Consider the following 72,089-nt stretch of genomic DNA (forward strand, 5'->3'; position numbering starts at 1 on the left):
CGTACATTTTTAAGATTAGTCTTAAAGGGATACTTTGGGATTTTGGCAATGAGGCCCTTAATCTACTTCCCCAGAGTCAGATAAACTTGTGAATAAATGTTTTATGTCTCTGTGTCCAGTATGAAGTAGTATCCCACTGTAAATCCAAGATGACGTAGTAGTGCAGTCCTGTTTTTGTCGTGTGTCTGTAAATAGCCTGTAAATACTCTTTTTTTTTCTTTCTTTTTTTCGTATATATTTCCCTATCAGGCTTTTCAACCTTCTACAAAATATAATTTCCTGCAGCCCACCTCACTCAATGTAGAACGGATTCTATTATTGACTTACATTTTATCTAGAATCTCCAGTTGAAACTAGCTAGCCAGCTAACTAGCTACTTGCTATTAGCCACAGTTAGCGGTATTTCACCCAGAACATTGGATTTTTCTGCCGGAATAATTTAATCACTGGACATTCATCACCGGATCGCAACTAGCTAGCCGAATGGATGTTGCTGTTTGGCTAATCACCACTGCCCCCGATGCAAGCACCAGTTAGCCTCGAGCTAGCCTAGAGCCAGGCCCATATCCCGGCTATCTATCTCTCGGTCTACCGGACGGGAGTAGCCAGCTAACTAGCTACTTGCTATTAGCTACCGTTAGCGGTTTTTCACCAATGTCCGTGGCCTGCCCCACCTACCAGCCAGCTCTAGCCTGGACTATTATTCGGCCAGTCTGCACTGTCTGCACAGAGCGTTATCGACCCAGAACATATCAGTTTTTCTGCCGGAATCACTGAATCACTGGACCTTTAACTCTGGATTCATCGCTACCAGCTAGCTGCAACAAAATGGACGTTGTGGTTTGGCTAATCATCCTGAGCTAGGCCCATCTCCCGGCTATCTACCTCTCTGTCAACCGGACGGGACCACCTAGTGTTGACACGGAGCCCCGCCGATCCTACACTACTGGTCTGCCGACGAAATTGTCTGATATGGTTACAACAGGCTTCCCGTTACGACGTCGACCACGAAGATTCCATCTGCTAGCCCCGGCCCGCTAGCACACGCTAGCCGTGGCCTCTTGCTCGCTAGTGCTTTAGCAGCCCCCGAACTACCTCCAAACTATCCTACTGCTGTTCACCGGACCTTATGATAACTCAGCTATACAGCTCATGCCTGCTGGACTGTTCCTTTTTACGGTACCGCATCCTGTTTATGTTTAGCCTCAGCCCAAACTGTGTCGTCATTACCAGCTGTTGTCTTAGCTCTCTCATATTACACCTGTGGTTGCTTTATGCCTCTCTCCCATGTCAATATGGTTTGCTTATTGCTGTTTCGGTTATTTCTAATTGTACTATTTCACTGTAGATCCCCCAGCCCAGCTAAACCTGCCTTAGATAGCTCCTTTGTCCCACCCCCCATACACGTGGAGACCGACTCAATCGGTGCCTCCGGTGATGCTATCTCTTTCATTGTTACCCAACACTTAGGTTTACCTCCACTTTACTCATATCCTTCCATATCCTTGTCTGTACATAATGCCCTGAATCTTTTCTACAACGCCCGGAAATCTGCCCCCTTTATTCTATGTACCCAACGCACTAGAAGACCAGTTCTTAAAGCCTTTAGCCGTATCCTTATTCTAGTCCTCCTCTGTTCCTCTGGTGATGTAGAGGCTAACCCAGGCCCTGCAGCCCTGAGTATCACTCCTCCTCCCCAGGCGCTATCATTTGTTGACTTCTGTAATCGCAAAAGCCTTGGTTTCTTGCATGTTATTATCCGAAGTCTACTTCCTAAGTTTGAGTTATTCACTGCGTTAGCACACTCCGCCAACCCTGATGTTCTAGCAGTGTCTGAATCCTGGCTTAGGAAGGCCACCAAAAATTCTGAAATTTCCATCTCCAACTATAACATTTTCAGTCTAGATAGAACTGCCAAAGTGGGTGGAGTTGCAATCTACTGTAGAGATAGCCTGCAGAGCTCTATCATACTATCCAGGTCTGTGCCCAAACAGTTTGAGCTTCTACTTCTAAAAATCCACCTTTCCAGAAATAAGTCTCTCACTGTTGCTGCTTGCTACAGACCCCCCTCAGCCCACAGCTGTGCCCTGGACACCATATGTGAATTGATTTCCCCCCATTTATCCTCAGAGTTCGTACTGCTTGGTGACCTAAATTGGGATATGTTTAACAGCCCGGCCATTCTACAATCCAAACTAGATGCCCTCAATCTCACACAAATTATCAAGGAACCTACCAGGTACAACCCTAAATCCGTAAACATGGGTACCCTCATAGATATCATCCTGACTAACTTACCCTCTAAATACACCTCCGCTGTCTTCAACCAGGATCTCAGCGATCACTGCCTTATTGCCTGCGTCCGTAACGGGTCCGCAGTCAAACGACCACCCCTCATCACTGTCAAACGCTCCCTAAAACACTTTAGCAAGCAGGCCTTCCTAATTGACCTGGCCCAGGTATCCTGGATGGATATAGATCTGATTCCGTCAGTAGAGGATGCCTGGTTGTTCTGTAAAAGTAATTTCATCTCAATCTTAAATAAACTAAATAAAATGCAGAACTAAGAACAGATATAGCCCCTGGTTCTCCTCAGACTTGACTGCCCTTGACCAACACAAAAACATCCTGTGGCGTACTGCATTGGCATCAAATAGCCCCCGCGATATGCAACTTTTCAGGGAAGTTAGGAACCAATATACACAAGCAGTCAGGAAAGCAAAGGCTAACTTTTTCAAACAGAAATTTGCATTCTGTAGCACTAACTCCAAAAAGTTTTTGGACACGGTAAAGTCCATGGAGAATAAGACCACTTCCTCCCAGCTGCCCACAGCACTGAGGCTAGGAAACACTATCGCCACCGATAAATCTACAATAATCGAGAGTTTCAATAAGCATTTTGCTATGGCTGGCCATGCTTTCCACCTGGCTACCACTACCCCGGCCACCAACTCTGCACCCTCCGCTGCATCTTGCCCATGCCCCCCCCCGCTTCTCCTTCACACAAATTCAGACAGCTGATGTTCTGAAAGAGCTGCAAAATCTGGACCCCTACAAATCCGCTGGGCTAGACAATCTGGACCCTTTCTTTCTAAAACTAGCCACCGAAATTGTCGCAACCCCTATTACTAGCCTGTTCAACCTCTCTTTCATAATGTCTGAGATCCCCAGAGATTGGAAAGCTGCCGCGGTCATCCCCCTCTTCAAAGGGGGTTGACACTCTAGATCCAAACTGTTACAGACCTATATCCATCCTGCCCGTACCTTCTCCGCTGTGCAATCCGGTTTCCGAGCTGGTCATGGTGCACTTCAGCCACGCTCAAGGTCCTAAACGATATTATAACCGCGATCGATAATAGACAGTACTGTGCAGCCGTCTTCATCGACCTGGCCAAGGCTTTCGACTCTGTCAACCACCGCATTCTTATTGGCAGACTAAATAGCCTTGGTTTCTCAAATGACTGCCTCGCCTGGTTCACCAACTACTTCTTAGATAGAGTTCAATGTGTCAAATCGGAGGGCCTGTTGTCTGGACCTATGGCAGTCTCTATGGGGGTGCCACAGGGTTCAATTCTTGGGCCGACTCTTTTCTCCGTGTATATCAATAATGTCGCTCTTGCTGCTGGTGACTCTCAGATCCACCTCTACGCAGACGACACCATTTTGTATACATCTGGCCCTTCATTGGACACTGTGTTAACAAACCTCCAAACGAGCTTCAATGCCATACAACACTCCTTCAGTAGCCTCCAACTGCTCCTAAACACTAGTAAAACTAAATGCATGCTCTTCAATCGAACGCTGCTGGCACCCGCCCACCCGACTAGAATCACTACTCTCGACGGGTCTGACCTAGAGTATGTGGACAACTACAAATACCTAGGTGTCTGGTTAGACTGTAAAGTCTCCTTCCAGACTCACATTAAGAATCTCCAATCCAAAGTTAAATCTAGAATCGGCTTCCTATTTCGCAACAAAGCCTCCTTCACTCATGCTGCCAAACATGCCCTCGTAAAACTGACTATCCTACCGATCCTTGACTTCGGCGATGTCATTTACAAAATAGCCTCCAACACTCTACTCAGCAAATTGGATGTAGTCTATCACAGTGCCATCCGTTTTGTCTCCAAAGCCCCATACACTACCCACCACTGTGACCTGTTCTCTCTTGTTGGCTGGTCCTTACTACATGTTCGTCGTCAAACCCACTGGCTCCAGGCCATCTGTAAATCACTGCTAGGCAAATCCCCGCCTTATCTTAGCTCATTGGTCACCATAGCAGCACCCACCCGTAGTCTGCGCTCCAGCAGGTATATCTCACTGGTCATCCCCAAAGCCAACACCTCCTTTGGCCGCCATTCCTTCCAGTTCTCTGCTGCCAATGACTGGAACAAATTGCAAAAATCTCTGAAGCTGGAGACTCTTATCTCCCTCACTAACTTTAAGCATCAGTTGTCAGAGCACCTTACCGATCACTGCACCTGTACACAGCCCATCTGAAATTAGCCCACCCAATTTTGCTATTTTGCACCCCAGTATCTCTATTTGCACATAATCTCTTGCACATCTAGCATTCCAGTATTAATACTAATTGTAATTATTTTGCACTATAGCCTATTTATTGCCTTACCTCCATAACTTGCTACATTTGCACACACTGTATATATTTTTTCTGTTGTATTTTTTGACTTTATGTTTTTTTACCCCATATGTAACTCTGTGTTGTTGTTTTTATCGCACTGCTTTGCTTTATCTTGGCCAGGTCGCAGTTGTAAATGAGAACTTGTTCTCAACTGGCTTACCTGGTTAAATAAAGGTGAAATAAAATAAATAAAAATGAAGTTAGATGTAGTTTCGCGAGCCAATGCTAACTAGCTTTACCACAATGACTGGAAGTCTATGGGTATCTGCTAGCATGCTAACACCTCTAACTTCCTTCATACTGGACACGAAGACATAAAAATTGTATCCTCGAGTTCATCGGACCCTGGGGAAGTAGATAACGGGCCTCAATGCCAAAATCCCGAAGTATCCCTTTAAATGAAAAACAAGACATTAAACTCAACTCCTAATCAGAGATAGATCTACGCAAACAAAGAGGAATCCTAACTGTGAACGAGATATAATTTATTTTGGCCCCATGTGGTTTTCTCACTCTGCCTATCAGAGGAATAGTGATGTAGGTCTCAGACACTGAAGTAATGTGCTAGCTGTAACCCTCTCATGGGAATGAACTCCTCAACTTTGAAGTCATGCTTTATTAAGAGCATAATCCTATTTTGACGGCTCTCTTGGACAAAAGTGTAAAATGATAGCGAATCAGGAAATTAAAAAGTATGCACACAGGTCCTGGTCTCGGGAAGGGGGCTAGAGTTGGGAGAAGCAACACCTGCTTTTAAGAAGCAAGAAATGGATACTTGAATATAGTCCCTTTTTTATTTTCAATGCTCCTTTAAATTGTCTCAAACTAATCCATAAGAAAACCTGCAACATGTTTATTTTAAAGCCCACATTATATTAAATAAGAAACTATGTAGCAACAATGGATAACTGTTGTTATGTACAGCAAAGAATTCGATACAATTAATAACTAACTAGCTGGTACAAATTCCACCTAGTAACACTTGTATTAATGAACCTCAAAGAACCTGAAGTGTAATTGCCATGTCATCAATAGGTCCTTATATTACAGTTTTTCTCGATTGCTAAGACACATTTCTTGAAAGCTGCTCTCATTTTCTCTTAACTGTGAACACAAAACCCAATTTTCAAGCTACATTCACAAAACCTCAGACTCTTCTTGCAAAACCAAACTTTCACCTCAAAACAGTTCAATCTGTGCTCAAAACTGAACTATGTTTTCAAATCGTGCCCCGAGTCAATCAAAATAAAAAACACTACTGAACAGTCACTAAACACTACGTAGAAAAATAGAAAACACAATGCTCAGGACATGAAGCTGGAGAAATAAATGTTTATTGTTCACTGTAGGCTAAATGCATGTTGCAAAACAAAAAAAAAACTGTGCATTTAGCACTTGTACAAAAAGACAAAACAGAAATCTTGTGCATTTACATGTAGCACTTGTAAAAACAAACAGAAATCTTATGCGTTTGCCACTTGTGTACAGTAAGCCCATGTAAAAATAAAGTACAAAAATATACAAATAAGTGCATTACTCAGCCACAGCATCATGTCTCCGTACTGGGTCAGGCCACAGGACTTCATCCACATCACAGGCCACATTTTGTCTGGCCAGGCAACGGGGGAAAAAAACCCTGGCATGCCGTATCCAGGCTTGGCATGCCTCCACACCTATGTCACCACAGGCAAGTCCCATGGCTTGCAGGAGATTTACCCTGGTGTAAGGTTGGCGTTCATATACCTTCCACCGCCATGAGGAGAAGAATTCCTCAATGGGGTTTAGGAAAGGGGAGTACGGTGGAAGGCAAAGATTGATAAAACCTTGGTTCATATTGTACCACTCTCTAACCTGGAGGGCTCTGTGAAAACTCACATTGTCCCAAACAACAACATAGATGGGATGCTCATCCTGCTGCCCTAACAAAGCATCTCGCATGTGATTGAGGAAAATGAGGAGCTGGTGAGTGTTGTAGGGCCCCAGGTTGGCATGATGGTGGACAACCCCATGATTGCTGATGGCAGCACATAATGTGACATTGCCACCACGCTGCCCAGGAACACCAACAATGGCCCGATGGCCAATCACATTACGGCCTCTCCTTCTCCTTTTGGTGAGATTAAACCCAGCTTCATCCATGTAGATGTATTGATGGGGTCTTTCCATTGCATCCAGTTGAAAAACCCTCTGTAGAAATAGATATAGTTTTGTAAGTGATACGGAAAAAGTGATTTAGGCCACTACAGTAAATCACTACTTAGAGTAATCAACATTGAATGTGTCTGGATATATGCCAAACTGTACATACTGGAATCTTTGCTCTTTGACTCTGTCTGAGTTGCGATCAAAGGGCACTCTGTATAGCTGTTTCATGCACAGTCTGTTGCGCTTGAGGACACGATCAACAGTAGAGAGGCTGACACTGTTGATACCCTCAAAATGTAAATGGTCCTCAATGATCTTCTGCTGAATTTCGCTCAGTTTAATGACATTGTTCTCACGGACCATATCAACAATTAGGGTCTCTTGGTGTGGGGAGAACATACCTGTCCTCCCACCCCCATGTGGCAGTCTTTCAATTCTACAAAAAGAGAACATGGAGTTACAAAAAATATACATGGAATACTAGGCCTACAAACAGATAGACCAACCCTCCATTACAATACTACAGTACATTGGTACAGTGATGTACTGAAACATATATTCACTTACAGTATACTGTGGTACAGTATATAGTATGTCATACAGTAATTGCTGTCAACATTTACATACTGTACTATAATGTCAAAAAAAGGTAATTACCTGTTCTCTTCTCTAAATCTTCGGATTATGGTGGACACAGTGAATCTACTGATGTTTGGTTGTACCCTTTGTCCAGCCTCCCTCATGTTCATACCATGGACAAGAACATGGTCAATCACAGTAGCTCTTATTTCATCAGATATTACTGTTCTTTGTCTTCGCTGACCACCTCGACCTCCTCTCACACGAACTCTTCCTCTCATATTTCTATCCATTGTAGGGCCTCACAAACCAGTGCTCTCTGAACTGGCTTACTGTATATGTTCCCTCACATCATTAGCTACAAGTGTGATCAATTTTGAGTTGTTGTGTTCAAGTGGTGATACCTGTGCTCTAATTGTGTTTGACTTTTGTCACCTGTGCTCACCATTATGCAGCACGGGTGCATCACAATGAAAATGTGTTGGCAAGTTGTGTCTAAACAGGTGAAAAGTGCTTATGGTTTTGCCAAAAGAGTGATTGATTCAATCAGTGGGTTCAGGCAACTGAGCATTTGGTTCAGACAATAGGGTTTAGTGTTTTAGCAATTGAGAAAAACTGTAAGTAATTTCCTTCATTTAAAATGGTTGATCCAGGTTGATAGAACTTTCAGATGAGAGAACTAGAGGTCTTCACGGATCCACCTGTACCCGAGACGGGAACTGAGCGGGTCCGGATCCAGAGTTCTAAATAATGTAATGGGTCTGGGTCGGATCTGACATGATTGTCATGGGTCTCAGGTATGTGTAAATTTTACTGACTTGCAGTCGACTGCTGAGAGAGAGAGAGAGAGAGAGAGAGCTTTTCTGATTTGATTTTTCATGAGAGTGGCGTGTGTAACTTATTGTTGGCCAATCATAAGTCATCAAAGCGGCAACAGGCTACAGTTATAGAGCCTCCGTGTGTGGCAAAAGTTAGGAGATATCTAATCAATGGAGGAAGATGGAATTAAAATGATGTAATTAAAAGTTTAAGGAGAAGGATAGGCTACAATGACCAAGAGCCAACAGGTAGGCTGCTACTTTATATTCTGAATATAGTTGTTGTTGTTTGTAACTGTGTTGGACAAGAAAGCGCATGCAGCCTCAATTAGCCTAGCTAGCTAGTTAGCTTAACTAGCTTCTGCGTGTTTGATGCAGTCAAGACCAGTGGTGTAAAGTACTTAAGTAAAAATACTTTAAAGTAATACTTAATTAGTTTTTTGGGGTATCTGTACTTTACTTTACTATTTATATTTTTTACAACTTTTACTTTTACTTCACTACATTCCTACAGAAAATAATGTGCTTTTTACGCCATACATTTTCCCTGACACCCAAAAGTACTCATTAAATGTTGAATGCTTAGCGGGACAGGAAAATGGTCCAATTCACACACTTATCAAGAGAACATCCCTGGTCATGCCTACTGATAATCTGGTGGTCTCACTAAACAAACATGCTTCGTTTCTAAATTATGTCTGAGTGTTGGAGTGTGCCCCTAGCTATTTAAAAAACAAGAAAATGGTGCCGTCTGGTGTGATTAATGTAAGGAATTTGAAATGATTTATACTTTTACTTTTGATAATTAAGTATATTTGAGCAATTACATTTACTTTTGATACTTACGTATATTTAAAAGCAAATACTTTTAGACTTTTACTCAAGTCGTATTTTACTGGGTGACTTTCAATTTTACTTGAGTACATTTTCCATTAAAGGTATCTATACTTTTACTCAAGTATGACATTTGGGGACTTTTTCCACCACTGGTCAAGACAGGTACTAAGTAATCATATTGGATGATAAATACCCTAGCTATTAGTCAACTATACCTCAAGTCGGCTTGGTTGGTTGCTGTCTCTCGTCTCTCCCTCCCTCCTCCCTGTTCCGTATCACTCTCTCACACTCACAGTAGCCTACACACACAGCACGGCCCCTGCTAGAGCGTCACTCTCTATCTCCTCTCCCTCGTGCTTTTTCAGCTCTGGTTAATAAAGTAGCTTAAAAATGGACTTTTCTGCTGTTTACCTCACTCGGATCGGATCTGACCAGGTCTGTACGGAATGGGTCTAGTTGTCCTCGGGTTCGTTCAGAACGGATCTCTATATTTACAAAATATATTTATGCACATCGGGTCTGGATGAGAAAACCCCAGGTCCATTTCGGAACGGGTCCAAACCTCTATTGTTTCCAAAGAATGCCTTGAATAGTACAGATTTTAAAAGCATTCTTGCTTTGCTGTGCAATAGAACATCAGAGTACAAGACCAACACATAGACAGTGCGTGATGGTGAATTAAATTTTTACTCATACAATGTTGCTCTTCCAGGATTTTCCAAGATAGAGTAGTAATGCGGTCGTGTATTGTGTTGTGTCCTCGTGTAAATAGCCTGTTTTTTAAAGTTTTTTTTTGTCTTTTATTCGTATATATTTCTCTCTCACTTTCCATCCTCTAACTAAATATACTTTCCTGCAACCCGCCTCACCCAATGTGGAACGGATTCAATTATTTATTCATTTTGATCAAGAACCTATGGCTGAAACTAACCAGCTAGCCAGCTAACTAGCTACTTGCTATTAGCCACCGTTAGCGGTCTTCACCACTGTCCGTGGCCTGCACTACCTACCAGCCAGCTCTAGCCTAGACAATTATTGGCCAGTCTGCACAGCGTGCTATCGACCCAGAGCATATCGGATTTTCTGCCAGAATCACTGGACCTTAACACCGGACCATCGCAACTAATAAGCTGCAACCGAATGGCTGTTGTTGGCTAATATCCACTTCCCGACATACCAGTTAGCCTTGAGCTAGCCTCGAGCCAGACCCATCTCCCGGCTATCTACCTCTCTGTCAACCGGACGGGACCTCCTAGTGTCGACACGGAGCCCCGCCGATCCATCACGTCTGGTTTGCCGAAGTAATCATCTGATGTGGTTTCAACAGGCTTCCCGTTGCAACGACCATGAAGATCCATCTGCTAACCCCGGCCCGCTAGCATGTGCAATCAACAGCCGTGCCTCCTGCTCTCCTGTGCTTTAGCAGCCTACGATCTGCTCCCGGACTTACTTAGTGCTGTTCACTGGACCTTATGATCACACAGCTACACAGCTACTGCCTACTGGACTGTTCCTTTACACAGTACCCCATGCTGTTGATCTGTTAAGCCTCAGCCCAAACTTTCATCGCCATTACCAGTTGTTGTCTTAGCCCTCTCGAATAACACCTGTGATTGTGTTATGCCTCGCTCCTATGTCAATATGCCTAGCCTATTGCTGTTTAGGTTAGTTCTTATTATACAATTTCACTGTAGAGCCCCAAGTTCAGCTCAACCAGCCTCAGAGAGCTCCTTTGTCCCACCCCCCATACACGCGGAGACCGGCTCAATCGGTACCTTCAGTGATGCTATCTCTTTCACAGTTATCCAATGCTTAGATGTACCTCCACTGTACTCATATCCTTCCATATCCTTGTCTGTACATAATGCCCAGAATCTATTCTACAACGCCTGGAAATCTGCCCCCTTTCTCTGTACCCAACGCACTAGAAGACCAGTTCTTAAAGCCTTTAGCCGTATCCTTATTCTATTCCTCCTCTGTTCCTCTGGTGATGTTGAGGTTAACCCAGGCCCTGTAGCCCCCAGTATCAGTCCTACCCCACAGGCGCTCTCATTTGTTGACTTCTGTATCCGTAAAAGCCTTGGTTTCTTGCATATTAAAATGAGAAGTCTCCTCCCCAAGTTTGAGTTATTCACTGCGTTTGCACACTCTGCCAACACTGATGTTCTAGCAGTGTCTGAATCTTGGCTTAGGAAGGCCATCAAAAATTCAGAAATGTCCATTCCGGACTACAACATTTTCCGTCTAGATAGAACTGCCAAAGGGGGTGGAGTTGCAATCTACTATCCAGGTCTGTGACCAAACAGTTTGAGCTTCTACTTCTAAAAATCCACTTTTCCAGAAATAAGTCTCTCACTGTTGCTGCTTGCTACAGACCCCCCTCAGCCCCCAGCTGTGCCCTGGACACCATATGTGAATTGCTTGCCCCCCATCTATCCTCAGAGTTCATACTGCTTGGTGACCTAAACTGGGATATGCTTAACACCCCGGCCGCCCTCAATCTCACACAAATTATCAAGGAACCTACCAGGTACAACCCTAAATCCGTAACCATGGGCACCCTCATAGATATCATCCTGACTAATTTACCCTCTAAATACACCTCCGCTGTCTTCAACCAGGATCTCAGCGATCACTGCCTAATAGCCTGCGTCCGTAATGGGCCCGTCAGTAGAGGATACCTGGATGTTCTTCAAAAGTGCTTTCCTCTCCATCTTAAATAAGCATGGCCCATTCAAAAAATGCAGAACTAAGAACAGATATAGCCCCTGGTTCACCCCAGACTTCACAGCCCTTGACCAGCACAAAAACATCCTGTGGCGTACTGCATTAGCATCGAACAGCCCCTGCGATATGCAATTTTTCAGGGAAGTCAGGAACCAATATACACAATCAGTTAGGAAAGCAAAGGCTAGCTTTTTCAAACAGAAATTTGCATCCTGTAGCACTAACTCCAAAAAGTTTTGGGACACTGTAAAGTCCATGGAGAATAAGAGCACCTCCTCCCAGCTACCCACTGCACTGAGGCTAGGAAACACTGTCACCACCGATAAATCTACGATAATCGAGAATTTCAATAAGCATTTTGCTATGGCTGGCCATGCTTTCCACCTGGCTACCCCTACCCTGGCCACCAGCTCTGCACCTTCCGCTGCAACCTGCCCATGCCCCCCCGCTTCTCCTTCACCCAAATTCAGATAGCTGATGTCCTGAAAGAGCTGCTAAATCTGGACCCTTACAAATCAGCTGGGCTAGACAATCTGGACCCTTTCTTTCTAAAATTGTCGCAACCCCTATTACTAGCCTGTTCAACCTCTCTTTTGTATCATCTGAGATCCCCAGAGATTGGAAAGCTGCCGCGGTCATCCCCCTCTTCAAAGGGGGTGACACTCTAGATCCAAACTTGTACAGACCTATATCCATCCTGCCCTTCAAAAGTATTTGAAAGCCTAGTTAACAAACAGATCACGGACCATTTCGAATCCCACCGTACCTTCTCCGCTATGCAATCTGGTTTTCGAGCTGGTCATGTGTGCACCTCAGCCACGCTCAAGGACCTAAACGATATTATAACCGCGATCGATAAAAGACAGTACTGTGCAGCCGTCTTCATCGACCTGGCCAAGGATTTTGACTCTGTCAATCACCGCATTCTTATTGGCAGACTAAATAGCCTTGGTTTCTCAAATGACTGCTTTGCCTGGTTCACCAACTACTTCTCAGATAGAGTTCAATGTGTCAAATCGGAGGGCCTGTTGTCTGGACCTCTGGCAGTCCCTATGGGGGTGCCACAGGATTCAATTCTCGGGCCGACTCTATTCTCTGTTTATATGACTCTCAGATCCACCTCTATGCAGACGACACCATTTTGTATACATCTGGCCCTTCATTGGACACTGTGTTAACAAACATCCAAACGAGCTTCAATGCCATACAACACTCCTTCAATGGCCTACAACTGCTCTTAAACGCTAGTAAAACTAAATGCATGCTCTTCAATCCAATGCTGCTTGCACCCGCCCGCCCGACTAAAAGCACTACTCTCGACGGGTCTGACTTAGAATATGTGGACAACTACAAATACCTAGGTTTCTGGTTAGACCGTAAACTCTTCTTCCAGACTCACATTAAGCATCTCCAATCCAAAGTTAAATCTAGAATCGGCTTACTATTTCTCAACAAAGCCTCCTTCACTCATGCTGCTAAACATGGCCTCGTAAAACTGACTATCCTACCGATCCTTGACTTCGGCGATGTCATTTACAAAATAGCTTCCAACACTCTACTCAGCAAATTGGATGTAGTCTATCACAGGGCCATCCGTTTTGTTTACCAGAGCCCCATATACTACCCACCATTGTGACCTGTACGCTCTCGTTGGCTGGCCCTCACTACATATTCGTCTCCAAACCCACTGGCTCCAGGTCATCTATAAATCACTTCTAGGCAAATCCCTGCCTTATCTTAGATCATTGGTCACCATAGCAACACCAACCGATAGTATGCGTTCCAGCAGGTATATCTCACTGGTCATCCCCAAAGCCAACACCTCCTTTGGCCGCCATTCCTTCCAGTTCTCTGCTGCAAATGACTCTGGAACGAACTGCAAAAATCTCTGAAGCTGGAGACACTTATCTCCCTCACTAACTTTAAGCATCAGTTGTCAGAGCAGCTTACCGATCACTGCACCTGTACACAGCCCATCTGTAATTACCCCACCCAACTACCTCATCCCCATATTGTTATTTACATTGTTATTTATTTTGCTCATTTGCACCGCAGTATCTCTATTTGCACATTATCTTCTGCACATTTATCACTCCAGTGTTAATACTAAATTGTCATTATTTTGCACTATGGCTTATTTATTGCCTTACCTCCATAACTTACTACATTTGCACACACTGTATATAGATTTTCTATTGTGTTATTGACTGTACATTTTGTTTATTCCATATGTAAGTCTGTGTTGTTGTTGTTTTTAATAGCTTTGCTTTATCTTGTCCAGGTCGCAGTTTAAATGACAACTTGTTCTCAACTGGCTTACCTGGTTAAATAAAGGTGAAATAAATGAAAAATGGCTCTGGAGCCATTTGGGGAAAAAATGTGTTGGAGCGGTCGAGCTTTCATCGCGCTGGGACTGCGTGATTGATGGTCCTTGGCTGGTTCACCTGCCGCTCTCATCTCTCACACAGCTTCTTATGTCAGCTATCAGTGCCACAATCGCAAGTAACAAACAGGGCACTCTGAACCTGCAGCCTGAAACTATGTGTGAAAGTGTGTGTACGTGTGTGGAGAGAAAGGAAGAGAGAAAGTATATGTGGGGAGGTTATTGTAAAGATAACGAAGGAGCCGTAAGGTCTGAGTGGTGTCATTCTAATTTTACTCAATAGACAGAGGTAAGTGTTGGATTTCTAAGCCACTCTCACTGCTACATTGTTAGATTTGCACACAGAAAATAATCAGCCCACAGCGACAGTTTTGGCGATATTCCCTTCTCAGCCTTGAAACCAACAGTCCGCCTATGATTATGTTGGATGATGCATTTGCTGCCTCAAAACCATCTTTTTTTCCAAGGAACAAAGATCATAGCAGTATCACTTTTATTTTTTTCCCCCTTCAAATCAGCACTTCTAAATGAGGCTCTCTCGCCCTGGGTGCTTGGCAGGAGATTAAGCTCGCGCCAGCCTTGACATAGCTCTCTCTCCTGCCTCGCCATTCCCTGGAGACACTCCGCACAAAGTTACTGTTGGGCCAGGGTCAGCTGCTGACGTCGCCCCGTTGTTGAGTCTCTCGGCACAGGGTGAGGACAGGGCCACAGGCAACTATATCAGCTTCACCTGATAGCACGGGGACCAACTCAGATGCCAGTCTGTGTATGTGATGGGGTATCTGCTCACATGTCCAGCTCTGCAGAGCAGAATCAGGGTAGCACGCTCTGGGAAGTCATTACCTCTATTTCCCCTTGAAGCTCATTAAGAGCCCACTGAAAATGTTCAGAAACTCTTTGAGTGAACAGGTTTCTTCCCAGCAACTTCAGAGTTGAAGTTGGAAAGATACATGTGATTTGTTACCAGGATGTTGATCATCCAACAAACCCTGATTCATAATACTTATCCTATATGTTAGGCATGATTGTGTATAATTGTCCAATTTGTAATTGGATGAGATACTGGAGCCTGAAACGTATCCAAGTGGGGTCCAGTAAGTCTATATAATACAATGCAACCTCTAAGGCAAATGAAGAGAGTTGTCCTAACTGCAGGAAAGAGGGCTGCAGGAAAGAGTGCAGGCAACAGAGGGCCGTTTGTTTTTTGTTGCAGAAATGCCTTATTGAACATGTGAACTTTTATGTGCCTTAATTACAAACTTGTATGGGATCTGCAAATATGAAGAAAAAAAAAAGTCTTACGAGTCTAGTTTAGCCAAGGAGAAAGCACTGCTATATAGGGAGAAAGATAGGATTCTTTCTGGCTAGCCATGATTGGCTGAGATAATGGTATGGTTGGACATGCCAAAAGATCTTTGATACCACAGATTTTTCGAAGGATATAGCTATGGACGACTGCAAAAGAGTTGCTACAGCTCTCAAAAACATTGCTGCCCTGAATTGCTGCACTCAGTGCTGCACTGGTGCTATTGACAAAGCACACTGGGAGAAAGTTTAAGTAGAAAACGACTTTCTGGAGGACAATGCCATGCTGATTCACGTGTTTACATGTGTGGGTGGGGTGGGGCTAATGCTTAAGAGGTTGTGAACAATGCTGTATGGGAGTAAACAAAGAATAACTATTTGCAAGTGTGAAAAACATTCAAGTTGATTTTCTCCTACTTGTCTCCATAGTGGGATAACCTTTCCATGTTTCCTCCAACTACAGTGTATGATATACCATTTTGAAGCTCTGAGTCTGTACTTTTATAAAGTGTAAACAAAAAAGCTCACATGAAGAAACCCAGTCACATATGATGGGGGTCCCCGGGACTCCGGTTTGTTTGAGCAGGGGTCCCTGGGCAACAATAATTTAAAGACCCATGTACTAGATTGTAACAGGCACCTGTGTTGGCCTAGTGCAGTGGTTCCCAACCAGGGTTACAAGGATCCCTGGGGGTACTTGGCCTATCCACAGGGGGTAATTGAGAAGACCCATAAGACCATAAGCTTACTGGTAAAATGCACATGGGGGGGTACTTCAGGGGTACTCTGGGCAGAGCAAAATTCAGTTGATGGTACAGTAAGCAAAAAAAGTTCGGAACCACTGGCCTAGTGGACTGTTGGAAGTTGCCATGGAAATAAAACGACAAGCCATCCCATATCTTCACCATTCTAATAATACCTGGACAGTGGTAATTCACTAGAGTGTAAATGCAATTGTGAGCTCACAGAAAAAGATGGTGGTGTACAGAGTGAGGAAGGCGTCATGTGACGTGGAAATGTCAGTATACCTGTCCTGTTCATCATGGAATGATGCCTGATTGGTAGAGAAAATCTCTGTTTATTTGTTGAGTGCTCCAACATTGTTTATAACGAATATATATATATAAACGAGTCCATTTGTTGAGGTTGTTAGCATGCCTAAACTTAAACTTGTCCTAATATGTGCAAATACGCACGTACAGTATATATATAAAAATACACACACATATAATTTCTGCAAAAGTATACGTAGTGAGCTGCTGATGGAATCACCAAATAAATCATGTGAGACAGCGTTGGTCTACAAACAGTTTACTAGCAGACCTTCAAATAAATCAAGTGTCCCCTAAAAATCTTGGCAGGGGAAATTCACAAGTAACCAATGAAGTGTAATAAATGTTATGTCGCAAAAGGTTCAGAAAAGAACCACGTGCCTCTGAGACCAACGGGAGCGTCCTACTGGGCAAAAACTGGTTGAATCAACGTTGTTTCCACGTCATTTCAACCGCAAAATTAAATGTGATGACATTGAATCAACGTGGAAAACTGATTGGATTTGAAAAAAGTCATCAACGTAAGAGAATTTCGTATTTTTGTCACCCAACTTTGAACCTAAATCCAATAACATGGTGAAATGTCCTGTTGATTTCACGTTGAATAAACGTTAGTTGACAACTCAACCAAATGTAAATCAAAACTAGACGTTGAACTGACGTCTGTGCCCAGTGGGGTGTGTCCAGTGGAGCGCAGCGTGGTGAAGGACATGGCCTGGCGATTAAATGTTCTAAGAGAACTGTCCTGAGATAAGAGTTGTCTCCATTGGATACTGAGATTACATGGATACAGTGTACATCCAAACTCATACGAACACACACCTCAGGGGCTTCCTGCAGCTCGTATCATTGTAACCAATGAAGAGGAAGTGTTCTGTTGTTGAAGGCTAAATGGAGAATATACACTGATAAGGTCCATATTGCCTCGAGAGAGAGAGGACCGAACACATGTTGCAACTTTTTTGATGATGATGTCAAACTGCGAATTGGCTCACTTCTCAGTGGATGAACAGTGGTAAGTAAGGAGATCATGACATTTAGTCATATTTCGTATTCCTCAATTGCATGACATGCTAAGTTATTCAGTCAAGTGTGATCAAACGCACATCCTTTAGTGGGGCCGAAAAAAGTCTGTATAAAAGAAATAGAGCCTGCACACTCATAAGCTCCACCACGCACATTTATGAATAAACAAACAACGTTTCAACCCCGCAAGGATCTTCGTCAGGTCTTTGGCCAATCCCACGGATGAAGATGTGCAAGTTGAGGTACGTTGGGAACCTTCTGACATAATAATTAGTTTTTCGCTTGCTTCTCAATGCTTCCATCCAATCCAGGCCACCAGAAGTAGTTTCTCCGCACTTGTATGACTCTTGCTTGACCACAGGTAGTGCTAGCCTGGAAAGTCCATCTGCGTTGCAGTGCAGTTCTGACTTGCGGTATTTGATGTTGCAGGTGTGTGCTGACAACAAAAAAGCCCACCTTTTAATTCTGCTTCTGCAAGTGACGGAATCCCAGTATGCGGTCCAAAGGTGCTCGCCTGCGGACGATGAGTTGTGAGAAGGGTGAACTTCCTCCCATACAGATACTGGTGAAACGTATGCACTCCAAAGCGATGCCTAGGGCTTCACGTTATATCTGTGTGTAGTTACTTTCTGCATTTGTCAATGTCCTCGATGTGAAAGCGATCGGCTTCTCTTCACTGGAAGGCATGATATGGGACATGATTGCTCCCACACCATATGGAGGAACATCACAAGTTAGTTGGATGGGCAATGACGGGTTAGTGCCTCAGATTTCAGGAGTGTTTTATTAACTTTCACGAATGCATCCTCGCTTTTGTTCTGTCCATTTACCTGTTTTGTCCTGAAGAAGCAACTGATGCAGTGACTACAGCTTCGTTGCTAAGCTCAGGATAAAGCGTCCATAGTAATTGTATCTCACGTTCTGAGGAGCTGGGGCATCCAAGACGGCCTTGACCTTGGATGGAGCCTCGTGAAGACCCGTCGCGTCGAGGATGTGTCCGAGGTATTCAACCGATGATTGGAAAAATGCACATTTGTCCTTACGAACTCGCAGTCCGTAGTCCTTCAGTCTCTGTAAGGTTGCATCCAAGTTCTGGAGATGGTACTTTTCATCGTTTCCAGTAATGAAGATGTCATCCAGGTACCATTGTACTCCTGGCAATCCACTCAAGATCTGGTCCATCTCCCTCTGGAACAGTGCTGGCGCACTTGTGATTCCAAACAGTCGATGACAGTACCTGAAGAGCCCCTTGTCTGTCACAACGGTCAGCAGCTCCTTTGACTTTCACCACGTGCATCTGCAATTAGGCTTGATTTTGCTTAATTTTTGACCCCCTAGCTAAAACCGCAAAAATGTTGTTGATATGTGGTAGTGGATACTGCTCATCAGACAACACAGGGTTAATTGTGACTTTAAAGTCTCCACATATCCTGGTTCCACTATCCTTCTTAAGGACTGGTACGATTGGTGTCGCCCATTCACTCACCCTGACCGGCTCCAGTACTTTGTTCTTGAATAAAGCATCCAAGTCAGCCTCAACGTTTGGTCTGATAGCATAAGGTACAGGTTGTGCTTTCAGAAACTTTGGTTTGCTGTCTGGCTTAATACTAAGCTTCACTGTAATGTCTTTCATGCTACCCAGCTCTCCATTAAAGACTTCTCCATGTTTCTTTAAGATGGCGGGTTGGCCTGTGTCTCCATGTGTCATTGTACGTACTGATGGCAAGTCCAGTGTGATTTTCTCCAGCCATGAACATCCCAATAGTGATGGATAGTCTCCTTTCATGAGGTAGAGTGGCAGCTTTTCAGTTTGTCCGTTTAACTGAACTGTGACTTCTGTGATGCCTCTCACAGCAACAGATTCACCTGTGTAACACGATGTGCTCTGGCTGAAGTGGAAGGTGTTTCAGTGTCTTTTTGTAGACTGTGTCTGACACAAGAGATACAGCTGCCCCTGTGTCAATCTCCATAAGCGCTGGTTGCCCCTCTAGCAAGGAAGAGACATAGTAGCTGTGTGTCCCCCTAGCAACAGTCAGTATATTGAGTGTGACTTTTCAGTCTTTCACGTTTTCTCTGAGCTTTTTTTGTTTCTGCAGGCTCGTTCAATGTGGCCCTTTTTACCACAGGCTCAGCAATCCATGTCCTTACATCAGCATGATGTCCCACTTTGCCACAGCGGAAGCATGTGCCTTGATTTCCATACCTCTGATTTTCAGTTGCAGTTATTTGCACATTTCCTGAGGAGCCCAACTGCTGAGCCTCTTTAACAGCTAGTTCCATGGACACACTGACTTCACTCCTTAGCCAAATACAAGTCTGTTTCTAATGGTGTCATTTAGAACATAATTAAACTCAGTGCTCTTATAGTTTCTTTAACACAGCAGCAAAGATTGTGACTGATTCTCCCTCTCCCTGATTTCTTCTGTGGAACCTTTCAACAATAATTAATGGTTTTGGTGAAAAGTGTCCTTTCAGATTTTTTTTTCTCAGCAATATCATTTGCAAGACAAAATATTCAAACCGTTCTGTATAAGCTCCACTGCTCAATACTTTCATCAAACTCTCCAATGTTTCCAACAATTCCAGCCATTTTTCATTTCTCAATAGGCTCCTGATTGTCACTCACTTCAATATTGTCCTCAACCATGGTAACATTTTCCTCAGTCACGTGATCTTCATTCACTTCACGCACTGATGTTTCATCCTCAAATTCGATCATCTAGCGGTTTTTAATTTCAAAGTAATCTTCACAGTTGAATAAATGTCCTTTCCTTTACTCACTGAAGCGCGCACTAGATTAAATAAAAAACATAGGTTATTGCAACGTTCTTTGTCTGGCAACTTTCTACTTCCACAGCTTGATAGTTAACTTTTTAATAACATTGTTTTCCTGCTCCGACATCCGTCTTGACTCCTTTTCTGCCGTCCATGACGAGGCTAACTCTCTCTCTTAGGTAGTTCGACGCTGCACTTGCTTCTGCTAGCAATACACTGTGCTAACATTAGCCTAGACTGTACTACGGAAAATAAGTTTTAAACCAAAAAATATATACTTATTCCAGACAGAATAATAACAGTGGGTTCAGACTTGATTGCCGCCATTTTTTTGTTATGTCTCGTTGTTTTCATATCCAGGTCTTTATGAAAAATGTATGCACTCACTAAGTCGCTCTGGATAAGAGCATCTACTAAATGACTAAAATGTAAACATTTCAAATTTATAACAATTCAATAATGATGAGACTGGAGGCAGGAATTAGTTCAATCATTTATTTGGAATGTGATCGTCACAACATAACACAACTCTGATGATGCTCTGCGGCACAACCCCAACATACAACACATGGTTCTGTTATTTTTTTTATTTTTTCAGGGAACCATATGAAAAGTTACCTTTGTGTCTAACCATTCTAATTTCACTCTACTGGTTCCATTTGTCTGTGCAGCATATGCAACATCCTGATGTTAACAGTTGACATTTTAAGGTTCAACCCCTTTTGCCCTCAGAACAGCCTCAATTCATTGTGGCATGGACTCTACAAGGTGTCGAAAGCGTTCCACAGGGATGCTGGCCCATTATTGACTCCAATGCTTCCCACAGTTGTGTCAAGTTGGCTGGATGTCCTTTGGATGGTGGACCATTCTTGACACACGGGAAACTGTTGAGCATGAAAAACCCAGCATTGTTGTAATTCTTGACACACTCAAACCGGTGTGCCTGGCGCCTACTACCATACCCTGTTCAAAGGCACTTCAATATTTTGTCTTTCCCATTCACCCTCTGAATGGCACAAATACACAATCCATTTATCAATTGTCTCAAGGCTTAAAAATTATTATTTAACCTGTCTCCTCCCCTTCATTTACACTGATGGAAGTGGATTTAACAGGTGACATCAATAATGGATCATAGATTTCACCTGGATTCACCTGGTCAGTCTATTTCATGGAAAGAGCAGGTGTTCATAATGTTTTGTACACTCAGTGTATGTTAAAGTAGACCAAAGACGATATTCCATATTCGGTAAAATGAGACTGCAGGCTGATTGTGTAGAATGGTCGCACATTTTTCTCACCCAAAAACTCTCCACAGTCTATGCAATCAAATAACGATGTGCTTTGATTGATACGAAATATAACCTGAGAGCACCCATCTCCTCTACATTTTGTCTCAAAAACAGCACAGGTTACATGTAGACCTATTAACGCAGCGATTAAATGGTTGACAGCCATTTAGCAGCTGCCGTAAAAGAGTGACATTTGTCGATGATTGAAAGTACTAAGTCTTATCTTGAAAGTATCGACGCTCTATGTCTTGTCTTGTCTTCAGCTTCAGAAGAGCTGAGGTTTACAGCTCTAAAGCGCCTTTTTGTGTACTCCTGTGTCAATTAGCAATAAAAAAAAAAAATGTTTACAGAACAAGACAATGTCTAATCTCACTTCAAAGTTCACACCTTATGTCCACCCACTGCCTGACACACATGCACTCATGCACACACACACATTCACTTACACACACACACACACACACACACACACACTTGAAATATTTTATTTGAATCCACAAATTATATTTTTATCAAGCTGTGGAAGTAGAAAGTTGCCAGACAAAGACCGTTGCAATAACCCATGTTTTTGATTTAATCTAGTGCGCGCTTCAGCCGCTCCTCTAAACAAACACTTTCGGCATTGCTCCATTATTGCAGGAAGCCATTTTGCCTGGATTGATCTTTGCACAATTAGCCAAAGTTTTCAATGCCAGTAAGAAAACAAATTGATGCTGTAAAATATTTTTTTAATTTGAAGTATTCAAACAAGAAAGATTCAAACATTTCAAAAGTCACACACAATTTTATTACACACACACGCTTCACAAAATACATTTCCTAAAACTTTGACCCTTTGAATGTTCTTACACCCACTGTTATGTAAGTTACATTGTATTGTCTTGCCAGTGTTTGGGAAGTAGCGAGCGTGAGTGTGTGATCCTGTGTATGTGTGGGTATTAAGGAAAAAGAGAATACAATGCTTTGAACAAGAAGTGGAAGATGGTGGATCTGCACTGTTTGAGGTTGACCTTCACCAATAGCTGTGTCGCAACAGCAAAGGCTTGCACAACACACCGGTTTAAGCTTCTTAAATGAATGACCATCAAAAGGCTGTGGCCCACAACTTCTGCTCACCCAAAGGGAACACCCTTCTGAGGTTTTGCTGGCCCTCTGATCCTCAGCTATTGAAGTATGATCATCTGCAAGCCATTTTGGTGTCCCCCTTGTCATTAAGTGGGGGCGGCTCTATTTTTAAACAGTCTGCCTGACACACAGCTTTATGTCATCTTGACAAAGACCAATTTGGCTGTCTTAGAGTTTCTTTCCACTTTTGAGAAGAGGAATCTGTGAGTCTGTCTAATGTTATGCGTTGGGTGAGTAGATGTTTGTGGCAAGCCCCACCCCCCACATTACATCACATTCCGTGGGCAGTGGATAGGATATACAAGGCTGTCCTTATGGCTAGGCCATTTCCTTCCTAGCCATGCCCCTGCTGTCTCGCTCGTTTCGGCTCTTGTCTTACCTCATCAATGTAAACTGAGCTGGCTGAGGTCTACGCACGAAAGACACCATATGCTGTGTGAGTAAGTAGTCATGCAAGCTTTTGCACGTAAAATATCCTCTCCATAACATCTGCCTGTCCTTGGTTTTCATGTTGCTCTCGTTGGTGTTTTGTGTGAATGGGCTCACCAATGTCTCAACTCAACACCAATAATAATACATCTAATAAAACAATTATGTGGAAAGCAAAGCTGTTCTGTTGAGTTGAATTAGTCTCTGATAGACGGTTTTCTCTGAGACTCATTTCCTAATTGTGTGTGTGTGTGTGTGTGTGTGTGTGTGTGTGTGTGTGTGTGTGTGTGTGTGTGTGTGTGTGTGTGTGTGTGTGTGTGTCTGTGTGTGTGCTCACGCACAAGGCCAAATATACTGAAATATACTGGACTGAACATGCGTAGAACACCTTTTCAGAAACTGCACAAAACCAGAAACAACACATTTCTGTTTTAGTGTACATCCTTTTAACTTTAATGGTGAAGCGAAACAAAAAAGAATACTGCAAAATAAATTAGATAAAAAAACTTTGCCACAAGCACATTTTTGATTTGTACAACAAAGCAATGCAACATATTGGTATCTGCATTTCAATATATACAGAATAAAAAATATATGTTTTATTCTAAGTCCACTTGTTTCAGTGTCAATTCTTTTGTATTGATAAAAGAAAATGAAAACAAATACAACAACTTTTTATATATTTTTCTCTATTGATGTTGCATGCACATTAATGCACACTGTAAGGTACATTAATGTGTTTCTTAAATGAGTCTATACTGCAAGACAAAACTTTGTGTGGAATGTTTCGGTAACACTTATTTTACAGCCCATTTTAAACTGGTACACTTGACATGGTATTAACTAAGAAACTATGCGCAATGGATACTTGCTTGTACTTCCACACTATCAACATTGAAATAGATATCCATAATACTGGTAACTACCTGCTTTAACTAGTACCAAATGTTACATAGTGAAGCTTGTGTAAATGAATCTCAAAGAAGCCAAAATATAATTACTATGTAATTATTAAGTAATTTCTAAATAATTAGCTGGTAAACAGCGGGCAGTAAAATAAAGTGTTACCAAAGTTTCTAATTGCTTCATTTTAGACATTGGACCATGTACAATGTTGTATGAAGGCAAGCGAAAGAAACCAACTCTCCAAACAAAAACGTTTACTTGGTGTAAGATGGGACCTTCCAATATTTGGCGAGATATTTTGAAATATGAAACTCTTTTAACTAGAATTTCAGGAAACATATTTCAGACTTCCAAATTCAATGGAGACATTCATTTTCTGACAAAACGCGACAACATTGGCCTACAGTAAGTGCTTTTACAATAATAATCAAATTATAATTAAATTATAATAATACAATTATAAGCCGCTCTCCAACAAGATAGTATTTTGAAAAATATAGGTTAGAGTGGAGCATTATGGGAAATGAAGTCATTGTGCAGGAGCAGAAGGAATGTTTGGGCACTGATGCTAGGCTATGCTAATGCTGACATGTGATCTGTAACAGCCTCACAATGATGGTTGGCAATACTTACACAAACTCTTTGGTGTGGTCAAAAAATGCTGTAGTAATACATCTATGTGTTCTCTAAATTATATCTCGTCTTTTTTTCTCGTTATCTCTGTTTTAAACTCACGTTCTCTATAGATTTTTCGATTCATAAGTGCTTTTTAACCTCTCTTAGAATACCATTGATATTTGTGACTAGGCTGATCAGAATGTTAGTATAGTGCAAACTGAAAACGTTCGTAACGTTTTTAAACAAAAATGTAACAAAAACATCAAACAATAATATTATCATCAATAACAAATTATAATAATTGTACATAGAGAAATGTTTGGTTCCAGCATCTGGTCCAACGTGTTTCTTTCAAGTATCTCTCAACAACACACACTCACACACACAAACACGCATGTACACATAATGAACACATGCACACACACTCAAAAAAGTCTTCCTCTTTTTTAGTTTAGAAAAAGTAAACAGTTGAGAAAATGAAAGAGGCAAAAAACTGAAATTAATCGTAATACTTGACAAGTTGCATAGTTTGTATATTTTTCAGGCACCTCATTCGCATGGTCTCTCGTCTTGCAGTGCATGAAAGGAGCAACTACACCGCATCTGGGTCACATAAATATCCTCTCACCTCCCTCCCTTTGCTTTGTAACAAAAATATATTAGATATTCTTTTAATTTTATTTTTTGAAAGTGCCGCAGAGTTTTCTCTGAGTTATAGATACCCCCCTGGACTTGACAACAATGAAGAACAAGCAAGTCATTGAGTCCAAATAGAAGTCGGTCTTGACAAGTGTCTTGCACGCAAGAGAGAGAGAGAGATAAAGGGCCTCTTTCGTTTAGTTCTGTCTCTCTGGGCATGAGACCAACCTCCCAGCCCCACCAGTTCCGCCAGGCTTTTACGAGCAGCCGCACTCCTCTACGACCATGTTCTGGATGTCCTTTTTGACGATCTTTTGCTCCTCGTTGTAGTAGAGCATAGACATGGCGCGTAGCCGCGTGGGCACGCAGCACGACTTAATGTTCTGGAAGGGCGCGTAGCCCCGTATGCGGTAGTGGTTGATGACGGTGGAGTGGAAGGAGAGCGAGGAGCCTGTGATGCTGGCCACGTGGCTGGGGCAGTCGCCCTCGCAGTAGTTGGCGTGGTAGCCCCCCGGCGCTATGATCCAGTCACTCCAGCCAATGTCCTTGAAATTGACGTAGAACTGGCGCTTACAGCAAGCACGCACCTTGCCGTCGCACTCCAGGCCCCGTTTGCGGCGTTGCCGTGGCTCGCCGCCCTCGCCCTGCTGCACCACCGCCATGAGGAAGGGCCGGTGGGACTGCTCACGCTCCTGGTTGCCACTGGTCGACACCAAGATGGGCGTGGCGCCAGCATTGGCGCACAGCGGGCAGGAGACCCTCACACTGAGCATGCTGCCGCCGCCCTTCAGCAGGGCCTGGACGCTGGCCGACACGGGGAAAGTGTGCCAGCCACTGCGCCGTGTGTCCACCGCCTTCTCGGCCAGTGGCACCGGCACCGACTCTTCATGGCCGTCTCCGCCAAGGCGCTGCTGCAACAGGCGTATAGTGACCTTGGCACGGCTGCGATTGGTCTTGGCCAGCCGGAGGAAGATCCATACATTAGCCTGGTCCACCAGAGACAGCTCGCCGCCCTCCTTGGAAATGAGGAAGTTGACCATACCCTGGGAGTCGCCTAGAGAGGAGGAGAATAGAGAGAGGATCGAAGGATTAGATTAGTAAAGCATTGTAATCAAGTCTGAGCTCAGCGTAAGTAAATGCTTTGCTGTCTGGTTCTTGGACTCTACCGGCCACATCTGAGTCTGATGGGGTGTGATAGGGCCACATCAATCAGACTGAGTCATTTTAGGCATGGCACACCTATCATTAGAATTTCCTTGCTTGACATGACTTCACGCATAGTAAAGTTCTGGTCTGTTTTTCTCCTAACAGATCATTTTGAATGTCTAAGCTAATCTCTTCCATTTACAAAGGAACATCTTTACAAAGTGATGTCTCAACAACGCATAAAGCTCACTTTCTGGATATTCTATTTGGCTCTGGGTTGAATGGTGGGAACCCGGTTACCGAGATTTATCGGGATTTATTGCCCAAAACCCGGGATAAATAACTGCGAGAAACCGGCAAATCATGATAAATTATTTATATGAACAGCATGGCGTGAAATGGAACTGTAAAATTATATGTGATGTCTAAATTTGGCTTCTCTATGGCATGATGAATCTGCATGATGAATAAACGTTCATGGTGGGGACAGACAGCCCATCTCAGTATAGAGCGCAGTTCACAATGCATGTAGACCTACAGTCTCATTTCATCATGGTAACTATTTTTCTTGTGACAGGTAGGCCTACATTTGCTGCAGCATAGCCTATGCTACTGTAAAATAAGGACTGAATGCATGTCTAATTTACCCATCTCCATCTGGCTTTCGGGGGTCACCTTGTTTTTTAATTGTAAAGATAATTACAAAAATTATTGCAGCTGCAGAGTTTTTAACAGGCTATCACTCGAATATCATTGCTTTAAATAAGTGCATGCACGAACACTCTCGCAGTCTTTTTCTCTCTCCATCAACTCCATTCAAATTGTATCCAAAATAGATCATCCTGTTCTTGATATACTGTATAGCCCTATATATAGATGTCCTAGCCTACCACTTTCAGGTAATACATTCAATGCAGTATTACCCTTATTTTTAGCTAATTGATGATGGGTTACGCATAATCAGCTTTTAACATATACAGTGGGGGAAAAAAGTATTTAATCAGCCACCAATTGTGCAAGTTCTCCCACTTAAAAAGATGAGAGAGGTCTGTAATTTTCATCATAGGTACACGTCAACTATGACAGACAAAATGAGGGAAAAAAATCCAGAAAATCACATTGTAGGATTTTTTATGAATTTATTTGCAAATTATGGTGGAAAATAAGTATTTGGTCAATAACAAAAGTGTCTTAATACTTTGTTATATACCCTTTGATGGCAATGACACAGGTCAAACATTTTCTATAAGTCTTCACAAGGTCTTCACACACTGTTGCTGGTATTTTTGCCCATTCCTCCATGCAGATCTCCTCTAGAGCAGTGACGTTTTGGGGCTATCGCTGGGCAACACGGACTTTCAACTCCCTCCAAAGATTTTCTATGGGGTTGAGATCTGGAGACTGGCTAGGCCACTCCAGGACCTTGAAATGCTTCTTAAGAAGCCACTCCTTCGTTGCCCGGGCGGTGTGTTTGGGATCATTGTCATGCTGAAAGACCCAGCCACGTTTCATCTTCAATGCCCTTGCTGATGGAAGGAGGTTTTCACTAAAAATCTCACGATACATGGCCCCATTCATTATTTCCTTTACACGGATCAGTCGTCCTGGTCCCTTTGCAGAAAAACAGCCCCAAAGCATGATGTTTCCACCCCCATGCTTCACAGTAGGTATGGTGTTCTTTGGATGCAACTCAGCATTCTTTGTCCTCCAATCACGACGAGTTGAGTTTTTACCAAAAAGTTCTATTTTGGTTTCATCTGACCATATGACATTCTCCCAATCCTCTTCCGGATCATCCAAATGCACTCTAGCAAACTTCAGACGGGCCTGGACATGTACTGGCTTAAGCAGGGGGACACGCCTGGCACTGCAGGATTTGAGTCCCTGGCGGCGTAGTGTGTTACTGATGATAGGCTTTGTTACTTTGGTTCCAGCTCTCTACAGGTCATTCACTAGGTCCCCCCGTGTGGTTCTGGGATTTTTGCTCACCGTTCTTGTGATCATTTTGACCCCACGGGGTGAGATCTTGCGTGGAGCCCCAGATCGAGGGAGATTATCAGTGGTCTTGTATGTCTTCCATTTCCTAATAATTGCTCCCACAGTTGATTTCTTCAAACGAAGCTGCTTACCTATTGCAGATTCAGTCTTACCAGCCTGGTCTTGGCCATAGCGGAGTTTGGAGTGTGACTGTTTGAGGTTGTGGACAGGTGTCTTTTATACTGATAACAAGTTTCTAACAGGTGCCATTAATACAGGTAACGAGTGGAGGACAGAGGGGCCTCTTAAAGAAGAAGTTACAGGTCTGTGAGAGCCAAAAATCTTGCTTGTTTGTAGGTGACCAAATACTTATTTTACACCATAATTTGCAAATAAATTCATTAAAAATCCTACAATGTGATTTTCTGGAGAAAAAAAATCTCAATTTGTCTGTCATAGTTGACGTGTACCTATGATGAAAATTACAGGCCTCTCTCATCTTTTTAAGTGGGAGAACTTGCACAATTGGTGGCTGACTAAATACTTTTTTTCCCCCACTGTAGCCTCTGTCTCTTGCACAATACACAAGCACCTGTGCTCCGCTGGCCTCTCCTTAAAAAAACGCTCTTTAGCTCTTGGAGTCCCATGCAGGAAAAGCCAGACTAGAATAGCTTGCTGGACATTATTTTTCTTTAGCATTTCTTACACCAATAGACTATTCGAAGAGGGACGCAAGCTCTTGTTTGCTGAATGTTAAATACAGCAGTGAACGTGTGATGGCGGTAGGCTATAGCAGTTACATATTCAGACCGATAACCATTCAATCTCCGTGAAGAGAAGTGAAAGCCTTCTGCATCTAATTCTAGTCCTATATTATTCAAGGATGTCATTAGAATGATGAAGATAAGGACAATGAAACGTATTTCATTTAACTGTTGAAAGCGAGGAAGGAATGAAGCAACAATAGAAAGAGAAAGAGGGGGTAGGCTAATAACATTAGGGGAAATATTATGAATTAACCATGCAAGTGTTAAATTAACACTAATTGGTGTAAAAGAACCCAAGTGTTGGTGTTTATAACCAGCGCTAAACCAAAACTACTCCCATCATTATCATATTTCCCAGCATGCTTTATTGCAGGCTGATTTTTAGAAGTGTTTGTTTCAATATCTATGTTTTTGCATGTACATCGATTGATTAATTAATCTTATGCTACTCAAATATAAATAACATCATTTATTCTAAACTATTCCAATCTGTTACTTGGATTTATTGTACACGTTACTGAAATAGCTGTTCCAGTTTAGATGGTTTAGGTAGTCTCATATCTTCATCTTCCCAACCAGGCAGTCATTCTGAATGCAGGTTGAAGGGTGAATAAAAATGCAAAATGTTGGATACCCCCACTGTGGCTGGATTCCAGTAGGAATTACACATCAGTTTTCAAGACATCATAAAGTGACTTGCACGACTGATGTGGCCTGTAAACCATGAGTTTCAGGCCGCTGTATTAGGGTAAAACTAGGCCCTCAAAAAAGGCCTCATGAAATATGTCTTGTATTGTGTTAAATAATTGCATTTTAATGATAACATATTCAGTTAAGATCTCACTTGGTGAAGGCTGCAGGACTGAAAATGGATGAATGCAACAACCATGTCTTTGTCACTAACAAATACAGTTATGGGTGGTAACTCTACAATTCACTCGAAAGATAAGACACTCTGGGAAATATGCAAATAAGGCTTTACATTAGGCAGTGTGTTAATTTAACATTGAAAAGTGTGGACCCATATAGACACTGGACCAGTGTTAAATGAAACACTCAGTGTTGATTTAACAATGGAGAATTTGCTGTTGCTCTTTTGTGCCCAAACCCATCTGTCCAAACACAGTCGCTGCATCACAAACTTGGCTTTGCCAGCGGTGGCTCTGCCATTGTTCTTCCTTAATCCTGCACTGGGGCTAAAGAATGGGACTGTACAAACCCAAGGGGGCCCTAACCCAAAGAAAACCTGCCCTGAGAAGAGCGTTTGAGTGCACCGCTGCTCAACACAGTTCCTGAAATAATTTGTGAGAAAAGAAGGGGAAACGACTAAAGAGCGGTACAATAATTCCTGAACAATAAACAACAATGTAGCCAGTTTGCACAGCTGTCCCGCACACAAAATTGAAAAATGACATTTAAAAATGTTTACCTCCACCTTTGCTTGTCTTCAAAAAAAGGAGTGAGCCCGAATTACCTGACAGCTTAGAGGAGCATTAGTGGTGGGTTCCTCTTCTATCCAAATACTGTCCTAATTAATGTGCTCAATATTCCCACTCTTAATCCAGTTGACCTTATTTGATACAGGTTTACTGCCTAATTTAATAGGAGTTAAACAAAAATGCCTAGAGATTCACTTGAACTCAGTCCGATACAAACTTTATCAGACTGTTTTGCAACCTGTGACCTGCCAGTTGTATTGGAGGTAGTTGTAGCAGCTTCAATACCTGCCAACTCTCAGTCCACTAGTTAGAAGACCTACTTTCAGAGCAGACTAAACAGAGTACTCTTTCAAATATTTGCCTCTTTGCCTGCTGCAACTTTGAAAGAGTTCTGGTTTGATAATCAATCACTAAAAGGTAATGGCTTACTGTCTCCTGGACAGCATCATATATAACCACATTTTATTTGTAAATATCAAAGTTCTGAATTATAATCTCGATAAGTAATAGGTTTATTGCATTTCTTGAAAAATATAATTAACAGAATTTTTAGCAGCATTTTTCTCTGAAAGTGCCAATCACCTCATTCTTCCCAAGTGGATTTATCTTGAATGGTGCACTTGCCTGCTCTAACACAACCATATGTGGGTCTCAAGACATTCCAGGAATGTTCCCTGACAATGACAGCGATGTTGGAGAGCCATTGTGCAAAGAACCCAGTGTTCTATGAATGTCATTAGGATGTACGTTAGATGCTATCACCACCAAATTGAAGCAGTTACATTTTAAGAATGCTTGTAAAACATTGCAGGGCTCATGGCAATTGTCTTTTAATAGACCGATAAAAAAAGTTACAAGCTATCTCATGTGTACCTGAAATCATTCCAATAGCATTCCCTAAGCACTATTGCAAGGTTAACAGAGTGCATCTGCATACAAATTGAACCCTTTGGAAAAGGTCCAACTAACATTTACGATACGTTCCATCTTAGCCGAGTCGATCAACTGACCACAGAAATTGCAAAGGTCAGTGGTGCCATCGGTCATGTAGCCCCTTTGACTTGCTTCCTTGGACTCTCAGCCTCACCATCTCACTCTCCACTATCTCACTTGCAAAAACACTGTGCTGGCCTCTTTGGAAGAAGATGAACCAGCGGTGGGCTTGATTTATGACCCTGTACACACAATTAGACACCCAAGCCCAGGAAGATGTGCAGCAGTCGCTCTGAGGCACCGCAGGCCAAGGCATCACAGGCCAAGGCACTCCCAAGAACAATGAGCTATGTCGGGAGAAATACAGCCTCCTCTGACTCCTAACCTTTGGAGACTGGGAGAGTGAGAGACATCCTGTCTATCTAGCTGCTCTTTAATGCCAGGTTGTAATTCATTAAATTTGGGTTGTAATCCCCCCCCAAAATATATTATTTGGTCTATGTCAAGAATATTCCATTCAAATCCTCTATTCAAATTTCTGTTGACAACAGCAATTAGAGAAGGAGAAGCACCCAGTGATGTGCAATCATGCCACACATTTGACCAGGAGACTGTTCAGTCACAACACATTACTTAATGTGAAGATACAATAGGTCTGACTAAGCTCTGACTAACCTGTAAACCTGATCCTATCCCAATCTCCTTCTTACTCTGTAGCTGTTCAATATCTGTTCACAGATGTTAGTGGCTGAATTCAAGCCAAGAAATACTGTGGTGTAGGTAGTGTGCAAGAAGAGACCTTACCACACATGGGCTGTCACAGTGGAGAGGTGAGGTGAGGAGTGATTGGGCCAATTTGAATTCCACGCCAGTCAATAAGACCTGCCCAAGGCTTCTAGTTGTCTCCCTCTCACTGAGGCAGCATGACCTTCATGGGAACGTGGGTGCCCTCCTATCCTGCTTGAAAAGCTACACAACTCAACAGAACACCGGACTCCCAACCGGACTCCCAAGGCATCATCCGCCAGTCGGTTTATTTTATTTGGCCAGCCCAGAGATATGGGAAAGTATTTACAAAGTTCCCCTTTTTATCAAATCTTTCCCCTTGTTTTTTACCATTGCTCGAAACCACTGGCTGCCGTTTGTTTTGTGTTTGTCTGGGCTTCGTTAAAGGAGCTAGAATAGTCTCTATGAACCATAAAGGTTTTGTCTGACTCGATGTCGGGACACTTTCTCGATGCCCTTTTGGAGTAGGCCTTGGCAGCATAATCTTCATTTGGAGATATCAGAAAAGAGACTCTGTTGGTCATGTCATGCCGGGGCTCTTATAAAGAGCTCTGGCATCACATTCCAAAACATATTTAATTGCTCTGGCCATGGCACAAGAATGAATGGTAGTGGCAGCATTGAGGAAAAAACAGCAAATGTCTTTTTTAGTGTTTTGCTTTTAGCAGCACTAATGGTTCATTGCATATATATACCAAAGGGAGCGATCAGACAACATCAAACAGTAGTTAAACCTCTCAACCATGCAGGTTAACAAGCCAAAAAAGAGACATAAAGAAATAGGTTATGAATGCCAATTTAGGCTACAGTACAATAATTTGCCATTGCATGATATTTTCTACCACAATCTAAAAGTAATTAACTATTATTGGAGAGGTATGGTTAGGAGGATACACTCTTTTGTAACTGATGTGGAATGTGACCTCAGCCTCCCAAGTCCTTGTGAGAGGAGTCCTTGAGTTTGATAACTGATTTCAGTGCTGAATACACAAAATACATGGCTGATGAGGGCTTTTTAATGGAACTATTAGTTAACTTACACCTAATAGGCAGATAATAACTGTTTCTCATACAAATGTACATGTTGATCATCTTCAGTCTCATGAGAAAGTGTGCTTCTCTTCTTAAATCACCAACAAATCTTAGCAGCCACTGTAGTTAGTCTATGTAGCCTAATCAATGTGTCCGGAGACGAGACTGCAGTGACCAGAAGATAAATGTGGACATTGGAATTTCACTGATGATGTGATTGCTATACTCCATGGGTAGGGGGGTTGAAGGGGAGAGCGGACACAGACTGCGGAGGAAATTGGCACTACCAGCAGTCAACACTTTCCACCCAGTGAGCAAGGCTCTTTCATTAGATACTGTCCCAACAGCCCAAAATAATTATTGGGGCCCATATTCCATTCAATGAAGCAATTATATGCAGCAGAACGTCCATGCTGCTTGGTTAACCCTAGTTATTTACAGTTTTTTTGTATTTATTATGAAAGACCCCCAAGCAGAAGTGTGAGGCCACTCTTCCCATTTAATATAAAGTTCATTCAAATGCCTGTTTATAGTAAAGGGGACTATTATGGTTTTTTATATAAGCCAACAAGTACAGAGAATGTGAATGTGGAACCCAACAGTGACCCGCACAGGAGTCCCGCAAAGGAGATTTATTTAGTAGCCCTCTGATGCACTCACTAACTGTAAGTTGCTCTGGATAAGAGCGTCTGCTAAATGACTGAAATGTAAATGTAAAACAACTCTGAATAATGATAATGTGACTAAATGTCAGGCCACATCAACTTCTCATCACAAATTGAATTCGGAGAATAATTTACTACACACAAAAAACAAATGGTTCTATATAGTGCCAAATAAGGGTTATTTGGCTTGTAACCCTTTTTGCTGCTATACATAGCCTTTTTTTGAAGGTTCTATAAAGAACCATGCTCATAAGGTTCTAAATGGAACCTTTATGGTGCTATAAAGAACCCTTTCCTAAAGAGCCGTGAGAAAACCATGCCACAAAATATTCAAATGAGCCACCGCCCCTACATTTTAATTATCACTAAAAGAGCAAAGAACCCATTTGTGAACTGCAAAGAACCATTGAAGGGCTCAAAGGGTTCATTGAGTCATTATGGTTAAACATAGAACCGTCACTGTTCCCAAAAAAACCTTGAGGAACCCTCTTGACATACAGGCTATGATCATTATGACTGCATCGAGCTTAATTGAAATGATTGATTCTACTATGTCAATATGTCTTTGTTGTAAATCTTTTGGCGCCAAAATGGTGGCAGTTGTGAAAAATGTCAATAGTTTGGAAGACTTGCAGAGTTAATTGAAAATAATGCTAGTGTTGATTAGATGCTTTTATCATTAATTTATCTTGAACCATGTGGTCGATCCACTAGAAACTCATGAAGAATATGGACACATACAGTGAGAAAAAAAAGTATTTGATCCCCTGCTGATTTTGTACGTTTGCCCACTGAAAAAGACATGATCAGTCTATAATTTTAATGGTAGGTTTATTTGAACATTGAGAGACTGAATAACAACAAAAAAATCCAGAAAAACGCATGTCAAAAATGTTATAATAATAATATGCCATTTAGCAGACGCTTTTATCCAAAGCGACTTACAGTCATGCGTGCATACATTTTTGTGTATGGGTGGTCCCGGGGATCGAACCCACTACCTTGGCGTTACAAGCGCCGTGCTCTACCAGCTGAGCTACAGAGGACCACTTAGAGAAGATCTGCAAAGAGGAGTGGGACAAAATCCCTCCTGAGATGTGTGAAAACCTGGTGGCCAACTACAAGAAATGTCTGACCTCTGTGATTGCCAACAAGGGTTTTGCCACCAAGTACTAAGTTATGAATTGATTTGCATTTTAATGAGGGAAATAAGTATTTGACCCAACTGCAAAACATAACTTAGTACTTGGTGGCAAAACCCTTGTTGGCAATCACAGAGGTCAGACGTTTCTTGTAGTTGGCCACCAGGTTTTCACACATCTCAGGAGGGATTTTGTCCCACTCCTCTTTGCAGATCTTCTCCAAGTCATTAAGGTTTCGAGGCTGACGTTTGGCAACTCGAACCTTCAGTTCCCTCCATAGATTTTCTATGGGATTAAGGTCTGGAGACTGGCTAGGCCACTCCAGGAACTTAATGTGCTTCTTCTTGAGCCACTCCTTTGTTGCCTTGGCCGTGTGTTTTGGGTCATTGTCATGCTGGAATACCCATCCACGACCCATTTTCAATGCCCTGGCTGAGGGAAGGAGGTTCTCACCCAAGATTTGACGGTACATGGCCCCGTCCATCGTCCCTTTGATTCTGTGAAGTTGTCCTGTCCCCTTAGCAGAAACAACCCCCAAAGCATAATGTTTCCACCTCCATGTTTGACGGTGGGGATGGTGTTCTTGGGGTCATAGGCAGCATTCCTCCACCTCCAAACACGGCGAAGTGAGTTGATGCCAAAGAGCTTGATTTTGGTCTCATCTGACCACAAAACTTTCACCTAATTCTCCTCTGAATCATTCAGATGTTCATTGGCAAACTTCAGACGGCCCTGTGTATGTGCTTTCTTGAGCAGGGGGACCTTGCGGGCGCTGCAGGATTTCAGTCCTTCACGGCGTAGTGTGTTACCAATTGTTTTCTTGGTGACTATGGTCCCAGCTGCCTTGAGATCATTGACAAGATCCTCCTGTGTAGTTCTGGGCTGATTCCTCACCGTTCTCATGATCATTGAAACGCCACGAGGTGAGATCTTGCATGGAGCCCCAGGCCGAGGGAGATTGACAGTACTTTTGTGTTTCTTCCAACTGTTGTCACCTTCTCACCAAGCTGCTTGGCGATGGTCTTGTAGCCCATTCCAGCCTTGTGTAGGTCTACAATCTTGTCCCTGACATCCTTGGAGAGCTCTTTGGTCTTGGCCATGGTGGAGAGTTTGGAATCTGATTGATTGATTGCTTCTGTGGACAGGTGTGTTTTATACAGGTAACAAGATGAGATTAGGAACACTCCCTTTAAGAGTGTGCTCCTAATCTCAGTTCGTTACCTGTATAAAAGACACCTGGGAGCCAGAAATCTTTCTGATTGAGAGGGGGTCATATACTTATTTCCCTCATTAAAATGCAAATCAATTTATTACATTTTTCAAAATTTTCACATTTTTTGTTGTTGTTATTCTGTCTCTCACTGTTCAAATAAACCTACCATTAAAATTATAGACTGATCATTTCTTTGTCAGTGGGCAAACGTACAAAATCAGCAGGGGATCAAATACTTTTTTCCCTCACTGTAAATTAAAAAGTAATACTATAAATGAATACATTTTGTAAAATTTATTTAAGTATAAATTACCAAAGTTACCATAGATTCTGGAAACTTTGGTAAGTTACCGGTAGTTTTGCAACCCTAGGGAAAGCGTTGCCAAGAGATGTATCAATGACAAATGTAGGCATAAGCATAACCAAAAAATGTGAGAGATGTTTTCAATTAGAAATGTCACATATCTTTTTGTCGGCTTCCTGATCTATATGGTAAGGCTTTGGTATAATAATATTTGGGCTGTCTTTGTCATATTGATGTAAACTCGAGGCGTGGTGTTTATGGTGACACACTGTTAAAAAAATATGTTGATGCTCACAACAAAAAGTTAGTGTGTGAACATTTTGTTGAGCAAACTCACAATCCTATTGCAGCTGGATGCCTTACAATTGCATGTTTAATCAACATTTTAAAAAATGATAGTGCATACTCTCACTCAGGTTTTCCTAAATGGTTCAACTGTTCATTTATTTCAAGTGTATGCTGTTGAGCACGTCAGGGAGGGAACCTGGCTCCAGTAATGAGCACCATAGTATATTCTAATGAAGTGAGCTAAACTGTTTTATTTTTTAACTTGACTGTATCCTCAACCTCAATACATGCATCCTGTGGTCCTCTGTAGCTCAGCTGGTAGAGCACGGCGCTTGAAACACCAAGGTAGTGGGTTCGATCCCCGGGACCACCCATACACAAAAATGTATGCACGCATGACTGTAAGTCGCTTTGGATAAAAGCGTCTGCTAAATGGCATATTATTATTATTTATTATCAATCAATCAATAGATTCCCCCAATTCTGACATGAAAAGTGTTGTTTTCAATGCCATGTTACAGCTACTTGAATTGTAGCTCGCTCTGGATAAGAGTGTCAGCTACATTTTACATTTTAGTCATTTAGCAATCAAATTGTACTGTAAAATACATATTCTAAAATGAATATTTCTAGAATTCCTAATTGACAGGTTGGAAAGTTGGGTCTAACTACCCCAATACAGGAAGAGCCTACGTTGAAAATATACATTGTTTTTCTAGAATTCTTTGCTTTTACCTTCTTTCTTTTTTTTCTTTTTTTTTTATCACATAACAGGAACAGCAACTTGACATCACACAATGAAGGACATTCTCATTAAAGTCTAACCATTGTTTTTTAACATAAGTTGTGTGAGTGTAAGTAGGCCTAATGCAGTAGTTCGCTAAATGTAATCTGTCAAGCCCTTGTGAAGAGGGGCTTTTGAACTAACTGCAAAATGCCAGTCATGACTTGGAGTGCACTTCCTTTACACTCTCATTCAAGCACATCTCTCTACCCCCTTGCTGCAACAAAGATTCAGGACCACTCAAGATCACCTCACCAATTATACAGTACTGTATTTATGAACCGAATAGCCCTTTCCAAAATACTGTGCTGTAAAACGTTCTACACCTTCAATGGCAGTCATAGTTTGCCATGGGAGGAAAAAGGAACATTGGTCAGTTCAGCTTTTTCTATATCCCATGTTCCCCTCCTGGGCTATCTAAGTCAGAGCAAAGTCAGATCTCCCTACACATCATAGGCTTGACAGCACCTTTGAACACACCACTCTACACTCGACAGCAAGCTTTCAACCCACCTTTGGAAGAAGAAAACGGAGTAGAGTCAGTAACTGGATAAGAGTGTCATTTCTTTACCCTGAGGAGCATTTTTTTTCAATAACTCTCTCTCTCTATATCGCTCTCTCGCTCTCGTTCTCGCTCTCTCACTCTCGCTCTCACTCTCGCTCTCGCTCTCTCACTCTATTTGTTGTCGCTGCAGTTTCTGAGAAAAACACTCATTCTGTCTCCCGGCGACTGCTACTGCACTACTCTGAATAACTTCACACGGGAGCTAAGGGACAAGCCTGGGAGCTTTCTAAGCAGATAATTGTGTATTCTTTAAAGCAGCAGGGGGTCATTAGGGACCTTAAGGGCGGGGTGGCAGGGGAAGGTGTGGGGGTGGGGGGCAGCTCTCTGGGTAGAGTCAACAGGTTAAACTGTTCTATCACACAGGTGGAATTAAGCAGGTCGAAAGCCTGTCGTTTCAAAGAATTAGGTCTGAAAACCTGCCAAACTGGGTTAGAGTCCTATAGCCTTTGTAGTGTTTAGCAAGGCTGCCTGTTTGTTTTCTGCCTCCTTAGATAAGGACCTTTTTGTTGCTCTCTCTATTGCTCTCTCTCTTTTTCTCTTTCTCTCAAATATACATGCTCGATCACCCCCCGCCCCCCCCCCCCCCACACACACACACACACACACCTGTGGCACTCACCGGCCTCTGCGAAGGTAAGGATCTCAGTCGTCTCGGCCATGTCGGCGGCATTGGGGCGCCCGTGGCCCTCATCCTCGATCTGGACGCTGCCGTCCTCGGCCACTCTTCCCACGTGCAGCTTGCGGATGGCATTGAGCAGAGCAGCGCGGGGCACCGGGTGCGTGACGTTGGGCCGCGCCCGCAGGTGCAGCATGTTGAGGATGTGCCTCTTCACCGCCTCCACCACCTCGGGTTTGCTGCCGTCCTCCTCCTCGTTGAGACGCGCCAGGGCGCAGGACGGGCAGTCGGTGACCTCCGGCACCAGCTGGGACTGAGTCTGTGGTGGCGTCTGGCCACCACCCATCGCCACGGACAAAGAGCCGGCCCCGGCACAGCTATGGGCAAAGAGCAGCAGCATCCCACTCAGCAGGGGTAAAGGAGACATCCTGGACTAGACGAGGTCTGCTGCCGGGACAACGGAGAGCAGTGCAGTGCGCACCAACTGGCAGGCAAAATGATGAGAGTGGGGGGAAAACGATCAGTCCTTCTGCCAAAAGAGAGAAAAAAACTCCTCCAGACAAGGTAAGCTCTGGACAAATAAATGTTGTCAGCAGTGCTGTAAGACTTGTACTAAAAGTTTAAAAAGTGACACCTAAACTGGAGGAAAAGTGAGAACAAAAAATAATAATCCTTGTGTTTAAAAAGGAGAGATGGCTGGAGAAGGACAGGTGTGGACAGAAGATGGTCTTGCCAGTGCTGGAGTGGAGATGATGTCTGATCCTTGGGAGGTTTTGTGTGGGAAGGGCAGTCGTCTTCAGAAGGTTGCCCCAGGGAAGCGTAGTTCTCTGTAGAAGTCTGGGAGTGCTCACTGTGCACAAGTTGAATGGTTTTGTGAGAGTGGGCAGGGCTCTCTCTTTGCTGTCTCTCTCTCTCTTTCTCTCTCTCCCTCTGTACCTCTCCCTGTGTCTTACCGTAATTATACCTCCCTCCTCCCTCCTGATCCCACCCTTTACTAACTCACTACTTCTGACTCATGTGTTTCACTAACTTTGTGGAACACAGTGGAAGGCTTGCAAACTTTTTCTATCACATTTGATGAACTACTGAAAAAATTGTTTATCCATTACTGCTGCCAACCTCAAATTGCTCATTCCCCTCTCACTTCTGTTAAATTCACCCACATGGTTGTTGAATTATTTGTCTTATAGAATTGTACACATCAGTTTGCAGTGATGTAAAGTAAGAAGTTCTGATATGGCTTGTATGCATGTATTTAGAGTGTGTGACAAGTTGAAACTCTTTAACCCATTACAGTCTAAGCCCTGTCAAAGCCGGGGGTGGAGGGCTCTACTAAGCTATATGGAATTGTTTTAAGAAGGTCATACCATGGATCATTTAGTTATTTGATTTTGAATTGTAATACCCTTTGAAGTATATATATATTTTTAAATTATGAAAATGTTTATTTGGCCTTGCTTCTATTAGCCCATACAAATGCATTGAATAACAGATTCACTACATGGAACAACAGATAGTCCCCAAAAAACAACAAAAGGAAGTGTGTTCTGAAGTTGTCTGTCCTATATCTGAGAGATATAAGAAAGATCAGGAAATATTAGTTATTTGTTTTACATGTATAAAAAAATATATATATAAAGTCGATTGACCCTTAAAGGGGTCATACAATTCTAAATCAAATAGCTAAATGATCCATAGTATGATCTTTAAAAAGTATGATCTCCCACCCCCTCCCTCCCCCAACGTCTTAGACTAAAGAATTAAGTTGAAACATTCAACTCATTTTGAAGATGGACAATATTGCCTTTTCTGGTTGCAATGGTTAGATAGCATACCATATTAGGGCTTTGTTTAAAGGACTGTACGTTTGTGGTCACTGGTAAGCCCCAGGCAAAACACTCAAACCCCACAATGCATCAACCCACGGTTGTTTAGATGGCTATGTATGTTGTGTTATTGTTTTTTATGTATTTCTCATCAGTTTGACGTGAATGGGATGATTGGGTTCTGTTTTTTTGTGACTACTGTATGACATTCACCTCATCTGCCGATTCACCAGGAAGTGACCGCAGGGTCAACTTCCTGTTTTAATAAGTTGAGGTCAGATGTCTGGGATTCTCCGTGACACAGACAGACTCCGACTCTTCGGCATGATATCATCAAAAACAGAAGGCTAGTGTGAGTCGTCCATGTATCCAAAAATCTACTCCAAGTCATGCAAAGTCATCCCTAGTGTATTATGAAATAAGACATTGATCTTGATCAATGGAAATGTACTTGCTGTTTTAACAGCTCTGGATAGTGACTGGCTTGTGTTATAATCAAATTAGCATCTGAATTGTTCATGTTAACTGAGGCTATGTGAAAACTCTGAATAAACCGTTTTTGGAGCAAGTATGCTCCACAGTGTTTGTTTTGTTTCTAATGGTCAAAGACTTTGATTACATATACTACATTCAATTTAATTGTAGTTCTAGACCTCTAAGCAGCTCTAAACTATGTGGAAAATTGTGTGCAGGTAAACATTTGTATTATTTTAGTGCTACATTACAGTTTAACACTTTAAGATCATTCTCTACAGTGTGTATTGGAATATCTATCTTCTAAACTAACTGAAGGATCCACTGTACATGTCTAATGGCACTTAGAGGGAGAGAAGAAGCACTCCACTACTCCCTCTTGTGGACATATGATGTACCTTCAACCAAATGACCCCCCCCACCCCCCCCTTCTCTCTCTCTCTCTTGCAGTTTGGCTGCTGTCCGCCACTATCTCTCATAAAGGTTAGGGGTCATTTCCTTCCACTCTGAGCTGTCGCTGCAGGACCTCTGCAACTTTATGAAACACGTAATAGGTGAAGCCAGCACGTCGTTCCGCTCCTGACAAATTTACTGCCTCAGAGTCTCGAGAAGAGACTTCTCCCTCCGCGGGACAGTGATGGGCCAGTAGATTAGCTCAATGTAGCGCCGGGCGTATCATGTCACACGGCAAAAGACAGGAGGTCCTCAAGCCAGCCAGCGGCTGCAGCTGCCTGTGTGTGACACCCTGTTGATGAGAGGAGGATGGGGGTGAGAAGGATGGTGGCCTCCAGGGTTAGATATGGTGTGTGTGTGTGTGTGTGCGAGAGCACGGGGAGACAGCAGGTTATGTGGAGGGGAGGTATCAGTTATAGTACCCATAACACCTGTTAGTGTACTTTGTACAAGATGGAGTAGACGGTGCAGAGTTGGATGATGACGATTTGTAATATTATTATCATGTGGGTGTGATGGCACGGAGGGGCCACGGCCATGTGTGATGGATTGGTTCACTCCGTCTCCACACCGGGGGAGAAATAACCGGGAGAAGGATGCAGAGAGTTCAGCGACTCTCAAGTTACGCCATTCCTCACCGTCGCGGCGGGGGAGACCCCGTTAAAATCAAATCCCCAACGAACGGGGATGAGGTGGTGGTGACAGTGGCATAGGGGTGGGGGGGTTTGGAGGGGTTTTATTCACCGTGAGAAAGTGATGCGTAAGTCTTTCACCAGATGTGTGCTCCTCCAGTGCGGTGTAATTCTCCATTACCCCATCCAGAAGCACCGGAGAGCCCATGGCTAAGGTTTGACCGTTACCGGGCCTGGCCAGACACTGTCCAAGTCTCCCCTATCTCTCCGCTAGCCTGGTCCCAGACCTGTTTGTGCTGTATAGCCAACTCCTATGGTGGTTGTCATGACCACAACCTTAGGAGTTGACTATACAGCACAAACAGATCTGGGACCAGGCAATCTCTCTATCCTGAGAGAGACATAAATGGGAAAAGGGAGCTGGACAGAGAAAGAGAGAGCATGTTGAGTGTGAGTGCGGAGCAGAGGTTTGTAGCTCAATTGGTAGAGCATGGCGCTTGTAACGCCAGGGTAGTGGGTTCGATCCCCGGGACCACCCATACGTAAAAATGTATGCACACATGACTGTAAGTCGCTTTGGATAAAAGCGTCTGCTAAATGGCATATTATATTACATGAGTAGTGAGAGTAGGTTCAGCTACAGTATCCCTTGACTGTCCAATTTATGAATATACTGTGTGCACTATTTAGAAAGGCCTGGGCCATTCGTATGCTCATGGATTTCAGTTTGTATTAACTGATATGTGGATGTAATTGGACTTGAACTTGAAGTTCTGGATCTCCAGGGTCCTTTATGAGCCTCACTGTGGAAATGTACACTGACTATATTAAAACTTTAAGCCCACCTAGTGTACGTTTGTGGAATAATAACATTGATTCCCTTTGCCAACTGTATTAGTTGGTCTTCTGAGGCATCAGTATGTTTATATGTACAGGGTGTCCTGGCCCATTGGCCATCTGTGTAAACTAGCCTCGATTATATTTCGCAGTCCGTGCACGGCTAATGCCGGTTAGGATACACCTGACCTAAATAGACATTGTATTCTCAGACTCCCATTCTGTTGGAAAAGTGAGAGGCATGTCTAGTGTGTGTCCGACTGGCCGTTTTCGCAGAAGAGACCCCACCCGAATGGAGAAACATCATTATGAATGTTTTTCAGCTAAATGTTTATTTATAAGCAGTGTTAAGTGCATAACTTGGACAGGGGTGTGGTGTAGTGGTTTGGGAAACAGGCTGGTTACCAACAATTCTGTGGACTGAAATTGCTTCTCTGTATTTATGCAACTGTCTTCAGAAATGTGAGCTATATGAGTCACCCTGGATTGTTCGGTAAATCTCCTCGATGAACAAACACATTAGTTGTAACATTTTTATCATCTAAATCTCTTCTGTCCTAAGATGAGCTATTAATGCCTAATAAGGAAAGAGGTGGATGGGGTATATGGTCTGTCTGGGAGTAGTGCGGAATGTTAGTTACTAACGGTCCCACAAAGTCAGGCTGAACTAATGCAAATGCATACAGAGTGGACAATGAGAGCGACAGGGCCTTATGAACCATATTTCCAACCTGTTAAATCCCTGACCTTTTAGTGATGGTGACCACACGGAGATGACTTCACTTTACAGTAGACGCAGTGGAAGGATAAGACCTGCTGGAAAGGCCAGCGCTGCCCCAACACGAGCGTAGCCTCATCGTTTCCGAGTGGAGGATTGAGAGAGTGGAGCAGAGGAGAGGCAGCGGGTGGGGAGTGAGAGGGGATGGGTGGGGGAGGGGGAGGCAACGTTCTGTTGCACAGCTGTGTGTGACGGCGCAGCGAACCCAGACAGCTTTAAAAAGCTTTAAAAACTGTTTCCGAAAGCCGGTGGCTCCATGACAAGCTTCTTCCACACACACACACACACACACACAATCAGGGGATTTCCACGCCCCATATGCAGTCTTATGTTAATAAACTGTTCTTTGTTTTGATATGCCTGTGTGGGTGTACGTGTGAGGGTGGACCGGGAGTGTGTTTGTGTTCTTACATGAGTGTCCCTTAAGGTTAAGGCTACCCTTTGACTAAAATACATATTTGAAAAGAGCAAACATTATAACTGTATTTTCCATGCGTAACTCAACCCATGGAAGCCCTACCCCCTCCCCCATAACCCTCACACACACACACACACACACACACACACACACACACACACACACACACACACACACACACACACACACACACACAGTGTTTACCCCCTAAACTCGACTCACACTCTATAAAACCATAGGGAGGCTCAGCCCCCCCCCCCACACACACACACTCACACTTCCTTAGCGTGTGCAGCTCTTGCCCCCCTCAGCCAGACCAGACGCATCACAAGCCCCAGACTCATGACACCTCAAAGGGCCGGCTGATTCAAGGGGCCTATGGCTACTTGGAGGGGCCAGATTATGTGTGAATCAGGGGCCCACTCATCACTCTCACTGCCTCTGTAGTCGCTGAGTCAGGATCCGGTCAGAACTGGGAAGAATATGGTAGCACCCTTCTCTCACTAAGAGTTGTAGACAGACGGTCAGGCCAGATGCTGACCATGCTGCGTGAATATATACAATATTAGTAACTTTGTTTCTTACTTGGATCGGCCTGTGACTTTAACTGCTGCTATGTTAAGTGCCTTGGAAAAGTCCCCCTGCCTCTTACTGGCAGACTTATTTGGCTAGTCATGTTGGCAGAGCACATGGAGTGTTTTGCCTTCTCTTTTTTCCCCTATTGTTTAATGTGGAGAATGTTCTCTTTTTAATTGCTTGTATATGCGAAAGGAGTCTAATAGTTGATTGCGAGGTTCAGTCACATCAAACCATGTTTATCCAAAAGGGCGGCAGGTAGCTTAGTGGTTAAGAGCGGTGTGCCAGTAACCGAAAGGTCGCTGATTCTAATCCCTGAGCCGACTAGGTGAAAAATCTGTTGATGTGCCCTTGAGCAAGGCACTTAACCCTAATTGCTCCTGTAAGTTGCTCTGGATAAGAGCGTCTGCTAAACAATTAGATATAAGTATTAGTTCAACAAGGTACCATTGAGATTCCATTTTTATTTAATGACCATCGTTATGTTTGGAGGAAAAAGGGGGTACCTTGCAAGTCAAAAAACACCATCGCAAACGTGAAGCACGGGGGTGGCAGCATCATGCTGTGGGGGTGCTTTGTTACAGGAGAGACTGGTGCACTTCACAAAATAGATGGCATCATGAGGAAGGAAAATTAGGTGGATATATTGAAGCAACATCTCAAGACATCAGTCAGGAAGTTAAAGCTTCCTAAGCATACTTCCAATGTTGTGCCAAAATGGCTTAAGAACAACAAAGTCAAGGTATTGGAGTGGCCAATACAAACCTGACTCAGTTACACCCGCTCTGTCAGGAGGAATGGGCCACAATTCACCCAACTTATGGTGGGAAGCTTGTGGAAGGCTACCCGAAACGTTTGACCCAAATTAAACAATTTAAAGGCAATGCTACCAAATACTAATTGAGTGTATGTAAACTTCTGACCCACTGGGAATGTGATGAAAATAAATCATTCTCTCTACTATTATTGTGACATTTCACATTCTTAAAATAAAGTGGTGATCCTAACTGACCTAGACAGGGACTTTTTACTAGGATTAAATGTTAGGAATTGTGAAAAACAGAGTTTAAATGTATTTGCCTAAGGTGTATGTAAACATCCGACTTCAACTGTATATATATAAATTAGAGAGGGCTAATAGTTCGCAGGGCAATTTTCCTTTTCCTTTTTCCCAATTTTGTATTACCCTATCAATAATTTAATGTAGGTAGGCCTTGAATGGTCTCGCACACCAGTACAGTAGGTGGCGGTGTATGCACCTAAAAGTTGGATGCGATCTAAAGTGATACCAAAGCACCATACAATATTTATTGTATAGCTAGTCACCAGGTAATTAAAATTAGTGATGTTATGTTTGATACCGGAGCTCCGAGGCATGCTTCGAAATCGGTAAGCAGTGTACTTTGAAGCAGTGTGCCGATGCTTGTATCACTTTATCAGAAGCATGAGTTCAATGACGTCCGAAGCTTCGTTTTGTCAAACAACCACCTGATTGCTTTGGTATTGGTTTCTGTAGAAGACAAAAAGGCTACCCTGCGAACGCGCTATGGCGTGTGCGACATCATCTATAACAATTTGGCTGTTCTAAATTATTTTGACCAGCAGGTACAACGTGCTGATCAAAGCCTCAAGTAATGATCCTATTTTTGAAACAAATTGGCTGGAAATGCTCAATGCTTCAGGAAGCGTTGTTTCCCCATCACTAATTATAATACTCACTTTCCTAACGGACAATCAAGTCAGTGAGTGTGATAGATTAGCTACAGTCAATTACTGAGAATTTTATAGTAGCCCACTTGTAACTAGCTGTCAGTAAGTTGTTAACAATTAAAATGTAACTTCCTTTGAACCAGCTCTCATTAAGCTACTGGAAAATGCATAGCAACCTCTTAAATTGGCACACAGTCTTACAACATTTGCAAAACTGACCCTGTCAAATGGTGCTCTACCTTCATCAAGAAAACGATAAAACCACTTAAAATGGTACAACATTTCCACTGACAGTTGGCACAAATACAACATATTTTAGATCATGCCCCCAATTATGCTAATGAGTCCCCAGCAGCAAAATGCCCCCACTTACATTTCAAAGTGCTGTAATTATTGTACCTAATGCTGCTTTTGTAAGCAAGTGGGAAGTGGGAATTTACCACATACAGTTGAAGTCGGAAGTTTACATATACCTTAACCAAATACATTTAAACTCCGTTTTCACAATTCCTGAAATTTAATCTTAGTAAAAAATCCCTGTCTTAGGTCAGTTAGGATCACAACTTGATTTTAAGAATGTGAAATGTCAGAATAATAGTAGAGAGAATTATTTCTTTCAGCTTTTATTTATTTCATCACATTCCCAGTGGGTCAGAAGTTCACAAACACTCAATTAGAATTTGTTAGCATTGCCTTTAAATTGTTTAACTTGGGTCAAACGTTTCGGGTAGCCTTCCACAAGCTTCCCACAATAAGTAGGGTGAATTTTGGCCCATTCCAACCTGACAGAGTTGGTGTAACTGAGTCAGGTTTGTAGGCCTCCTTGCTTGCACACGCTTTTTCAGTTCTGCCCACACATTTTCTATAGGATTGAGGTCAGGGCTTTGTGATGGTCACTCCAATACCTTGACTTTGTTGTCCTTAAGCCATTTTGCCACAACTTTGGAAGTATGCTTGGGGTCATTGTCCATTTCGAAGACCCATTTGCGACCAAGCTTTAACTTCCTGACTGATGTCTTGAGATGTTGCTTCAATATATCCACATAATTTTCCTTCCTCATGATGCCATCTATTTTGTGAAGTACACCAGTCCCTACTACAGCAAAGCACCCCCACAGCATGATGCTGCCACCGCCGTGCTTCACAGTTGGGATGGTGTTCTTCGACCTGCAAGCACCCCCTTTTTCCTCCAAACATAACGATGGTCACTATTTTTGTTACATCAGACCAGAGGACATTTCTCCAAAAAGTACGATCTTTGTGCAGTTGTAAACCGTAGTCTGGATTTTTTATTGCGGTTTTGGAACAGTGGCTTCTTCCTTGCTGAGCGGCCTTTCAGGTTAGGTCGATATAGGACTCGTTTTACTGTGGATATAGATACAGTGAGGGAAAAAAGTATTTGATCCCCTGCTGATTTTGTACATTTGCCCACTGACAAAGAAATGATCAATCTATAATTTGAATGGTAGGTTTATTTGAACAGTGAGAGACAGAAAAACAACAACAAAATCCAGAAAAACGCATGTCAAAAATGTTATACATTGATTTGCATTTTAATGAGGGAAATAAGTATTTGACCCCGTCTCAATCAGAAAGATTTCTGGCTCCCAGGTGTCTTTTATACAGGTAACGAGCTGAGATTAGGAGCACACTCTTAAAGGGAGTGCTCCTAATCTCAGCTTGTTACCTGTATAAAAGAAACCTGTCCACAGAAGCAAACAATCAATCAGATTCCAAACTCTCCACCATGGCCAAGACCAAAGAGCTCTCCAAGGATGTCAGGGACAAGATTGTAGACCTACACAAGGCTGGAATGGGCTACAAGACCATCGCCAAGCAGCTTGATGAGAAGGTGACAACAGTTGGTGCGATTATTCGCAAATGGAAGAAACACAAAATAACTGTCAATCTCCCTCGGCCTGGGGCTCCAATCAAGATCTCATCTCGTGGAGTTGCAATGATCATGAGAACGGTGAGGAATCAGCCAAGAACTACACGGGAGGATCTTGTCAATGATCTCAAGGCAGCTGGGACCATAGTCACCAAAAAAACAATTGGTAACACACTACGCCGTGAAGGACTCAAATTCTGCAACGCCCGCAAGGTCCCCCTGCTCAAGAAAGCACATATACAGGCCCGTCTGAAGTTTGCCAATGAACATCTGAATGATTCAGAGGAGAACTGGGTGAAAGTGTTGTGGTCAGATGAGACCAAAATCGAGCTCTTTGGCATCAACTCAACTCGCCTTGTTTGGAGGAGGAGGAATGCTGCCTATGACCCCAAGAACACCATCCCTACCGTCAAACATGGAGGTGGAAACATTATGCTTTGGGGGTTGTTTCTGCTAAGGGGACAGGACAACTTCACAGCATCAAAGGGACGATGGACGGGGCCATGTACAGTCATATCTTGGGTGAGAACCTCCTTCCCTCAGCCAGGGTATTGAAAATGGGTCGTGGATGGGTATTCCAGCATGACAATGACCCAAAATACACGGCCAAGGCAACAAAGGAGTGGCTCAAGAAGAAGCACATTAAGGTCCTGGAGTGGCCTAGCCAGTCTCCAGACCTTAATCCCATAGAAAATCTGTGGAGGGAGTAGAAGGTTCGAGTTGCCAAACGTTAGGCTCGAAACCTTAATGATTTGGAGAAGATCTGCAAAGAAGAGTGGGACAAAATCCCTCCTGAGATGTGTGCAAACCTGGTGGCCAACTACAAGAAACGTCTGACCTCTATGATTGCCAACAAGGGTTTTGCCACCAAGTACTAAGTCATGTTTTGCAGAGGGGTCAAATACTTATTTCCCTTATTAAAATGCAAATCAATTTATAACATTTTTGACATGTGTTTCTCTGGATGTTTTTGTTGTTATTCTGTCTCTCACTGTTCAAATAAACCTACCATTAAAATTATAGACTGATCATTTCTTTGTCAGTGGGCAAACATACAAAATCAGCAGGGGATCAAATACTTTTTCTCCAGCATCTTCACAAGATCCTTTGCTGTTGTCTGGGATTCATTTGCACTTTTCACACCAAAGTACGTTCATCTCTAGGAGACAGAACGCGTCTCCTTCCTGACCGGTAAGACGGCTGCGTGGTCCCATGGTGTTTATACTTGCGTACTATTGTTTGTACAGATGAACGTGGTACATTCAGACATTTGGGAGTTGCTCCCAAGGATGAACCAGACTTGTGGAGGTCTACAATTATTTTTCTGAGGTTTTGGCTGATTTCTTTTGATTTTCCCATGATGTCAAGCAAAGAGGCACTGAGTTTGAAGGTAGGCCTTGAAATATATCCACAGGTACACCTCCAATTGACACAAATGATGTCAATTAGCCTATCAGAAGCTTCTATAGCCATTACATAATTTTCTGGAATTTCCCAAGCTGTTTAAAGGCACAGTCAACTGAGTGTATGTAAACTTCTGACCCACTGGAATTGTGATACAGTGAATGTAAGTGAAATAATCTGTCTGTAAACAATTATTGGAAAAATTACTTGTGTCATGCACAAAGTAGATGTCCTAACAAACTATAGTTTGTTAATAAGACATTTGTGGAGTGGTTGAAAAACACGTTTTAATGACTCCAACCTACATGTATGTAAACTTCCGACTTCAACTGTTCGACTGGGAAAAATCCAGTTGAATGGCCCTCCAACTTGTAATTGTTAGTGGGAAACGCATCTATCATCCCTGAGCTCTGACTTCTCCCACATGCTGACCTCTGATGTCACATACAGTACTAAGGAAATGACCTCAATAACAGCATTTTTGGCAGTTAAATGTAACAACAAAATATTATTTATAAAAAGCAATCTATTTAACATGGATGTTTAATTTGTTTACAAGCATGATGTACGAGCTGTACATTTACTTTATGAAAGACGCAGCTTGTTGGCCATTAGCCAATTGCCGTTTCCCAACGATTTCAAATGATATGAATGCATCTAACTGGTATTTATGACTTCACAACTGGTAGATTGCCACCTCCCACTTGGTTACAAACAAGCTTTATATTTAATATATTGGGTAATATACTAGATTATATGCACATGTATCCTTAAAGGTACCAACCAGTTCTATGTGAGTTCCTATGTGTACCTCCTGAAGGTACCTTATGTGTGTACCTTTTACCTTTTTGTACTCCAGGGATCAACATTGTACTGTAACCATACTCTTATTTTTGAGTGTGTGGATATATGTTATTGGTAACAAATAACCACCTGGTGGCACTGCTGAGACATTAACGCACTCCAAACCAAAACATACAGCCCCTAGTACCCACAGTACCTGAGGTTGAGAACCACTGGACCGACACCATCCTGACTTGTCTTGTTAGTAACACGTCACTTTCCGTCACACTTCCGCATTGTCTCCGTGCTGCAGTGTTGTATGTTGCTACTTGGCTACCTGTAAGCTATGAAAATAAAGAGAGTCGCACACTCTCTATATATATAAACACCCAGTAATTTATTGGGTAAAACACCAACTTTTCGGCATCACTGTCAAGAAGGCACAGTGATGCCGAAACTTTGGTGTTTTACCTAATAAATTACTGGGAGTTTATAAATATATATATATATAGAGAGAGTGTGCGACTCTCTTTATTTTTATAGCATACAGTTTATTCCCTGTTAGTCAGCACCTCTACACAAAATAATTTTCTCTGGGTGTGCGCCAGCTCATGCATTTTTTGATCTTGTCTCATTGCTGCAACTCCCTAATGGGCTCAGGAGCGGCGAAGGTGGAGTCATGCGTCCTCCGAAACATGACCTGCCTAACCGCGCTCCTTAACCCAGAAGCCAGCCACACCAATGTGTCAGAGGAAACACCGTTCAACTGGTGACCGGGATCAGCCCGCAGGTACCTGGCCCGCCACAAGGAGTCGCTAGAGTGCGATGAGCCAAGCTCATACTTTTTATTAGGCTACTTGGCTACCTGCCAAACATTTAGCTTTTTACTTTTAATTACCGTTTAGTAAAACTCTGTATTTAACACATTTACCAACATTTTAGTTTTGTCCTCACTCAACTTTTTTCATTCAACTTTTTCACCCCGGACACTTTATCTGGACATGGATCTGCAGGACCTCCACCAGTCGAAAAAGCAAAGTAACATTATGCCTTCTAATTGCAGTCGTTGTACTCAATATGCAGGAGAACTATCGCCTTATGGTGAGGATAGCCGAGTTGCAAGCCCAGCTTCAGACGCAATCGTTAGGCAAGGGCAATTTAAGTGTAGGAAAATATAAAACAGCGTCTGTGCCACCAATAAGGACAGGTAGTAGTGTTAATCCCCCCTCACAGTCCCCGTAGCCTGACAATTTTGTCATGGCTTCTGGAAAATGGTGTCGCTCATTCAGCCAATATAAACTTTTATCCGGTTTTCCCCACTAAGCAAGCTTCGTAGTCAGATCCCGAGCATTCTCGGGTCTCTCCTCCACCCGTTACGGGGTCTGAGCCGCCGAAGCCTCCCAACATTAGCTTGGACAAATTGAAAACCGTAGTCATTGGTGTCTCCATTACCCGTAATATTATACATAAAAAAAATAATCCAGTGATCATAGATTTTTTACCAGGGGGCAGGGCTACCAACGTAAAGGCTAATCTAAAGATGGTGCTGACTGAGGCTAAAACTGGTGAGTGTAGAGAGTATAGGGACATTGTTATACATGTCGGCACCAAAGATGTTAGGTTTGAAATAGTCAGAGGTCACCAAGCGCAACATACTGTAGCTTCAGAATGTAATTTAGCCAGAAAGATGTGACGGCTTCGAGTAATTGTCTGTGGCCTTTCTGAAACATGGCTTTAGCATGATGAATTTACTGCATTAAATTAGGCCTCTCCTCCTGGTTACACTAGTGACCATATCCCCTGCGCATCCTGCAAAGGCGGAGGTGTTGCTAACAGTTATGACAGCAAACTTCAATGTATGAAAACAAATGAGTGTGTTTGTTTTTTGAGGTTCTAGTCATGAAATCTATACAGCTTACTCAATCACCTTTTATAGCTACTGTTTACAGGCCTCCTCACTTCAATATTCACAAAAGGCTTTCGGAGCCATCATCGACTCAGTGGGTTTTGTCCAACATGTCTCGGGACCTACGCATCATACCCTGGATATAGTTTAGTCCTTTGGAATAGATATTGTGTATCTAAATATTTTTCCTCATAATCCTGGACTATCGGACCACTGTCTTATTACGTTTGCAATCACAACAAATAATTAGCTTAGACCTCAAACAAGGATTATCTAAAGCTGCGCTATAAATTCTCGGACAACCCAAAGATTCCTAGATGCCCTTCCAGACTCCATCCACCTACCCAAGGACGTCAGAGTACAGAAATAAGTTAAGCACCTAACCAAGGATCTAAACTTACCCTTAAGTAATGCCCTAGATGCAGTCGCACCGCTAAAAACTATTTTAAAAATTGTCACAAGAAACTAGCTCAATGGTATACAGAAAATATCCGAGCCTTGAAGCAAGCTTCCAGAAGATTGGAATGGAAATGGCGCTTCACCAAATTGGAAGTCTTCTCACTAGTTTGGAAAGACCGTACCATGCAATATCGAAAAACCCTCACTGCTGCTCGATCAGCCTACTTTTACAACCTGATTGAGGAGAATAACAACCTGACAACTGATGCTTAAATTTAGTGAGGGAGATGAGAGTCTCCAGCTTCAGAGATTTTTGCAGTTCGTTCCAGTCATTGGCAGCAGAGAACTGGAAGGAATGGCGGCCAAAGGAGGTGTTGGCTTTGGGGATGACCAGTGAGTTATACCTGCTGGAGCGCAGACTACGGGTGGGTGTTGCTATGGTGACCAGTGAGCGAAGGTAAGACGGGGATTTGCCTAGCAGTGATTTATAGATGACCTGGAGCCAGTGGGTTTGGCGACGAATATGTAGTGAGGGCCAGCCAACAAGAGCGTACAGGTCACAATGGTGGGTAGTATATGGGGCTTTGGTGACAAAACGGATGTCACTGTGATAGACTACATCCAATTTGCTGAGTAGAGTGTTGGAGGCTATTTTGTAAATTACATCGCCGAAGTCAAGGATCGGTAGGATAGTCAGTTTTACGAGGGCATGTTTGGCAGCATGAGTGAAGGAGGCTTTGTTGCGAAATAGGAAGCCGATTCTAGATCTAACTTTTGATTGGAGATGCTTAATGTGAGTCTGGAAGGAGAGTTTACATTCTAACCAGACACCTAGGTATTTGTAGTTGTCCACATACTCTAGGTCAGACCCGCCGAGAGTAGTGATTCTAGTCGGGTGGACGGGTGCAAGCAGCGTTCGGTTGAAGAGCATGCATTTAGTTTTACTAGTGTTTAAGAGCAGTTGGAGGCTACGGAAGGAATGTTGTATGGCGTTGAAGCTCGTTTGGAGGTTTGTTAACACAGTGTCCAATGAAGGGCCAGATGTATACAAAATGGTGTCGTCCGCATAGAGGTGGATCCGAGCTTCACCAGCAGCAAGAGCAACATCATTGATATACACAGAGAATAGAGTCGGCACGAGAATTGAACCCTGTGGCACCCCCATAGAGACGGCCAGAGGTCCAGACAACAGGCCCTCCGATTTGACACATTGAACTCTATCTGAGAAGTAGTTGGTGATCCAGGCGAGGCAGTCATTAGAGAAACCAATGCTATTTAGTCTGCCAATAAGAATGTGGTGGTTGACAGAGTCGAAAGCCTTGGCCAGGTCGATGAAGACGGCTGTGCAGTACTGTCTTTTATCGATCGCAGTTATAATATCGTTTAGGACCTTGAGCGTGGCTGAGGTGCTCCCATGACCAGCTCGGAAACCGGATTGCATAGCGGAGAAGGTACAGTGGGATTCGAAATGGTCGGTGATCTGTTTGTTGACTTGGCTTTCAAATACTTTCGAAGGGCAGGATGGATGTAGGTCTGTAACAGTTTGGATCTATAGTGTCACCCCCTTTGAAGAGGGGGATGACCGCGACAGCTTTCCAATCTCTGGGGATCTCAGACGTTACGAAAGAGAGGTTGAACAGGCTAGAAATAGGGGTTGCGACAATTTCGGCGGCTCATTTTAGAAAGAAAGGGTCCAGATTGTCTAGCCCAGCTGATTTGTAGCGGTCCAGATTTTTCAGCTCTTTCAGAATATCAGCTGTCTGAATTTGTGTGAAGGAGAAGCGGGGGCATGGGCAAGTTGCAGCGGAGGGTGCAGAGCTGGTGGCCGGGGTAGTGGTAGCCAGGTGGAAAGCATGGCCAGCCATAGCAAAATGCTTGTTGAAATTCTCGATTATTGTAGATTTATCTGTGGTGACATTGTTTCCTAGCCTCAGTGCATTGGGCAGTTGGGAGGAGGTTCTCTTATTTTCCATGGACTTTACAGTGTCCCAAATCTTTTGGGAGTTAGTGCTAAAGGATGCACATTTCTGTTTGAAAAAGCTAGCCTTTGCTTTCCTAACTGATTGTGTATATTGGTTCCTGACTTCCTTGAAAAGTTGTATATCGCTGGGGCTGTTCGATGCTAAGGCAGTACGCCACAGGATGTTTTTGTGCTGGTCAATGGCAGTCAAGTCTGAGGAGAACCAGGGGCTATATCTGTTCTTAGTTCTGATTTTTTTGAATGGGGCATGCTTATTTAAGATTGAGAGGAAAGCACTTTTAAAGAACAACCAGGCATTCTCTACTGACGGAATGAGGTCAATATCCATCCAGGATACCCGGGCCAGGTCAATTAGAAAGGCCTGCTCGCTAAAGTGTTTTAGGGAGCGTTTGACAGTGATGAGGGGTGGTCGTTTTACCGCGGACCCATTACGAATGCAGGCAATAAGGCAGTGATCGCTGAGATCCTGGTTGAAGACAGCGGAGGTGTATTTAGAGGGTAAATTTGTCAGGATGATGTCTATGAGGGTACCCATGTTTACAGATTTAGGGTTGTATCTGGTAGGTTCGTTGATCATTTGTGTGAGATTGTGGGCATCTAGTTTAGATTGTAGGTTGGCCGGGGTGTTAAGCATATCCCAGTTTAGGTCACCAAGCATTACGAACTAGATGGGGGGCAATAAGTTCACATATGGTGTCCAGGGCCCAACTCGGGGCTGAGGTTCAAGTGCGGGCTCTGACAGGGCCACTCAAGGACATTCAATAACTTGTCCCGAAGCCACTCCTGCGTTGTCTCCTGCTGTGTGCTTAGGGTCGTTGTCCTATTGGAAGGTGAACCTCCACCCCAGTCTGAGGTCCTGTGTGCTCTGGAGCAGGTTTTCATCAAGGATCTCTCTGTAGTTTGCTCTGTCCATCTTTGCATCGATCCTGACTAGTCTCTCAGTACCTCCCACTGAAAAACATCCCCACAGCATGATGCTGGCACCACCATGCTTCACCGTAGGGATGGTGCCAGGTTTCCTCCAGACGTGACGCTTGGCATTCAGGCCAAAGAGTTCAATCTAGGTTTCATCAGACCAGAGAATCTTGTTTCTCATGGTCTGAGAGTCTTTAGGTGCCTTTTGGAAAACTCAAAACGGGCTGTCATGTGCTTTTACTGAGGAGTGGCTTCCATCTGGCCACTCTACCATAAAGGCCTGATTGTTGGAGTGCTGCAGAGATGGTTGTCCTTCTGGAAGGGTCTCCCATCTCCACAGAGGAACTCTAGAGCTCTGTCAGAGTGACCATTGGGTTCTTGGTCACCTCCCTGACCAAAGCCCTTCTCCCCTGATTGCTCAGTTTGGCCGGGCGGCCAGCTCTAGGAAGTCTTGGTGGTTCCAAACTTCTTCCATTTAAGAATGATGGAGGCCGTTGTGTTCTTGAGAAGTTCAATGCTGCAGAAATGTTTTGGTACCCTTCCCCAGATCTGTGCCTCGACACAATCCTGTCTCGGAGCTCTACGGACAATTCCTTCAACCTCATGGCTTGGTTTTTGTTCTGACATGCACTGTCAACTGTGGGACCTTATATATACAGGTGTGTTCCTTTCCAAATCATGTCCAATCAATTGAATTTACTACAGGTCAACTCCAATTAAGTTTTTATTTTTAATAAATTAGCAAACATTTGTCATTATGGGGTATTGTGTGTAGATTGCTGTAGATAAAAAAATATATATTTTAGAAATGTAATGTAACGTAACAAAAAATGGAAAAAGTCAAGTGGTCTGAAAACTTTCCGAAGGCACTGTACATCATCTATGGTTGGTTTGTTGGTTCTCAGCTGGCTAGCAATTTTGCTGCCAATTTAGTGATGCTAGCTAGTGAACAGTAAGCTGACAATATTGAAATGTCCATGTTAGGTGTGCTAAGCTAGCCAGTCTAATAGAGATCAATACAATTAGGGGGGTGGTTAAATTGTGTTTTGTTGTGTGTTTTGTTGTAGGTGGTACAGAATCTGATTCCACCAGCATGTGCTTCCAACCCCTAGCTCCGCACAAGTTGAAGGTAAGTTGGCAAAAATATTTAGAAGCTGACGTCTAAGATAGCTCAATTTACAAGAATTGGGTAGTGTTTGTATGGGTTTGTGTTATGGGGTTACAGGTGGTTAGATGTAGCCTGAGAATCACAGAGTGCCTTCCAGACAAGGTAATCAATTTAGTCTACCCCTTTTCTTTTTACCTTTTCTCTCTGTAAAACTCAGGTTGTCTGGAGTACTTAAAGAGTGCCCTGCTGAAAATTACCTCAAAGCGGAGGCATTTTCGGTACACACCTTGCGGTTATGAAGCACAACAAGATTGTGGGACAAAAATGAGCAAGGGACACTGAAAGGTATGAATTCAAGACTACAACAGTAATGACACAACCACCTCATTCTTCTCTCTGTAGATTCTCAAAACACAAGACAAAGACATGTCTACAAAAATACATCTTGACAAGAATAATCTGTCAATGGGCTGGGGGAGGTTTACAGATAGGTCTTTGAGATGAGGAAGGATGTTAGAGACAGTAAATGTATTGTTGTGTATGAGAACAATTGAAAGGCCATTTATCCTCAATCTCCCATACACAACAATACATACTGTGTATTGCCCTCCTAAGACTTTTCATAAGACTTTTCACACATTCTGCAGCCCCCCCAGCCCATTCACTTTGTTGACTGAGCTTTCCTCTCAAAAGCAGCTCCCATGGCGCCGGAGGAGATGGCTGCCGTTTTACGTGCACCTAACCAATTGTTCTATTGTGTGTGTTTTTTCGCGTAATTTGTAGCATGTTACAAATTTGCAACCAGAGGAAAAAAATCTGACCATATCTCTATCCTCCTGATTCATGCTTACAAGCAAAAAGTTTAAACCTGGAAGTACCAGTGACTCGGTCAATACGAAAGGGGTCAGATGACGCAGATGCTAAACTACAGGACTGTTTTGCTAGCACAGACTGGAATATGTTCCGGGATTCTTCCGATGGCATTCAGGAGTACACCACATCAGTGTCTGGATTCATCAATAAGTGCATCGATGACGTCGTCCCCACAGTGACCGTATGTACCTACCCCAACCAGAAGCCATTGATTACAGGCAACATCCGCACTGAGCTAAAGGGTAGGGCTTCTGCTTTCAAGGAGTGGGATTCTAACCCGGACACTTATAAGAAATCCCGCATTGCCCTCCAATGAACCATCAAACAGCTTCAATACAGGACTAAGATTGAATCCTACTACACCGGCTCCGACGCTCGTCGGATATGGCAGGGGTTGCAAACTATTACGGACAACAAAGGGAAGCACAGCCGTGAGCTGCCCAGTGACACGAGCCTACCAGACGAGCTAAATGACTTATATGCATGCCTCAAGGCAAGCAACACTGAAGCATGCATGAGAGCACCTGCTGTTCTGGACGACTGTGTGATCACGCTCTCCGTAGCCGATGTGAGTAAGACCTTTAAACAGGTCAACATTCACAAGGCCGCAGGGTAAGTGGTACTCCGAGCATGCTCTGACCAACTGGCAAGTGTCTTAATTTACATTTTCAACCTGTCCCTGACCGAGTCTGTAATACCAACATGTTTCAAGCAGACCAACTTAGTCCCTGTGCCCAAGAACACCAAGGTAACCTGCCTAAATGACTACCGACCCGTAGCACTCACGTCTGTAGCCATGAAGTGCTTTGAAAGGCTGGTCATGGCTCACATCAACACCATTATCCCAGAAACACTAGACCCACTACAATTTGCATACCGCCCCAACAGATCCAACAATGATGCAATCTCTATTGCACTCCACAATGCCCTTTCCCACCTGGACAAAAGGAACACCTACGTGAGAATGCTATTCATTGACTACAGCTCAGCGTTCAACACCATAGTGCCCTCAAAGCTCATCACTAAGCCAAGGACGCTGGGACTAAACACCTCCCTCATCAACTGGATCCTGGACTTCCTGACAGGCCACCCCCAGGTGGTAAGGGTAGGTAACAACACATCTGCCACGCTGATCCTCAACACGGGGGCCCCTCAGGGGTGCGCGCTCAGTCCCCTCCTACTGCCAAAGACTCCAGCCACCCTAGTCATAGACTGTTCTCTCTATTACCGCACGGCAAATGGTACCGGAGCGCTAAGTCTAGGTCCAAAAGGCTTCTTAACAGCTTCTACCTCCAGCGCCACACCAAAGAGTACCTATCCTGTAACTCCCAGTAATGGATACCAAAAATCATTGGTTAAATCACATTATCTGGTGTAACAATCTGTAGCTAAGAGAACTGGTTATCAGCAGATGATGGGAGAGGTAGGCATGATGAAATTGCCATTCACAAAGATACATTCAGTAAGACAATACAGTATGATCAGTGTAGTAAAGTTCAGGGAATACTTGTACAGCTGTATAAGGAGTTTTGTCATGATCAAACTGCAATTCAGCTCCTCTTGAGTCTTCTTCTGCTTGGAATCCAGCATAATGTCCAATCCATTGAGAGGAATACAGTTCACGGGATCAAGTTCTGCCACAGTGACACAGGCAGGCAAAGGAATTCTGTTTCTCGCCATCTAGAATCCACTCCTGGAAGAAATCCAGGCATCACACGGTATTGTCCGTAAGACAAATAAATTATACTCTATTGTACAGTTTGAACAGTAAATTGTTGTATTGTTGTATCTCCTCACTGTTACCTAGTAAACTTAGCTAGATAGCTTGCTGGATAATCAATCATTGTAATTTACATCTGTTTGGAATCCTATCTTGTGGCATTTTTGTGAGATTGAAATGCATCCACGGTTATAATCATAACCAATATCGAAGAGCCCTCACTGCTGCTTGATCACCCTCGTCAATTAGGTTATATAGCTAGTTGATTAGATTTTCCCCCACTGTAACACAGTAGTATGTTAGCCAGCAATACACAATATGGGTTTCAGTAGATTAGCTAGCTGGCTAGGTGGCTTGCAGTAAATATTATTTACTTAGCTAGCCACCGTATTTGTTATCTGTCCTCTTGGTGCTGGCATCGGCTGTAGCTGAGCTTCTAGCTAAATCCAACTCTTTGTTTCGAATCCATCCAGTTGAATCATATATGGTTGAATTTCACCATGTAACTAATAGAACATAAAAAAATGCTCCATTGTCGAATTCGTGTTGATGAGAGGAATAACTTCAAGCCATTGCAGTCTGGTCAGTTCTTTCAGTTTTGACCAAAGGATTGTGTTGTTAGTGTCCACGTCCCTTTTAAAAAAGCCCGCCTTGGGGAGGGACATGGCCAGGGCACGAAGCTCTGCCCCACACGAATTGTAGTCTTTCGGAGACTGGAAAAGCTTTATTTTTTAGCAATGAATGTGTCGATGGGAACATCGCTGAAAGACATCCAATGGCTCTATCGAACAAGGATAACCAGCTGGTAGAGCACGGCGCTTGTAACGCCAAGGTAGTGGGTTCGATCCCCGGGACCACCCATACACAAAAAAATTAAAAATAAATAAAATAAAATGTATGCACGCATGACTGTAAGTCGCTTTGGATAAAAGCGTCTGCTAAATGGCATATTATATTATTATTATTATTATTATTATTATTATTATTATTATTATTATTATTATTATATCAACACGCACAAAACCATATAGTGCAATCAGTATCACATAGAGCCTTCACAAAATGCCACAAAGCAGGACTACATTTAATTTCAGATATCATCGTCCTCCCCCCATCAATACACCAGAAGCCGCCATAGGGTGTATCATTCAGCACACGTAGCCCAGACCTAATGTACCTTCCTTCTGGGTAATTATGTGTGAAACATATCTCACTGATGTAGAAATATCTCGGACATGATGAAAACAAGCCCAGATTCCCCCAGGGTGAAATTCCCCTTTAACTTGCAAACTATTTCCCAATAATGTACAATAGAGGTAATATAGATAATATAGAAATAAAACATGTGAAATGCAAGAGAAGAAAAAAAGATAGAGAATGCAGTTATATACGAGTCAGAGTCCGCAATTATTGAAACCCTTGATAAAGATGAGCAATAATGACTGCATAAAATAAATAATTCAAACACTGATCTAGATTGTATGCTCAAAAAATGGGGAAATTATATTATTTTATACTAATACAATTGCTCAGACAAAGAGATTTTATTTAACAAGTATTTTTATTCTCTCGAAAACGTAGGGGTCAAAATTATTGACACCCCTAAAGATTCTCATAAATAAAGTAGTCAAAAGTTTAGTATTTGGTCCCATATTCCACAATGACTAAATCAAGCTTGGAACGGAATTGGAACGGAAATGGCACTCCACCAAACTGGAACTCTTCCGACTAGCATGGAAAGACAGTACCGTGCAATATCAAAGAGCCCTCACTGCTGCTCGATCATCCTATTTTTCCAACCTAATTGAGGAGAATAAGAACAATCCAAAATGTATTTTGATACTGTAGCAAAGCTAACTAAAAAGCAGCTTCCCGAAGAGAGGATGGCTTTCACTTCAGCAGTGATGAATTCATGAAGGTCTTCAATGAAAAGATCATGATGATTAGAAAGCAAATCCTCTTTGAATCTGCGTATTTCTCCAAAACTCATTTTTCCTAGGTCTGCACAGAACTGCCAGGACTTAAGATCAATGGAGACACTCAAGTTTTTTACTCCTGTATCTCTTCACATATTCATGAAAATAGTCATGGCCTCTAGACCTTCAAGCTGCATACTGGACCCTATTCCAACTAAACTACTGAAAGAGCTACTTCCTTCCGGCTCCCTATCCACCGGATGTGTACCAAACTCACTAAAAGTGGCAGTAATAAAGCCTCCCTTGAAAAAGCCAAACTTTCACCCGGAAATGTAAAAAACTATCGATCTCACATTCCTCTCAAATGTTTTTGAAAAAGCTGTTGCGCTGCATTCCTGAAGACAAATAATGTATACAAAATACTTCAGTCTGGTTTTAGACCCCATCATAGCACTGTGACTGCACTCGTGAAGGTGGTAAATGACCTTTTAATGGCGTCTGACCACGGCTCTGCATCTGTCCTCGTGTTCCTAGACTTTAGTACTGCTTTTGACACCATCAATCACCACATTCTTTTGGAGAGACTGGAAACCCTAATTGGTCTACACGGACAAGTTCTTGCCTGGTTCAGATCTTATCTGTCGGAAAGATATCAGTTCAACTCTGTGGATGGTTTGTCCTCTGACAAATCAATTGTATGTTTCGGCATTCCTCAAGGTTCCGTTTTAGAACCGCTATTGTTTTCACTATACAGTGCCTTCGGAAAGTACTCAGACCCCCCTCATTTTTCTACGTTACGGCCTTATTCTAAAATGGATTAAATAAATAATCCTCAGCAATCTACACACAATACCCCATAATGACAAACCGAAGACAGGTTTATAGAAATGTTTGCATATATATATAAAAAAAGAAACAGAAATACCCTTTGCTATGATAATCGAAATTGAGCTCAGGTGCATCCTGTTTCCATTGATCATCCTTGAGATGTTTCTATAACTTGATTGGAGTCCACTTGTGGTAAATTTAATTGAATGGACATGATTTGGAAAGGCACACACCTGTCTATATAAGGTCCCACAGTTGACAGTGCAAAAACCAAGCCATGAGGTCGAAGGAATTGTCCGTAGAGCTCTGAGACAGGATTGTATCGAGGCACAGATCTGGGGAAGGGTACCAAAACATTTCCTCAGCATTGAAGGTCCCCAAGAACACAGTTGCCTCCATCATTCTTAAATTGAAGAAGTTTGGAACCACCAAAACTCTTCCTAGAGCTAGCCGCCCGGCCAAACTGAGCAATCGGGTGAGAAGGGCCTTGGTCAGGGAGGTGACCAAGATCCCGATGGTCACTCTGACAGAGCTCCAGACTTCCTCTGTGGAGATGGGAGAACCTTCCAGAAGGACGGACAGAGAGATCCTTGATGAAAACCTTCTCCAGAGTGCTCAGCTCCTCAGACTGGGGCGAAGGTTCACCTTCCAACAGGACAACCACCCTAAGGCTTCGGGACAGGTCTCTGAATGTCCTTGAGTGGCCCAGTCAGAGCCCAAACTTGAACCCGATCGAACATCTCTGGAGAGACCTGAAAATAGCTGTGTAGTGACGCTACCCATCCAACCTGACAGAGCTTGAGAGGATATGCAGAGAAGAATGGGAAACACTCCCCAGATACAGGTGTGCCAAGCTTGTAGCATCATACCCAAGAAGACTTGAGGCTGTAATCGCTGCCAAAGGTGCTTCAACAAAGTACTGAGTAAAGGGTCTGAATACTTATGTAAATGTGATATTTCCGTTTTTTATTTTTAATACATTTGCAAACATTTCTAAAAAACTGTTTTTGCTTTGTCATTATGGGGTATTGTGTGTAGTTTGATGAGGGAAAATAACAATTTAATTCATTTTAGAATAAGGCTGTATTGCAACAAAATACCTTCCGAATGCACTGTATATTCTACCTCTTGTTGATGTCATTCAGAAATACAATGTCAACTTTCACTGCTATGTGGACGACACACTGCTGTACATTTTGATGAAATACGGTGAAGCCCCAAAATTGCCTGTCTTAGGCATAAGGAAGTGGATGGCGAGATGCTAGTTCTAGGTCCCAAGAAACAAACTGATCTGCTGTTGGATCTGACAATTAATCTTGATGGTTGTACAGTCGTCTCAAATAAAACTGAAGGACCTCGGCATTACTCTGGACCCTGATCTCTCTTTTGATGAACATATCAAGAATATTTCAAAGACAGCTTTTTCCCAGCTTCGTAACATTGCGAAAATCAGAAACTTTTTGTAAAAAGATTATTCAGAAAAGCTAATCCATGCTTTTTTCACTTCTAGATTCGACTACTGCAATGCTCTACTCTTTGGCTACCCGGATAAAGCACTAAATAAACTTCAGTTAGTGCTAAACACAGCTGCTAGAATCTTGACTAGAACCCCAAAATATTATCATATTACTCCAGTGCTAGCCGCTTCCTGTTAAGGCTAGTGATGATTTCAAGGTTTTACTGCTAACCTACAAAGCATTAAATGGGCTTGCTCCTACCTATCTCTTCGATTTGGTCCTGCCTTACATACCTACACGTACGCTACACTCACAAGACACAGGCCTCCTTATTGTCCCTAGAATTTCTAAGCAAAGAGCTGGAGGCAGGGTTTTCTCCTATCGAACAAACATTTTATGGAATGGTCTGTCTATCCATGTGAGAGACGCAGACTCAGTCTCGACCTTTAAGACTCATCTCTTCAGTAGGTCCTACGATTGAGTCTAGTCTGGCCCAGTCTATGTGCCGAGAGGCTAGGTTCAGTCTGTTATATATGGTGTAATTCTCCTGTCTTATCTAGTGTCCTGTGTCAATTTAATGAAGCTCCCTCTAATTCTCTCTCTCTCCCTCCCCTCCCGGAGGATCTGAGCCCTAGGATCATGCCTCAGGACTACCTGGCCTGATGACTAATTGCTGTCCCCAATCCACCTGGTCGTGCTGCTGCTCCAGTGTGCCTGCGGCTATGGAACACTGACCTGTTCACCAGACGTGCTACCTTGTCCCGGACCTGCTGTTTTCTCTCTCTCTCTCTCTCTCTCTCTCTCTCTCTCTCTCTCTCTCTCTCTCTCTCTCTCTCTCTCTCTCTCTCTCTCTCTCTCTCTCTCTCTCTCTCTCTCTCTCTCTCTCTCTCTCTCTCTCTCTCTCTCTCTCACCTCCGAATGACCTTGCTGGTCATCTATGAACGTTTGAACATCTTGAAGAACAATCTGGCCTTAATGGCCATGTACTATCTCCACCCTGCACAGCCAGAAGAGGACTGGCCGCCCCTCAGAGCCTGGTTCCTCTCTAGGTTTCTTCCTAGGTTCCTGCCTTTCTAGAGAGTTTTTCCTATCCACCGTGCTTCTACATCTGCATTGCTTGCTGTTTGGGGTGTTAGGCTGGGTTTCTGTATAGCACTCTTTGACATCTGCTGATGTAAAAAAGGCTTTATAAATACATTTGGTTGATTGGTTGATTGTGACTCTACAAACTTGTTGGATGCATTTGCAGTTCGTTTTGGTTGTGTTTCAGATTATTTTGTGGCTAATAGAAATGAATGGTAAATAATGTATTGTGTCATTTTGGAGTCACTTTTATTATAGACGTGACGATCGGCTACAAACTCAGATCAGCTACAAACGTTAATTTTGTTGCATCAAATCGACCTCTCCACCGTAGCTAGCTAGTTAGCTACGCAAGCTTATAAAACCAATGCTCAAATTACATACAATAGCATAATGCCGTGACAGTTTCATCAAACAGAAGTAGAACGTTATAGCTACAGTGGGGAAAAAAAGTATTTAGTCAGCCACCAATTGTGCAAGTTCTCCCACTTCAAAAGATGAGAGAGGCCTGTAATGTTCATCATAGGTACACGTCAACTATGACAGACAAAATTAGAAAAGAAAATGCAGAAAATCACATTGTAGGATTTTTTATGAATTTATTTGCAAATTATGGTGGAAAATAAGTATTTGGTCAATAACAAAAGTTTCTCAATACTTTGTTATATACCCTTTGTTGGCAATGACACAGGTCAAACGTTTTCTGTAAGTCTTCACAAGGTTTTCACACACTGTTGCTGGTATTTTGGCCCATTCCTCCATGCAGATCTCCTCTAGATCAGTGATGTTTTGGGGCTGTCGCTGGGCAACACAGACTTTCAACTCCCTCCAAAGATTTTCTATGGGGTTGAGATCTGGAGACTGGCTAGGCCACTCCAGGACCTTGAAATGCTTCTTACGAAGCCACTCCTTCGTTGCCCGGGCGGTGTGTTTGGGATCATTGTCATGCTGAAAGACCCAGCCACGTTTCATCTTCAATGCCCTTGCTGATGGAAGGAGGTTTTCACTCAAAATCTCACGATACATGGCCCCATTCATTCTTTCCTTTACACGGATCAGTCGTCCTTGTCCCTTTGCAGAAAAACAGCCCCAAAGCATGATGTTTCCACCCCCATGCTTCACAGTAGGTATGGTGTTCTTTGGATGCCACTCAGCATTATTTGTACTCCAAACACGATGAGTTGAGTTTTTACCAAAAAGTTCTATTTTGGTTTCATCTGACCATATGACATTCTCCCAATCATCTTCTGGATCATCCAAATGCACTCTAGCAAACTTCAGACGGGCCTGGATATGTACTGGCTTAAGCAGGGGGACACGTCTGGCACTGCAGGATTTGAGTCCCTGGCGGCGTAGTGTGTTACTGATGGTAGGCTTTGTTACTTTGGTCCCAGCTCTCTGCAGGTCATTCACTAGGTCCCCCCGTGTAGTTCTGGGATTTTTGCTCACCGTTCTTGTGATCATTTTGACCCCACAGGGTGAGATCTTGCGTGGAGCCCCAGATCGAGGGACATTATCAGTGGTCTTGTATGTCTTCCATTTCCTAATAATTGCTCCCACAGTTGATTTCTTCAAACCAAGCTGCTTACCTATTGCAGATTCAGTCTTTCCAGCCTGGTGCAGGTCTACAATTTTGTTTCTGGTGTCCTTTGACAGCTCTTTGGTCTTGGCCATAGTGGAGTTTGGAGTGTGACTGTTTGAGGATGTGGACAGATGTCTTTTATACTGATAACAAGTTCAAACAGGTGCCATTAATACAGGTAACGAGTGGAGGACAAGAGAAGCCTCTTAAAGAAGAAGTTACAGGTCTGTGAGAGCCAGACATCTTGCTTGTTTGTAGGTGACCAAATACTTATTTTCCACCATAATTTGCAAATAAATTCATAAAAAATCCTACAATGTGATTTTCTGGATTTTTTTTCCTCATTTTGTCTGTCATAGTTGACTTGTACCTATGATGAAGATTACAGGCCTCTCTCATCTTTTTAAGTGGGAGAACTTGTACAATTGGTGGCTGACTAAATACTTTTTTCACCCCACTGTATGTCTATTCTTACCTTGATCGTCGGTAATAGCTACTCTTTGCCCATATCGCTTATATTATTTTGAGTCTCAACCCATATAATACTTGTCCAGGCAATGTTGTTCTGCACTAAGATGGATGTTGACTGATGTTTCAGCATCTTTGCCTGATTCATCCTGAGTTTCTGACAATTGTGTAATTCATAAACAACTTAGCTATTGAAATGCAAGCAGCAGGTGATTACAATACCAAAACATTAACAGCACACTCAAGTCAACCTTACCAACATGATTGTTAAACAGTCATCAGTACAATTCATATTAACCTACTGGACCTCCTTAGCACAAACAAGAATATGAAACAAAGATTATTCACTTTATTTTAAATGATGATGTAATGGTGAATGAATCACACATTGTTAAATGTGGTAGCTGCAAGCTATTTGTGTTTACATCCCTCTCAGTCTAATCACCAAAGACGGCTATAGTAGAGGGAGAGAGGTTACAAGAGAAAAGGGTGGGGGGACTAGGTGGAGGTTCAGATCTCCTGAAGATTTACCCTCCTGTAGCTTATCAACCAGCTAGTTATTAGAATCAGGTGCACTAGATTAGGGTTGGAGAAAACCTACAAGACGGTAACTCTCCAGGAGAGCCCTGTATCAGATCACGCTGGATCTTGCGTCAAGTCTGTTGATTCAATCTCGATGTGGTCATCCTCATCGTAGTACTCCAGCCCTCTGAGGCCTGATTGCTGTCACACTTTTCCCCCAGCCCCAGCTAACACACCTGATTAAACTAATTGCATTCCGAGAGTTGCCCAGCTATATGATAAGACTGTAACCATGATCACCTGTAAAACATAAATAGTGTCACAATTACTTTGTTTGCAAACTGTAGCAACACTGAACCTTTGCAATGCTCTCATATCTAACCTACATGCTTGTAGTCGGCAAATAAAGCAAACAGGTACACATAACAATCATTCATTGAAGTACAGTCAATGTGTTCACAGAGTTGAATCATATCTACCTACATACGGTAGCCACAGAGAGGTGAGGTGGGGAATGTGATTAGTCTGGTCCTGGGGACCCAAAGGGGTGCACATTTTTAGTTTTTGCCCTAGCGCTACACAGCCGATTCAAATGATCAACTTATTATCAAATGTTGATGATTTGAATCAGATGTGTAGTGCTAATGTAAAACAGTATATCTTCCTCCACTGTCGGGAGCTTCATGAAATGGGTTTCCATAGCCGAGCAGCAGCACACAAGCCTAACGTTTTGAACACACTGACTGCGTCATTGCGCAAAATAGTATGCAGCATCATCTAGATATGTGTGCAACAAAAGTTCAACATTCACCTTCTGCTACCATTTCTGTCAACCCGTTTATGCATACAGTTTGACGCATACGTTCGATAAATCCAACGTAAGCACCACACAGAACGCACTGCAACTGCCTCTGCAACGCAATGCTGCAAGGCAAACGCAGCGTCCCATGTTAATGAATGTACTTCTGGTGTACCAAAACGCAATGACGCAGTCGGTGTGTTCGAAAAGTTCGACCACCATGCGCAATGCCAAGCGTCAGCTGGAGTGGTGTAAAGCTTGCCGACATTGGACTCTGGAGCAGTGGAAACATGTTCTCTGGAGTGATAAATCACGCTTCACCATCTGGCAATCTGAAGGACAAATCTGGGTTTGGCGGATGCCAGGAGAACGCTACCTGCCCGAATGCTGTAAACTGTAAAGTTTGGCTGGAGGAAGAATAATGGTCTAGGGCAGTTTTTCATGGTTCGGGCTAGGCCCATTAGTTCCAGTGAAGGGAAATCTTAAAGCTACAGCATACAATGACATTCTAGATCAGGACTGCCCAACCATGTTCCTGGAGAGCTACCGTCCTGTAGGTTTTTGCTCCAACTCTGATCTAGAACACCTGATTCTAATAATTAGCAGGTTGATAAGATGAATCAGGTTACCTCACTAATGCTCTTGTGGCTGAATGGAAGCATGTCCCCGCAGCAATGTTCCAACATCTAGTGGAAAGCCTTCCCAGAAGAGTGGAGGCTGTTATAGCAGCAAAGGGGGGACCAACTCCATATTAATCCCCATGATTTGTGAATGAGATGTTCGACGAGCAGGTGTCCACATACTTTCGGTCATGTAGTGTAGCCCAAGTTAAACTCAGAGTTGACCAAAGTTACCTCGCTAATTCCTCAAACCTGATTCGTAGGATAGGTCTCAGGACGAAGCCCTGTCTGTTGCCGTCTCCTCTGTCCCACCGCTACAGTACTATGCTCCCAGTTCAGCCCCAACAAGCTGATCGCTGAGTCTCTGAATGCATCCACACACACACACACACACACACACACACACACACACACACACACACACACACACACACACACACACAGAGGATACATAACACTAACACTATCTACAAACCAATCAGTAATTAGGAATTGATGATTCATCGTAATGAGATGGTAAGTGAGTACTGAATGACTCCAACTACTTCAGGCCTTTGCAGACTGTACGATTTTAGCCGTCTTATGCCACGATTTTGCCGTCCAAGACAAAATGTTGACGTCGTGGGCAAATTCTTAGATTATAAATGATTGTCGAACATCTTGGCTCTTCAGTCTTACAGGGTCTAGGTCTGCTGATTAAGTACCACTACGTTTCGTCGTAGGCTCCATCAAAGTTCTGGCAGTGTCAGTATTTTTTTGCCTTTATCGTGTAGTGTGGCTGGTGTTACGAGCCGATCCAGGTGACTGACCAATAGGAACACGGCTGGCATTACGTATGCAAACAATAATACGTCAGATTAATATCATAGTTTGATTTAAGCGTTTACATGCTGTGCAAGAAGATTGATTTCCCTAATAATGTTGTTTACATGACATCTGAAATCAGGCTACCTGATGGGATTTTGATAAATGCACAAAATTGTCAATCAAAATAAACATTCTACCATGTTATTTTGGGCAAGCCTGTTTGATTCTGAGATCGGACATATAAAGTTGGTATGTGAAAACTATTTCTAAGACGCATAGGCCTACTTTCTGTTTTCTGAACTCACTCTACTCGCACATAAGCATAGAAAAAGGCTTGCGTTGCTGGTGCTGGCACAAGCACAGATCAAATACACTGCTGCAGTTGACGTAGGTCATAAAGACAGATGGAGACATGCTCACCTCTATTGTGCCTTGCTGTGCCTCTACCTCTTTCTTCAAATTTTATGTTCTGGTGCCCACTCCTGAAAGAGAGGTTGCAATAGACTCCATTGAACAACAAGGCAGACTGGTCCAGTATATACCCTCCAGCAGTTTCTAATAATGGTCACATTGTTGGACCATACACCACTGTTATACAGTCTGCTACATTAGCTTGTAACACTGTTCGCTACATTAGACTAACTCTGACAATAACAAAGGGGCTGACATCTATGTAATCCCATATTACAGTACACTCCATTAGGCCCCATTAACTTCCATTAGCCCGCTGTGTGTGTGTGTTGCACCTGGAACTGAGGCCAGTCAGTGGGCATGCCCGGTCTGTGGGTGTTCTTCCAACAGCGCAGTTTGTCCCACTCATTGATGGCCATGAGAATGTTGTGGAGCTCATTATACACAGCCTTCACACTGGGAGAGAGGGAGGAAAGGAGGAAAGAGAAAGATAGAAAGGAGAGGGAGACAGAGGTGGAATGAGAGATCACGGCATGACATAATTGATCAGTGAGTGATGAGATACACACCCTCCTAGTCACAGCGGGTGTAGCCATCCTCTCATTGTTGGTGACGTCAATTGTGGATCATTGCTGATCCTCTTCCTCTCCTCCTGTGATTGGTCAAAGATAGACTCCGTCTCTTCCATGTAGTGAGGGGTGTAGCAGGTCACCTCCTCCAGAACCTTCTCAAAGCGGTGATCGCACCTGGGGGTTTCACATTGGCAGGAGATGTACACATTATTACACACACCCATGTACATAGATAAAGGCAGGTGTCTAGTAGAGCACCATAAAGCATCTCAGAGTAGAGGAGTGCTGATCTAGGATCAGGTCCCTCTTTTTATTCCTTATGATTGAAAAGGCAGATCCTAGATCAGCACTGCTACTCTGACTCTGTGAATACAGGCTCAGGACCAGAACACCAGACAGTGGAGAGAAAGTCTGTCAATCGTCTTAAGACCTGTAGCCTACTGTGAATAAACACTAAGCCATTGTATCGTACAAGGTCATCAGTCACAGAATGTGCTGGATTTACCTTACTCCAGAGAGAAAAAACTGTTCTACTGTTGTCATAAGTTACTCTTGTGTCAACATTATCCTAGTTATGAAAAAAATAAGATAAGAGCGTCTGCTAAATGACTAAAATGTAAATGTAAATGTAGTAGAACATGTTATTACAATATTGAGGAAAAAGGTAGATGTAAAAATATATATATAATCTGTACTTACTTTGATTGGGGTTGTACTGTATTTTCAAATTACAGGTGGATATCCTTGATCTAGAAAATGATTAAAATAAATGTAATCAGGTATGGTTTGACTGCCAGATACATAACGCTTTGTAAATTATAAATATTTAATCATAGGACTGGATGGTTGCAAATACTAACGTTAATTAGCTTCTACTCAAGAAGGCCTTTTAAAATAGTAAGTCAACTCAGCTGTTTACAGCTAGAGTTGGACAACTAGCTAGGAATTGTAGCTAGGAAAGACCTGAATGTCTCTCTGGTTGATAACGTTAACTAGCTAGCTAGGTCAAAGCAATGTATAGCCAGATATTAATATTTCTGACATTGTCATAAATAGCTAGCTAGCTAAATAATTGCTAACGTCATAACTTTTAGGACCTATACGTGTTCGCTGACAGGAAAAACTATTATTGGTAACGTCAGCTAATGGGATGGCCTCTTTGCTCCGGGAGCTATCAATGCTCAAATGTTAGCTAACCTAGTACCTATTTTCAACGTCTAACATTGTGAGACACAAACAGAGCGATGCATAGAGTGATCTGCAGAAAAAGGCACACAAGGAAACGTTTAACCAAGCTAACTAGCTAACCCCCATTGGTCTGTTTTAACTAACATTAGCTAGTAAGCTATCATTAGCTAACAAGCTAACGTTAGCTAGCTAACACT

At 42.9% G+C, this 72,089-nt stretch overlaps 1 protein-coding gene and 1 long non-coding RNA gene across 2 annotated transcripts in view; both read right to left on the minus strand.

Moving 5' to 3' along the window:
• Positions 1-25,345: 25,345 nt before the first annotated feature.
• LOC311108880 (inhibin beta A chain-like) lies at positions 25,346-39,880 on the minus strand. Its single transcript, XM_084151670.1, has 2 exons — positions 38,959-39,880; positions 25,346-26,352 (listed from the first exon to the last, which is right to left on the minus strand). The coding sequence occupies exons 1-2, from the start codon at positions 39,380-39,382 to the stop codon at positions 25,556-25,558; spliced, it is 1,221 nt and encodes a 406-aa protein (XP_084007796.1). The 5' UTR covers positions 39,383-39,880; the 3' UTR covers positions 25,346-25,555.
• Positions 39,881-56,703: 16,823 nt separating this feature from the next.
• The window catches only part of LOC311109441, a 20,301-nt gene continuing 4,915 nt past the window's right edge, over positions 56,704-72,089 (minus strand). Inside the window, exons 2-6 of the long non-coding RNA XR_014610600.1 lie at positions 71,404-71,453; positions 70,702-70,878; positions 70,468-70,588; positions 70,142-70,203; positions 56,704-59,612 (exon numbers count right to left, since the gene is read on the minus strand). This is a non-coding gene — a long non-coding RNA (uncharacterized lncRNA). The remainder of the gene's footprint in view (positions 59,613-70,141; positions 70,204-70,467; positions 70,589-70,701; positions 70,879-71,403; positions 71,454-72,089) is intronic.

Source organism: Coregonus lavaretus, assembly GCF_964263955.1.
Source record: "Coregonus lavaretus genome assembly, chromosome: 34".
NCBI lineage: Eukaryota > Metazoa > Chordata > Actinopteri > Salmoniformes > Salmonidae > Coregonus > Coregonus lavaretus.

Bases quoted from the DNA above. Each gene is read 5' to 3' on its own strand.
- LOC311108880 (XM_084151670.1), bottom strand. From the start codon at position 39,382: ATGTCTCCTTTACCCCTGCTGAGTGGGATGCTGCTGCTCTTTGCCCAT. The intron at 26,353-38,958 runs GTGAGTGCCACA...CCTCCTCTCTAG, and splicing joins CCTTACCTTCGCAGAGGCCG to GCGACTCCCAGGGTATGGTC.